This window comes from Tamandua tetradactyla, chromosome 1 (genome assembly GCF_023851605.1).
Source record: "Tamandua tetradactyla isolate mTamTet1 chromosome 1, mTamTet1.pri, whole genome shotgun sequence".
NCBI classification, from domain to species: domain Eukaryota; kingdom Metazoa; phylum Chordata; class Mammalia; order Pilosa; family Myrmecophagidae; genus Tamandua; species Tamandua tetradactyla.
The window spans coordinates 185,091,817-185,143,754 of record NC_135327.1 but is presented as its reverse complement, the minus strand read 5'-3'; the positions used below and the strand labels follow the sequence as shown (position 1 = coordinate 185,143,754).

Below are 51,938 nucleotides of genomic sequence, written 5' to 3'. Positions count from 1 at the left end.
TATTCCCAAAAAAATCTGTGAGTATTCATTCTTTCCTTTCCTCTCAAACTCTTAATCCAATCTATGAGAAATATTTTTCAGTTCTCTCATTACCTCTTGCTTGGAGACAGCAGCTTCCTCCTAACTGGTATTTCTCTATTTTCACCCTTGCCTCATTTCAGTCTACTCTATACCTAGAAGCCAAAGGAATCCTTTTAAATGTAAGGCAGATCATGGCATTTGAAACCTCCAATGCCTAAGAATGCAGAGCCAGTTCTCATACGGAGGCCTTACAAGGCCATATGATCTGCCTCAAACTTCTCCCCCTCATGCATTCTGTTCTAGTCTCCTCATTGTTCCTCCAGATGCCAAGCACTTTTCTTCCTCAGAGACTTTGCTCTCTCGGCATTCTCTATCCTCCTTGTCTACATGGCTCACTCTCCCCATCACTCCTTTCAGGTCTCTGCTCAAAGCTTACCTTATCCTGGTGGTCTTCCTTGACAGCCCAAGAGAGTACTCATTCCCATTCTCTGGACTCTACTTGGTTTCACTTTTTTCCATAGCATTTATCATTATATGCTACTGTATATTTAATGACTTTTTAAATTGTCTGCCTCCCACCCTCCTCCCCCCTGGTAGAATCTAAATTCCATGAAGGCAGAGGCTAAACTCTTATGTGTTTGCTCTATCTGGATTACCTGGAACAGGGCTTGGCACACAAGTAGTTGCTCAAAAAATATGTGTAGAATGAATCAAGGAGCAAGCTATGTATTCTTCTTTTTTTCTTTCTTTCTCTCTTTCTTCCATTTTTTTTGTTTGCATGGGCAGGCACGGGGAATCGAACCTGGGTCTCCAGCATGGCAGGCAAGAATTCTACCTGCTGAGCCACCTTCACACCACCCTTATGTAATTTTTTTTAATATATTTAATTTATGAAATTATCTAAAATTGAGAGGGTTGATGGACTGTTGACTTTGGACATTTACATGATGCCTAATGAATGGAGGTGGCTAAAGGATACACTGACTAAGAAGTAGATTAGGCGAACAACGGTATGTATATATATATATATATATATATATATATATATATGATCGAATATTGTGCTGCTACACAAAGGAATGAAGTTGTGAGGCACGCAACATTGTGAATGAAACTATGGGACATTTGGTGAGGTAAAATAAGCCAGAAACAAAAGAGCAATTATTGTCTCCTTTAGAAAATGCTTATAAGAAAACAGGGGCCTAGATTGTAAGCTCTAGCAGTCACATTTAGTCCAGAGTGGTAATTATTATTTCTGGATTTTGAAAGGCTGTTTTACATATGTATAACCTGGCATTTAGAGAAAAGAATGAAGCCAATCAGGTAGGGATTAAGGTAATTCAGAACACAGGGGTAAGGAAGACATTGTCTATATTTTAGAACTGCATCTACTCTTTGAGACTAAAGGAAGAAAGATTTATTTTGTACAGAACCTAAAGTTTCTGTAGCACATAATCTAATTTAACCTGTCTATATAGCTCATTTAAATAATCAAAACATAGAGAGCCCAGAATAAGAATGAGGACTTTTAATCCTGTGTAGTTTAGTGTAATGCCTGGATATATCCCAGAATATATTAAGCAGATAATCAAAAAGTATTGGCAAAATCCCTTGAGGGATGGGAGAAACAATATGGAACTATTACATTTTACCACAGGGGGAAGCCTCGGATACTGTGCCAAACATTAGGGACACTCAAATAATAGGCCAAGCTCTTGACCTTGAGGCTTGCTCTTGTGAAGCTTATGAATAGTGGAGAAGCTTAGCCTACCTATAGGTATGCCTAAGAGTCACCTCCAGAGGACCTCTTGTGTTGCTCAGATATGGCCACTCTCTAACCCCAACTCTGCAAATGAAACCAATGCCCTCCTCACTACATGGGACATGACATCCAGGGGTGACAGTCTGTCTCCCTGGCAGCATTGGAGATGACTGTGGGATGAGCCGGGCCCTTGCACTGTGTGATCAAAAAATGCCATCTTGACCAAAAGGGGGGAAAAGAAGTGTAACAAGGTATCAGTGGCTGAGAGAGCTCAAATAGAGTCAAGAAGCTACTCTGGAGGTACCTGTTATGCAAGCTTCAGTTAGACATTGCTACCTATCATAACTTGTCACATCCCAACCAAGATAATTCTAGCCAATCCTAAAGAACATCTAGGGTAATATATAAGATTTTGCAAAGGTTCCATGCACTAGCATAATTTTCCAGAAACCTTCAACTTCCAGATGGGTGTCTGTACCAGATAAGTCCTGTAACGGAGACACGCCAGCCTCTCCAAAACATCGCTAGTTCTATCTCTCCACCCCATATTATTGACTATTTTATTGACATAAAAAAGTTAGAATGGGCATAGCCATTCTAACACTGAAGAGTGGGAGAGGGAACAGAGCTGATGGTGGAGTTGTACAGAGAAGGTAGGGTTTAACAAATGAGTATGATTGCTGAATCATTATATTGATGTTTCTTTTGGTCTACAGTATCTTAAGTACCTAGAGGTAACAACCTAGATTGTGGAGTTGTAGCCCATACCAAGCTCTGAGATCTATTCTACAACTAATTGTTGCGCTGTGCTTTGAAATTTGTTGCTTTTCTGTATATATGTTATTTTTTCACAAAAAAGAAGAAAAAAGTCAATAATGATGATAAAAATACATATATATTCCTTCTAGCCTCCAATATTCTTGAACAACTAGAAGAAAAATCTGAGATGATGGAATGGTAGCCCATGACAAACTCTGGGATCTGTCCTGTAACTACGTATTGAAGATGCATTGAAAATTATTGTCTTTTTTCTTTCTTTCCTTTTATATATGTTATATTACACAAAAAGTTAAATATGTATGTATTTAATTTAATAGAGAAGTTGTAGATTTACAGAAAAATCATGCAGAATATAGCATGGCCATATACTCCCCCCACCTCCGCATACACACACAACTTTCACCCAGTTTTCCCTATTATTGACACTCTGCATTTGTGGTACCAATGTTAAAACTGATAGAAACATATTTTTATAATTGTACTATTAACTGTAGTTCTTAGTTTATATTAGGGTTCACTGTTTGGGTTGTATAGTCCTATGTTGTTGGTTTTTTTAAAATTTATTATAGTAATCTATACAACCTGAAATTTCCCCCTTTTAACCACATGTTGATATACAATTCAGTGGTGTTAATTACATTCACAATTTTGTGCTACCATCACTATTATCTATTACCAAAACCTGAAACAGATATTCTATACCATTAACTTCCTATTTCCTTTCCCCACCCTAGCCCCTGGCAGCCTGAATTCTAGCTTTTTACTTTATGAATTTGTTTATTCTAATTATTTCGTATCAGTGAGATGATACAATATTTGTCTTTTTGTGTCTGGCTTGTTTCACTCAACATGATGTCTTCAGGGTTCATCCACATTGTTTCACGTATCAGAACTTCATTCATTTTTATGGCTGAATAATATTCTATAGTATGCATATACCACATTTTGTTTATCCACTCCTCAGTTGAATGGACACTTGGTCTGCTTCCATCTTTTGGCAAGTGTGAGTAATGCTTCTATGAATATTAGTGTGGTAGTTTGAAAGGATGTATGAACCCTAGAAAAGCCATGTTTTAATCCTAATCCCATTTTGTAAAGGCAGCCATTTCTTTTAGTTCCTAATCAGTACTGTATGTTTGAAACTGTAATTAGATCATCTCCCTGGAGATGTGACTTAATCAAGAGACATGTCTCCACCTGTTCAAGTGGGTCTTGATTGGTTTACTGGAATCCTATAAAAGAGGAAACATTTTGGAGAAAGGGAGATTCTGAGAGAGCAGAACAACATAGCCACGAGAATCAGAGAGTCCACCAGCCAGCAACCTTTGGAGATGAAGAAGGAAAACACCTCCCAGGAAGCTTCATGAAAGGACGCCAGGAGAGAAAGCCAGCAGATGATGTCATGTTCGCCATATGCCCTTCCAGCTATGAGAGAAACCCTGAACCTGTTCTCCATGTGCCTTTCACTTGATAGAGAAACCCCTGAACTTCATCGGCCTTCTTGAACCAAGAATCTTTCCCTGTATGCCTTAGATTGGACTTTTCTATAGACTTGTTTTAATTGGGACATTTTCTCAGCCTCAGAACTGTAAACTAGCAACTTATTAAATTCTCTTTTTTAAAAGCCATTCAATTTCTGGTATATTGCAGCTAGTAAACTAGAACAATTAGTATGAAGATATCAGTTTGAGTCCCTGTTTATAATTATTTGAGTCTATACCTAGAAGTAGGATTGCCAAGTCATATGATAATTCAATACTTAACTTTCTGAAGAACTGCTAACCTGTTTTCCACAGTGGCTGCAACATTTCACATTCCTTCCAAAAATGAATGAGTGTTCCTATTTCTCTACATCCTCTCAGACACCTAATGATAAAAAGTTATTGATTCTTCTCCCATAAATATGTAATTTTCAACATATCGCATTTTTTTGAAACTGTATAAAATAATTTCAAATTTCACATGGAAAAATAATAGTCAAAGAATAGACAAAGATTATTTTTAAAAGAAAAGTAATGAAAAAAACCCTATCCCTACTAGAAATAGAGCTTTGAAAGCATATAATAATTAAATGAGTGTAGACTAATATAAAATCTATATATTAGTGATGAAGGATATATAGATTAGTGAATACCAACAATTTAATATTGTACTTTAAAAGAGAAGTACAAATCATAGGAAGGAACAGAACAGTTCAATAAGTGATATAGCAATATTGCTTAATATTCAGGAAGCATTTTTTAGATTCACACTTCATACCACATATCAATGTAAACATCAAATAGATTAAGAAATTAAGTGTGGAAAAATCAATCTATAAAAACTAGAAGAAAATAAAAGTGAGTATCAAATTCTCTGGGTGGGGACCAACTTTCTAAATGTCAAGAATGCAACGTAATGTAAGAAATCACAGAAAGAATGATAGGTTTGATTACATAAAATTTAAAACTTCTATATATCATGAAGCAAATAAATAGCATCAAAACATAGAATGAATTAGGAATGATATTAATGAAAAGTATGCCGAAAAATGAATATTCTTACTGAGTAAATAATTCATACAAATTGATAACAAGAACATTAAGACCTCAGAAGATAAGTGGATAAAACAGCATAAACAGACAACTTCTGAACATATATTTTGAAAACATGAATAGATTCAGTTAAATCAGAACAAAATGCCATTTTCATCCTACAAATTGGCAAAAGGAATTTTAAGTGACAAGATCTAATTCAGACAAGAGTGAAATGAAACTGATACCCATATACACTTGTGAATCAATGATTGACAGAACAATCAAAAACCTTAAAAATATGAATACACTTTAACCTAGTATTGTCAACTCTAGCAATTTATCATGATTCAGCAACTTGGATGGCTGATTGTACTTGCCCTTCCTGGACCCTCATTCTATAAGTTATTTCTTGCTTGATAGATACCTTCTCTGCTAGGCTGCAAGCCTGATGAGAAGAGATGACATCTGTCTTCTTCACTGCTATCCTGAGACAATGCACAAAGCACAGTATATATCATCGGTACCCAGTGTCAGTTAAGTAAGAAATTTGGTCAACCAATAAAAAAATGGAAGGGCTTGACTGCCCAACAATGAGAGAATGATTAAGTAAATTACCAAACATGTCTACAACGGAAATCATTAAAATGACACATATAAAAAGTTTCTAATAGGATGATGTGCTAGTTTCAAACTGATATGCCCTCCCAGAAAAGCCATGTTCTCTCAATGCTGATTCAATCTTGTGTGGCCAGAACTATTGCTTAGGGTGGAACCTTTGATTAGATTGTTTCTATGAAGATTGACCCATTCAATTGTGGGTGTGACCTTTTAATTAGACTACTTCCACGGAGATGCGACACACTCAATTGTAGGTGTGACCTTTTGATTAGATGGAGATGTTACTCCACCCATTTAAGTTGGATTTTTATTCATTTACTGGAGCCTTTAAAATGGGAAATATTTTGGAGAAACCTCAGATGAAGATGTTTGGAAATGCAGAAACTTCAAGAGATGCCAGGAGCTCAGAACTGACAGACACAGACATTTGGAGATGCTTGAAGTGCTAACAGAGAGAACAGACACCTAGACACATGTTTGGAGATGCAGAGTCCAGCAGATGTCACATGTGCCTTCCTATGAGATGCTAAACAAGTCAGAACCCAGAGTTTTGCCCCAGAGAAGCTAAGGGGGCGGGGGGGGGGGGCAGACACTTAAAAGAAAGCCACTGTAACCAGAAGTTAGAAGTAACAGAACCAGGAACAAGGACTAGAAGATGGCAGTCACATGCCTTCCCATTCGACAGATATTGGCCTTTCTTTGGACTTAAGGTATCTTTCTCTGGATGCCTTAGTTTGGACATTCTTAAGGCCTTAAAACTGTAAACTTGTAACTTAATAAATCCCATTTATAAAAGCCATTCCATTTTTGGTATATTGCATTCCAGCAGCATTAGCAAACTAAAACAGATGGTAAAAAGGTTAATGTTCTGATGTTAAGGGAAAAAAAAAAAGACAAAATTGATACAGAGCATGATTTCCAACTATGTAAAAATAGAAAAAGAAAACTAACTTATCCATTTTAAGATAGGCCATTGCTTTTGTGTGCCACTAAACACTAAAAATAACCAAGATGGAAAGTCTCATAAAGATACTCCCATATAAAACTATGGTAAATAAACCTCTCATACAGAAAAAGCCAGCAATGAAAATTGCTTGCCTCAACCTTGTCACAGGGTAGAGGTGGGGGAAAAAAAAATCACCCCTAAGAATTTGAACTGCAAACCAGTATGCACACAAACTTGCATTTTGGTCCAAAAACATCAAGCAGAGAATTTAACTCAAAGTAGTCCCCATTGGTGGTGCCTCAAGATGGCTGGCAAAAGCAATCACAAATCTCCGTGAGAACTCACCTTGGTGCAGGTCAGCAGTAATCATGAGATGCCATCAGTGATGTTAAGTGTAAAAAATTGCATCCTAGAATTCATGAAATACGATAACCACATCTTAACAGAGGTCAACTCAGTGGTAATATTATAGGTTAAAAATACATTAATGTATTTTATATGTGGATATATTTAAGATTGGGGAAGTAAGATATATTTTATCTAAACACTTACACATATAGAGTTGTAGGCAAATTCATTTTTGAAATATAATCAACATCATCATCATGGGGTCTCTGAATTGACTGCTCCTTCATTCCCTCTTATTATGCACATTTCTTTCCCCATCAGAGCCGTCCTAAGAGCAAAATTCAATTAGTTGCTTTCCTATAATCTTGTGAAATTCAGTAGACACAAAGAAGATAAATTTCAGACTATAAATTGTGTTAAAAGGGGCAATGTTGACATTTTTGAGTACCTACCATGTGCAAGGTACAAGGTTTAATCTGTCAAATGGGGCCAGTTGTATAGAGATATATCCCAATTTTTATTCATTCACTTCGTTCACAAATATTTATTGATCACCTATCATGTAAGGCACTAGAAATATAAAGACAGACATTGTAGCTGGTGAGGTAGTTCATAAATGAAGACTGAAAAAGGCTATATTGTTAGGGTTCAATGGCAAACTGATTGAGATGGAGACGATAAGTTTATTTTTTTCTGGTATATACACAGCTTGAGGAATTAAATTAGGGGGATGTTGGGGTAAGCAGAGATCACACAAAAGACCAGAAAAAGGAAATCCCTCCTGGGAGAAATAGGAAAGTCAGCCCTAAAGCTGATGGTTTGGAAATTAAGGATTCTCTATGAACCCTTATTTTACCTTTAAAAGTAAAAAATTAAATGCCTTAACTCTTGGTGGTAAATCTTCTGATGACTAAATCATTTCAGAAGGGGTGGGAATGAGAAACAGGAACAGCCATTTGTGGTAGTGCGGACTTGCACGTACCCCAGAAAAACTGGTACCAATCAAAGGCTGTGGGTTGTCTGTCTGATGTGCTGAAATCACTAATTCCTGAGATACTGGGTTTGTAAAAACAGAGTTTATCGCTAGGTGTAAAGCAGGAGATAGATGGCCTATCTGTCTCCCTGGGTCTAAGGAGTTCAAGGTTTTTATGAATTCAAACAATGTTAGATGGAGTTATTACCATACAAGTATAAGCAGCTACAATTTACAAATGTGATGGAGTGTAGCTCTGCTAAAACTAAGCTAACCATCACAGGAACAAGTCAACGGTTAGTTCTCAGCTGACTCAAATTCCTTCATTAATATTACAGGGTTGCCTTTGGGATAATAAGACTCTAAAGTTGAAAATTGGATAAAGGGGTACAACTGAGGGTCAGTCAGAAGTTTTCACGGTCACAAGTTAAAGGCTATATGATTATACAGTCATTGTCAGATCAAGGTAGTTAGAATAGAGTTCAGCAATTTCAGGTATTTCCCTCTGACTATTCAAATATAATAGAAAGTAAAAAGAAATATCTATATAATGATTCAGTAATCATAATCACTTCTTAAATCTTAACTTCTTGGTTACAAAACATGTTCTTAAACTTTATCCATCCTTGTGGGTGTGAACCCATTGTAAGTAATATCGTTTGATGAGTTACTTCAGCTAAGGCCCACATCATTCAGGGTGGGTCTTACTTCTATTACTGCAGTCCTTCATAAGCAGAATGAAATTCAGACAGAGAGAAAGCCATGGGAAGCAAGAGCTGGAAGCCAGCCGAATCCAGAAGAGAAGGGGGAGCCCAGGAGAGGCTACTGTAGGCATTGCCATGTGACAGAGGAGCCCAGGACCAAGGATCACCAGCAGCCAACCCCAGAACACCCGTCTTCAGGGAGAAAGGATCACCTTAAGGATGCCTTAATTTGGACTTTTTCTTAGCCTCAGAACCATGAGCCAATAAGTTCCCATTGTTTAAGTCAGTTCATTGCATGCTATTTGCTTGAACAGCCAAGGAGAATTAAAATACCATTAAAATAATAAAAAGGAATGACGTGAGAAGAGCAACATGTTCAGATACACAATTCACCCAAGATTCAGAAAGGCCCCCACAATTTATGTTACTCAGAAGGAGGGAGAGGATTTACATGCCAGGGGATGTTTATGAAGATTCATGCCCCAGTACCCGAGACACAATGATATTGTTTAATTCCTATTCTTAAAAATCAAAGAAAACTCAAGGCTATTCTGTCTAGTCCAAAATCTATGATATAGTAATAATGTAGTTATTTATGCAGCATCTTTTCCATAAAGAAAAGAAAGTTTTCATCATTTATATATTTAGTCCAACCTCCTCACCCTAACCCTCTCTCTGTGGATTAGGCAGGTGTCACTGAAATGGATGGGGAGCCCCAGGCATCACCCAGCCCGTTCAAGGACACTTATTTGAATTTGACCGCCAGGCTACTTATTCAACTCGTTCAAGGACACTCAAGAGTGGCTTACACACACAAGAACTCCAGGCCATATACCAAAATATGCAACCCCAAGACATCCGGCCACACCCAAAACCCAAACAACACCCTGCAACCAGGGCACCCCTTCTTTTGCTTCACTTTCCTGTGTAGTAGCAGCTTCTAATGCCACGCATTCAGTATTATGTAATATATGCAGGTCATAGTTCATAAGACTAGGGACGTGAAAAATAATGGTGGCATATAAAAATTCACAAGGTTTCAGTTCTACAAGAGAGTCCTGGGAGAGAAGGCATCTCAACCCATATCAGGTAGACAGATCCGGACGGACATGTGTCATGTCATCACACATTTCCTACACGTGAGCACACAAATACGTAAATTCATAAATGAAATCTCAAAACGGGCTCGGAGTTCAGCGAAGCCTTTTCCGAGGACGCCTTCTTCTCAGGCTTGATCAGAAAGTCGAATCCGGTGGGAAGGGAGCGGGAGAAGATGTTGTGGCGAGACGCGGGCAGGTGAAGGCGCCTCGGGCCATCCGAGACTGAGGGCGGGGGATTGGAGGCCCCGCCGGGCTCGGGCTCGGGCTCCGCTAGGGTAGTTCCCGCCCGGGCGGCCCCAGCAGCCCGCCCCTGCCCCCGCCCCTCGTCGCCCGCGGCTCCTCCTCGCTTCGCCATGGTGGAGCAGGGAGACGCGGCGCCGCTGCTGCGCTGGGCCGAGGGCCCCGCGGTCTCCCTGCCGCAGGCCCCGGAGCTGCAGGCTGGAGGCCGGGGCTGGGGCAGCGGCGGGGGCGCCCGGCCTGCAACCGAGCCGCTGAGGAAGCGGGAGCCGGAGGAGCTGGGTCCCTCCGAGGTGCTGCTGCAGCCGGGTCGCCTGGAGCTGGGTGACGTAGAGGAGGACCAGGTGGTGGCTGTGTTTGTGGTCACCTTCGATCCCCGCTCGGGTGAGAGTCGCTCCGGGACCGGGATGGAGGGGTCAGGCCGCCCCCTCGGGCTCTGGGGTTGGCGAGGGAGGGGCTTACTGCGCGCGCACCAGCACCCACACACCTGCACCCCACCCCCACCCCACCCGGCCCTAGTCCCCGGGAGCCGGGGGGGGGGGGGGGGGGACGCGGGTGGCATGTCTTCAGCCCCCTCCCACGGAGCAAGGCAAAGACTCCAGCACAGGGTCTGGGCGCGCGCCCCTCTCCGAATCGGACCTGTGGGCTTTGTTCCCTTCACCCGCCGACCCTTTTCTCATTTCTGTCCGGTTGCTTCTTGGTAAATTCCCCAGTTCTCACCCCGATTCTCGCAGTCGTGTTTGCATTTTTCTGATGTTAAGAGTGTCCTGTTTGTTTTTCTTCTGTTCTTACTTGGCTCAAAGATTTTTTTAAGTAAAGAGGAGTCGGGAAGCCCCCAGGTGAACTCCATTTGAAAATAAGGTCTTGAGCTTCTCTGTTCTCTATTTCCTCGCCCGCGCTCCCTGTCACTCCAGCAGGGTACTTGCCTAACAGCCAAGTTCAACTTTCTCCGAGGGCATTATTTTGAGGAGTCAGTGCCGGGAGAATTAAGGGATGGGACTGAGGAATTAAGCTGGAAGACCGATTAAATGAGAAGCCTCCTCAGGTAGATCCTTTTTCTGACATGCTCGGAGAATCAAAGGGCTGTTTTACATAATCTTTAGCCTACCCACCCTGTGAAGAATTATGCATTTTAGTGGTAAGAGATTCTATGAGGGTTATAAAGTCAGTGATTTTTTGATATGCTCTCTCAGAAAACCCCACACCTTCTGCTGAGGCATGGTAGATGGTTAGTTCCTCTGTTCTTTATGTATTGGAGGAAGGAGATGTTCATAAGCAAGGTTCTAGGGCTTAAAAAAAAAAAGTAGTGTGTTTTTCTGTCAGTATGTCCAATGAACTGGCTGGGATGTCCACTCCAGTGAAGGAAAACATTTGCTTCTTTCTGGAGTCCCCTTCCTGATCCTTCAGGGAAGACGGCTGCTTATTCTGAAGGACCTAGTCTGATGGGGATGGAGTGGAGTGGAAGAAAAAAAGAGTTAGGGTCTTTCGGATATGGCAAAGATGATGGGTTGAGGTACAGTAACTTTGGGCAAGGTTGTGAGTGAGCAGAACATAGGGAGAACTTGGGATTCACAGAGGTAACGTCAAGTCCCTTTTGTAGCAAGGAGAACTGGGACCTTTCTGACTCCTTTGCCCCATTCCAGTGGCTTTCAGACTTTTTCTACTTGACCCACCAGGTGAAATTTTTTTTTTACATTACCACCCAATACAATTGCATACATATGTAACTGAAATGAAAGTTTCACGAAATAGTGTAGACCCCTCCTGCATGTGGAGCATACTATTTTCTTTCTTTTTCTTTTTTTAAATGCTCATCACTTACGCTGGCTATGACTCACGTGTTGGTTGAGACAACCAGTTACCAGTAGTTTGAAAATACTGTTCTTTTTTTACTATAGTAATCCTTGTTGTAGACAAAAATTTTGTTTTAATAAAAAACTTACTTCGTAATTAATTATATTCCCTGTGCCCTGCTGAATCACCTACCTGTAAATAGATAGTAGTATAAGATTCATTCTTGGAAGTGTTTAACTAGAAGGAACATTTTCCAGGCTCTGATTTCATCCTGAACCTCTTGCAAAACCTTTGGTGGAAATAGTTCTAGGAAAGGAGAAAAGCAAACCCTATGCTAACCACAGAGAGACCTGATAAAATAAAAAGCACTAAAGCACTGGTACCCTCCACTGTGTCTTGTCAGTTATAGCTGGTGAGTGTGGCTTTGTGTATATGGAGTGTACATGGAGTGTTGTAGACACACATATATAGACACACACGAATGAATATGTGTGTGATGGTTTTCAGACTAGGATTGGTATGGAAAGAAGATATTGTAAGTGATACTTTAACATTTACTTTGTACAGGCATTTTTCTATAATGCCATTCCATTTAATATTCACCACCACACTGTAATTTGGTGGTCGTTTATACTCAATTTATGCACAAGAAAACAGGCCAAGGATGGTTAAGTTATTTGCAAATAGTACCTAGCCAGTAAATCCTTGACTCTAAGTTCAGTTGTCTTTCTAGTATTCTATACTGCCTGCACTTCTGTTCTCTAACTTCTCGTTATTATTCTGTCCAGGGAATGGGGAAGAGAAAAAGAGAGGAAGGAAGAGTGAGAGAAAGAGAAGGCCCCTTTTAACCTTGTTCTTTTTATTTTGGGGAAAGCAGTTGTTTCCCACCCATAAACTCGTATATCTTTAGTCATCTATCCTCATCAAAAATGGCACTTTGCATCCTGTAAAAATATTCTGACAGTCCTTATGTGAAAGAAAAACTATATAGTACAACTCTTGAAAACTTCAAAGAAGTGCAGGCCCATGGCTGTCCAGAGAACTGGACACGTCACTGGGGCAAGAATTGTCTCCCGATTTTACCTCTACTGCTAAGGCAGATCTGCTTCATGCTACAGGTTAACCTTGGGTCACTGAGACTTTTTGCCTTCCTTGCCTTATTTCCAATAATCCAAAATCGGAGATATCATAGAAGTTATTACATGGGAGTAACATGGCTAAGTTTCTCTTGTGCTTGCTGCCTGCCTGTGCAGCCCCCATGTTTCTCCTTGTGTCCTCGCCTTCCTTTCCTAGGGGCTCTGCCTTCCCCCCTCACCTATCCAACCATTACTGCCCAGGCTGTGGGTATTTCACTCCTCTTCCCATTTACTATAGGAAATTTGGCTTGTGTCTGAATCCGTGTGTGCATGCATGCGTTTGTAAGAGAGAATCCATGGTTATGTCCATGCTTAAGGATGTGTGTGGATATCTGCGGTGAAAGCGATGTAAGAGGGGACATGAGGGGGGAGTGGATCCTTATTAGAATGTGTGTGTGTATTTGAGCAGGTATGTGCTCAGTGATTTTCAAGACTGTTGTATAGGGATAGAAGAATAATTCTTTTTCACTTTTAGATACAAGTTTTGGAAAGCTGGGTGGAGCACATGTGGGAAGAATTAGAGGAGTAAGTATAGTCTTAAAGAGTGTTTTCATTGGGCTTGTGAGTTGAAAATCATGGTCACTGGATCTACAAATAACATGACGACTAGGGGCTTTAGTTTCAAGGTGAGGTAGAAGCTTTGCTGTCATAAACTCACACACTCAAAATCACACACATACATGTACACTTGATCTTCATCTGGAGCAGGGAGCCCCTGGGATGGTGGTGCTGGCTGTCTGAGCTACAAAGCAGCTATTGAAACCAGCCCCAGATGCTAACTATGTAAGTGGGGTGGGAGAGTTTGGCAGCGAGAATATTGCATTTTCATTGTGTTCAACCCCATTATTTAGAACCTTGTTTTTTTTGTTGTTGTTGTTTTTGCTTTGCTGTTTGGATTTCTAGTGAAACTTTTCTTGCCTCTACTTAATTAAGGAGAAAAGTATTGTCACGCTGGGAATCAACCTGCTACCCGCCCCCCAATGCCCCTTCCATGGCCATGGTGGTGACCGTAGCTGTTGCACTGTGTGACATAGAAATTGTGGGTGGGCCTAAAGCAGATAAAGCTTGGACGTGCAATGTCTGGACACCTGTGAATCTGCATTACCGGGCTGTTTCTTTATAAGGGAATCACTTTAAGCTACTCTGTTGTACCCAGAGTTATTTTGTGTCTGGGGGAAATTCCAATGCTGTGTGGGTTTGTATTGAGTTGGAAGGAAAGTGGGAATAGCTGGGGGAAGGAACACCTGCTGGTTTTCCTTCCAGTGGGAAGGGTTTAAGAGTGTCTTCTCCTTTTGTTCTTCCTGATTAGGGATGAATTGCTCCCCTGTTCCTTTCTCAACCCCTAGCCAGTGCCAGAATTACATCTAAACACCTATTTAATTCAGTGCATCGGAATGCACCTATATTTATGTCAAATGGATATTTAAAAATCACTTTCACACTAATTTTAATCTTCATCGATCCTCCATAAAGTCAATGAAACACAAGCATTTTCATTTAAAACGACAGTAATGATGGAGCCACAGAGAGATATAGGGCTGGGTCTGGTGTCTGAGGCTTAACTTGGATTGCTGCCTGGTCATCTGACTCGTGGCAGATAATAAATGGCCCTGACAATGGATGGGAAAGTGAGAGTGAAAAATTTGGAGCAAGATTTTGAGATGTAAGAGTAGTTGTAAGAATGGTTCCAGTGAAGCTCAGGGAGAGAGGAACAAGTGGGCCAGTTCTGAGATCCAACAAGAAAGTATCTTAGAATAATTAACACTACCACCATCCTTTCTCTGTACTTTCCATCAGATGTCAGTGAAATACAATTGTGGTTAATTTTAATAATCTCACTCTGACAGAATCTTCCCCAGGCTTTTGGTGATTCACCTGCTTGTGGTTTCCAGAGAGTAGTCAGTTTGTGGCCATCTGCTGTGATTTCTGTTTCTTCTCTTTAAAGTCTGTGAAGAGTAAAGGAGGAGTGGTAATAGATTACCTACTACTTACTGAGTGCCTAGTAGGTACCATGCACTAAGGTACTATGCTAGGTGTTTCTAGGACCTTGCCTCTAATACTCCCACTGTTGTTCACTGTCTTGATGAGAAGAACAGGTGCACAGAGCCACATGTCACAGGGAGAGAGCAGCAGGGTCCTGATACCAGCCCAGGTCTGCTGTCTCCAGTGCCTGCGCTTCTTTCCCACACCGTTCCATCTCCCAGTGTAAGATTATACTGGGTCAGCAAAATGGGAAGACTTCCCTTTGTAAAATTAATGCATTGGAATTCAGCCATGGATCGACATGCTTGACTTTAATCACCAGGATTAATTTCTTCTTGCTTCAGTTTTCTTTATCCTAACTGTTTTTTTTCCATGGCTTTGGATATAATCTCATTTTAGGTGGTTTTAAGACTACTTAATAACTTTGAGTTCTTCCATCTCTGAGATTTGGTGGCTCCCTAAGAAGGTTATTATAGAGCAGGTTTGTGTTGTTGGGATCATGAGTACTACTGGACTCTTGTTTTCATTCTCGAGACACGATTCCCTTTAACTTCCTGACTAAATTTATAGAATTATACCAAATGGGAAGAAGCTGATGGAAAGAGTAGAAATCTTGTTGGAGAAAGGGAAACTGGTGCCAAGCCACACTCCTGAGGTCAGAAGGCTCTGTAACTGGACCTCAAGTGAGACAATCACTGCTTATGAAACAAAGACCTCAAGAGGAATTTCTTGATTGGGAGTTACCCAGCAGGGAAGAAGAAAGAGGAAGAAATGTCATGTATTTCCCATTAGAAAGAGATTATGTTGGTTCAGAATCATTGCTTTCTTTATTTTGAGATGAACTTACTAATAGCGTCTTTAACAGCATCTCATGACTGTTCTCACTAGAGAAATGGTGGTTGGATGAAATCCAAATATGCTTGGGGGGTATGGTCACTTCATGTTTAAACAGAAATAGAAGACAGAGGCAGCCTTATATAGTGACAGGGCAGACTGTGTCTTTCCTTAAAGATTATGTCTTTAAGCGTATCAAACATTCACTCTGGGAGACCCAGGCACACAGAGCTGCCAGGCTAATCTTTAGAATGGTGGAATGGCAGGGTTCAGGCCATCTGCACATCCAGAGCCAGGTGCACACACTGCCCTTCTGGTTTCTCCTGAGCTACTGAGCTGCCAGCCCAATAGTTTGAATTCCTTTTAACAGGGATGTATTTGCCTTTGCATGAGCCTAGCACCTGGCATAGTGCTGCCCAGTTACATTCAGCCAATATTTATTGAGTGACTAGCTTGAATGTACACAGTACAGATCACCCCATTTGTTCCTCATGCCGTGGGGTGGACCCCTTTTCATAAGTTGTCTTTGCAATGAGAGGCCAGGCAGGACCCATAGGTACTAGTGATAGGCCCAAGGTGTGGTCCAAGAAGAGGGAGGACATGGAGATGGAAGGAGAGTTGGCGGGAGTGGGGGAGTGAGAGCACTTGTCACCGGTGACTCTTCTCTGTGCGGTTGGCTACCCTCAGAATGACCCTTTCTATTGAAACCTTCCTGGCAGAGTTCCTAAAGTGTGGCCCAGCTTTTTGGAAAATCAAAGCATATGATCAACGGGCCTGGGGTAGATAGTATTCAGTATGAAGTTTTTCTGGCATTGAGTGGCTCACCACAAGGATTGTTATCTTTGCAAAATTAGTTTCCTTTAAGCCTGTGCAAGTTCTACATATAAACTGGTTTGCAGTTCCCAAAAATAGTATGCTATTTCTTTTAAAGGATGACCATTAGTCATGATGCTTCTTCATTCCCCTATTATCAGAAGTGCCTTTCCTCAATTATTTTTTGTTTTTGCAAAAACCCTTCATGTTAACCTTGTTTTCTCTCATCTCTATTATTTCAAATATTTACCCCGTTTATTTAATGAGATATTTGGCCTCAATAGGGTTGAAAGAAGAGTACAGTGAAAACCTGCATACCTGTCACTTAGAGTCCCTATTTGTTAGCATTTTGCCACATTTGCTTTATCCTTACATGGGGGGAGGGTACTGCCACAATGTGACATGTACGTTCCTAGAATTCACTGGTCTGTGAAAAATCATGCAATGAAAACTAAAGGGAAAAATGGGGTTAGGGACACAAACTCAAAAACTGTCTGACACCTTAAAAAAATAAAAAAAGAAAGAACCTAATACAACAGTAGCACAGCCTTACACATGGTAAATGATTAAGAAATACATAAGTACTCAATAAATATGGTACTTTACCTAAAAAATACCTGAGATTTGTGTATGGAAGTTGAAATTGTGAGTGATTGTGAAATGGTGGAAAGAAAATATCTGAAATCAGACAGAAAGTGGCAGATATGGATGGACACTGCTCATAATCCACAGTGAAAGGTGTGTTTGTGTGTTTTGTGTATTCCTACATTGCTCAGTTCAGCTAGGTGCAGTTTTCTGCGTTCACTTTGTTTGTAACATTGAAATCATGCATAAGCAACATGAAATTCCCTATGCTCAAGTTGTTCCCTAATATTTCAATTGCATTGGAACAAATTCAGCAAGTATTATAGCAGAATTGATGATACTTAGGTGCAGATATACTTTCTTTGCAGAACCATTTGAAAGTAAGGTCCAGATGTCATGATACTTCACTCTTAAATACTTCAGTATAAACCTCCTAACAATAAGGACAGTTTCCTACATATCCACAATGTCATTACCACCCACAAGGTAATTAACATCTATTTATTAATTAGCTTTATAAAACAGGTCTGTCGTCATAAAGCTATTTAAAAAAATAGTAATAAAATGCTCAACCTGTCCTATGTTATATGCTGTGCTATGGTGGAGATGTGTGATGAACAGGCAGAGTTTCTGTCTTTAAGAAGTTAACGGTGTGCTGGGGAGACAGATTTCTCAATCCATGATTATAATAGGCTGGGATAAGAGCTAGAGTACCCTATCTACTTTCCTGTCATTTGAGGAGTGTGTAAGCAGAAATGTTCTACCCAAGTGGTGTGCTTGACCAGTGCACCATTCCATAATTTGCCAGCCAGATCCTGACAAAACTTTCTTCCCAACCCACAGGGGCTATAAACCATCTGGAAGTGAAGGATTATAGTTAACAGGATGTTGCCTGTTCTGTCTGATTCTTTTAGTTTCTGTAGAGCAAGGATTGACTATGTACAGAAGAACAAGGAGGAGAAATAGACATTTTAGATATGGGTTTAAACGTGTACCGGAGAACCAATTTAGATTACTCAAGATATGAGTTTATTTCTTTTTCATGTACTGGTCAGGGGATAGCTGGCCTAGGGCTGAAATGCTGGCTCAGATCCATAGGGTCATCCAGAGTTCTGTGCTCTCATTGGCTTGTTACTCCACATCCTCTCCATGATCTGTAGGCTGACAGCCTTGTCTACATGATTTAAGATGTCCTGTCACCACCTCCACATTTCAGCTAGTAAGATGGAAGAAGAGGACACCAATTTCCTGCCCTTTAAGGAACATCCTAAAAGGGTGTTCGCTTCTGCCCACATCCCGTTGGCCAGAATTTCCTCATATAGCTATATCTGTGGGCAAGGAAGGGCTGGGAAATGTAGTCTTCATTTTGGAAGTTCATGTGCCAACCTAAAAATAAAGGGTTCTTTTCCTTATAAAAAGGAAAGAATGGATATTGAGGAATAACTTGCAGCCTCTGCTAGACCAGCTTTAAAAATAAAAAAGATGTCTTCTGTAAAAGTAGTCCCTTAATAGGCTCCTTGAAAAAAAGTAGGTTCATTGGTCAAATAATTTTCAGAAACATTAAATGTTTTATTGATCTCACAGAGATTCCCAATGCAGAGTGGCATATTAAAGGCTCTGAGCAGTTCTGTAGTAAAGAAACCCAAGTATCATTGTTTAACCTAGTGTTTCCCAAGATCATTTGGCCCAAAAAACCACCCTTTTTTACAATTAAAAAAGATTTTTTTTTTCAGAAACCCTATTAACATAAGTGTTGGGAAATACCGTTTTGGAAATCATTAAAGATTTCCTGAGTTTTTAGTAATATGAAAAAATTTTAAAGCAATTCTATTGCTAGGTATGAAGTCAAGAGACATATGCATATTGTCTTAGGGTTCAATCAGAGAAACAGAACTGGGAGAAATAAATAATATGTTATACATTATATATTATGTATATAAAAGGATATATTGCAGGGATTTAATTTTACATGGGCAGGCACCGGGAATCGAACCCGGGTCCTGGGGCATGGCAGGCAAGCACTCTTACCTGCTGAGCTACTGTGGCCCAGGGATTTAATTTTATACAGTTATGAGCACTGGTTAAACAGCTTATGTAAGACTCTTACTGTCTTCACATCTGATAGTGGAGGTTGATGTCTACTGGATAGGGAGTTAAGGAGAGAAGATAGATATGAAGCTGTGGAGAAGGAGAACCAACTGGGACTGTCAGGAATGAATAGGAATCTGCCAGTCTCTCACTGCCTCCAACTTTGATGATGTGGGTGTCCTGCAGAAGACACTGGCACCCTTAGTCATGGAACTAAATGCACACTTGGCTAAGAAGTCAGAGATGCTAAAGGATGATCCAGGGGAGGTGGATCCAGCAGCGGTGGCCTGGCCGCTGTCCCAGGCCAATGAGGTGAGCCTGTAGGTAATTAACAAACACACATCAGCTGTCTGATGCTCAGCACTGACCTTTTGGGTGTAAAAATCACATAGCTCTTATTTCCCTTCCATCCTCCAAATCTGAAATGGAAATATCCAGGGAAGGGAGTTCTGAGAAACATAGTTCATGCTAGTCATGTCTGCACGCTGCAAAGCCGCTACATGGGTTGACAGGTGTAGGATTGTTTATATCAGTGCCACTTGGAGTAGCTCCATTCCGAAAATAACCTAGATGTACATCAGCAGTAAAATAGATAATGTTATGTGACTATTACTATGGAAGTAATAATTGAACAAATTATTGTTACATGCATCAACATGCATGAACCTTGCATGTTTGGCAAATATTGAGCAGTATAGAGCAAAAGAAGTTGGAGCAAAAGAAGATGCAACAGAGTATGAACGCTATTTGCATTGATATGGATTTCAAAAAGGGCAAGGCTAATTCATGGTGTTAGAGGTCAGTATAATAGTTACCTGAAAGAGGGTTAATGACTTGCTGGAGGCACAGAGGAAGCTTCTGATATGCAGTTACTATACTACTTTTTGAGCTGGGTTCTGGTTATCTAGGTGTGCTCACTTTGGGAAAATTCATCAGCAATAGGTGGGATTTATGCACTTTTATATACTCCTATTATACTTCAATACAAAATTTACTCCAAATATACTTGTTTTTAGCAAGTGATCAAGTAGTCATGGAAAGAATGGCTTGGAGGAAAGACACTAAATTAGAGTTGGATGAACCCAGTAAGGGGTGGCATGTGGCACTTAGGTAAGTGAGAGGGGGATAGAACCTGTGTAAGAGTCATGGCTGTTCTGTTCCAGGCTGGCCTTTTCCTGTGCTGGCCATCTGCTTGCCATTATGAAAGGGACGACTCTCTACACAGAGGCCCAAGCAGAACTTTCTAGGTTCTCAGGCATATCAGCGGAATCTTCTATGCGGCAGAGGAAGGGGAACTGACAAATCCTCAGGTTCCAGTCACTCTCAAGATTGTGAATCTATAGATCCGGGGTAGGCACAATTTTAAGTTTCCTAGGTATTCTGATGCACTCCACAGATTAAAAAAAAAAGCACTGGACTGTGGGGGCAATAGACATGCATATTTGGGGAAAAATACAGGAATGTGGGGGAACTTTTCCCCAAACTCATCTCTTTTAAGTATTTATCCTTTTTCTCATCATCAAGCCTGACCAAAAAATATATATATATCATTGTTGTAACCTTTCTGTTTTGTGAAATCTTCATCTCCTTTTTCCTTTTTTTTTTTTTGTTTTAACTAATTGAGTAATTGATCAGAATCATAATTCATTTTTTGCAAGGAAGATGTTTGAAAGTATTTGGATTGTTGAATGTGGGATTGGATAATCCTCTCTGATGTTTGCTGAATCCTGACACTGGATTGTGTTTAGATGGATGGGATACCAGACACTTCTGATGTCCCAAACAGTTACCTGAAGGCATTGTTGACTGAGATTATTGATGGTACTGGTAATGCCTAGGAAATTAGGGTTTGGAGTGCCAATAAGAAGTTTCTTCTAAAATGAAATCTCACAAGCAGTTTAGTATTTTTATTTTGAAAATTTTTGAATAGGTTTGAAAGCAATAGGAAATATTCCTTAGCATTCTTTCAAGCCTTTAGGATTAAATAACACTACTATTGCACAATTCTCTGGTTTCTCACTCTGATGGATACTCATTATTGTCATTATAAAATACATTGTTAACCTCTGACATAGCAATGACCACCCTGATTTTCTTGTTTATCTCCTTTCAGGATTATAATCTATTTGATTATAGATTACATAATCTCTGTCTCTCTCTCTCTCTCTCTCCCTCCCTATGTGTGTGTGTATATATATATATATACATATATATATACATATATATATATATATAAAATCTTATTTGGCTTTGTATTGCCAGTGTCTAGGTCAGTAGACGCTCGAGGAAAAGTTTTTGTAATTAATGATGAGTGAATGAGCCCCCAGATCCTGGAATCAAAGAACTGAGGGATGACCTTTGGAGAAGAACCTCACTTGGTCTCACTTGGGAAAAAGAGGAAAGAGAGTTAGGGAAGAAAGCAGACCTACATTGATCAGAGAAGTAGGGAAAAGAATCAAAGTAGGAAACTATCATGGGAATCAAGGAAAAAGAAGGTATGTTTTTGAAGAATTATCACATGCCGCAGAGTGGTCAGTGAGAATGAGGATGTTTTTAAAACAGAGGTTTTGGATTTGTCAAAGTAGTAGTGGCTGTAGAAAGGTAAGATAGAAGCTAGATCTCAAGGAGTTAAGGAAAAAATTAGAAAGGAGTTCTAGAGGGCATAGAACTTCAGAGAAGTGAGGCTGTGAAAGGCAGAAGATTTGGAAGTGGCTAGGCAGAATCAAAGACAACCTCTTCACTAAAAGGGAAAGCCACATACATTTGAATGCAGGTGGAAAGCTCAGACACTCCTTATAATGCCCATCTCCAGGCTCTCTGTGTAACTCAGGGACTCTGCCAGTGTGTGAGTGACAGATGAGATGGCCACTTGACCATCTTGGGGCTATGGATCAGATAAGTGAGCACATTTATTGAGAAACTTCATGTGCTAAGCCCTTTTCTTTGTATGATTTTGTTTTATTAACTTGTGTCCTCCCTTTTCCACAGGGAACTTGGTAGAATGGTGCTTGCCTCAAGATATTGACCTTGAAGGGGTTGAGTTCAAATCTATGGCCAGTGGGTCTCATAAAATTCAGTCTGATTTCATGTAAGTACCTCTCAACTTAAGTCTTCTCCATACCATTTGCTCTTCCCAGCAATTTTCCCTTAGCATAAGGGCTTTTATCGGTGGGATTTGTTGGGGGTATATGCAAACGCCCTAGATAAATAAATATACACCCAGAGAATTTACGTTTATATCAATTTTTCTAGCAAGAAGTTCCTTAGCTTCCATCAGGTTCTTGACAGATTTCATGACATTAAAAAGTTAAGAAGTCCTACCGTAGAGGTTCTCTCACCTTTAAGAAAGTAAAATGTACCTCATTTGATGTTTGCTTGTTTTTTTACTTTGAATTACTTAATTTTTTTAATTAAATTTTGATGTTTGTTTTTAAACATTAAAGAATGGAGCTTTAGCTCAGTTGGGTTAAAATAAGACATTTATTTGCTAAAATTTGAAATTCTAGCTTTCAAGCAAGGCCAGTTTATAGTTCTGGGTAGGAGGAACCTTGAGATTTTTGTGAGGCGTAAATGGAAAGAACCTAAAGGTAACACAGAGTAGCTCTAATCTCATTATTGGGCTGAAACCATGACTAACACAAGCATGAGAAAGGGGAAGGAAATGAAATGACAACTCCGATCATATGCTTTATTGAAATTATCAGTGACTAAGGAAGTGAGGAAAGAATCAGCATTGTTTATACTAATAAAGCGGAGAATTAGTTCTAGATGGGCCTAATGATTAATCTTTATTCTGGCTCTCCCATCCAAGTCACTAGTTAAGAGACCAAGAGGGGACAGTATGTGTCTGTGGTCCTGGACATCTGATCAAGTCCCGATGCTTGATGGATGATGGCAGCAAGGTCCCTAATCATTTTGAGCCTTGGTTGTCTTATCTATGAGGTTGCCTGGCTTGGACTAATTATTCCCCTGAAGTTCTAAAGAAGTTTGGTTAAGGCTGAGCTTTTTGTCATTTAGTGCCCTGGGAACAGATCATTTATTTTGTTTGGGACTGCATCTTGAAAAAACTAAATAAAACAAAACTTCTCCCCCTGATTTTAAGCTGTCTTGTGTATTTGGTCTATTTTAGCTATTTCCGGAAGGGGCCCTTCTTTGGCCTGGCCTGCTTCGCCAACATGCAGGTGGAAAGCGAGCTGGAGCGTGGTGCACGTATGAAGTCTGTGGGCATCCTCTCGCCTTCCTACACCCTGCTTTACCGGTACATGCACTTCTTGGAGAACCAAGTTCGGTATGTGGCCTATGCACATGTGGGGAAGGCAACAAGTGTATACCAGTTGGTGCATACTTTCCGGTCCTTAGAGATAAAAGTATTCCAAAAAGCAAATGCCTTTCCAAGAACATCGATGATGATGTTTCAGGCCTCAGGTGGTAGTCTTTTTGTTTCATCCAACATCCTGTATAATGATATTCTTTATAATGTAATGGTGGACTTTTGCTTTCAGTTTATATCAGTACCAGAGTCAATTTTAATTAAATAATCTGCTTTATATGTTATCTTTGTTTACCCTGAAGTCACAGTAATTATCTCCTTGTCCCAGATAGGCAAATAGACTAAATGTTTTTAAAACTGAGTCATTTATCATTTGGGGTAATAGAAAGGGAATTTTCAGCACAGGCAGCATATCTATTAGGTGTTATGTATATTGCTCATTATAAAAATAACTTAATTGCATTTCAGATTGTGAGAGGGAACTCTACCCCCACTAAGCACAGCTAAGATTTTGAAGAACATCATGTTATGTCTATATTTTTATATCCTATACTTTTAAAATTTGTCATCATCAGTTTTTTTCAAACCTGTAATCTTTCTTGGTCATCATCTTTGAAAAATCATAAAATGTATTGTTTCTGGAAGAAACACATGCTCATCCTCTAAAAGTGTACACAAAACTGAAAAATTCCAAAAAAAATTTTTTAATCCTCCCAGGTCTTTTTTTTAAATACAATATTATTGAGATATATTCACCCACCATACAAACCATCTGAACTATGCCATTACTGGGTCACGGTATTATCACATGGTTGTGCATACACTACCTTGATCAATTTTAGAAAATTTTCATTACTCCAGAGAACAAATAAAAATAAAGAAAACCCATATCTTCCTGTTTTAGTTTGTTAATGCTGCCTAAATGCAGTGTATCAGAAATGGAACTTTTAAAAAAGACTTTATCAAGTTACAAGTTTACCATTTGAAAGCCATAAAAATGTCCAAACTAAGGCATCCAGGGAAAGGTACTTTGACTCAAGAAAGGCCAGTGGGTCTGGAATGATTCTGTCAGCTGGGAAGGCATGTGGCTGGCATCTGCTGGTCCTTTGGTTTCTGATTTCAACCAGCTTCCCTGGGAACATTTTCTTCCTACATCTCCAAATGTCTCTGTGTTTATCCACTCTGAAACAGCTGCTCCCCAAGTGTCTGAGCTTCCTCCCAAATTTTCCTTCTTTTAAGGAACTCTAGTAACTAATCAAGACCCACCTTGAATGGGTGGAGTCACCCTCCCAGGTCTTCGCACTTAGAGATACCCATTGTCAATATTCAGTGAATGTCATTCTATAGTAGAAATACATTTACAAATATAAGGATCATATTTTGTGAAGATTTAATCTCATCAAATGGTATTTTAATGAAATACATTAAATTAAATTTTACTTGCCTGCCATGCCCGAGGACCTGGGTTCGATTTCCGGTGCCTGCCCATGTAAAAAAAAAGATTAAATTTTACTTGTATATAGAAGAAAAGAGTTCATGAAACTGAAGAAATTGTCAAATTTCAAGTAAATACTTTTTCATAGTTGTGGTATTTCCTGAAATATTCCTCCAAAGTTAAGAAGTATGTTTCATGGAGACGTCATGTCATTTTTATTTTTTGTTGAAGAATAACATCAATAGGATATGGTATATAAATCTTGTATAGTATAGATGTCATTAATTTTTTATAATTTTTTCAACCTTAGACAGTATCTTTTATCTTATCCATTTTCCCAGCTCCTCTCCCAAACTTCCCATGCTAATTTCTATGGTTTTTCATCACCTTTATATCACATTTAGTGTTCTAACCATAATTCCACTAGTTTCTAAGTCTTTAGTTATATATTTAAGTGGATTTTAGTGACTACTTTTAGGTCTTAACAGTGGCTGGCTCCATTCCTTAGTTCCTGAAGTTCCTGATGTAATTTATTTTTTTGGTTTGTTGGAGTTTGCTGTCAAGTGTTTGTTTTTTGGTTTGTTTTTCACAAAAGGATCATGTGTCCTGAGATTCCCTGAGATATTGCATATTTAATAATATTTGCCTCTTACTTTTACATTGAACTGGGTATGAATTCTTGAGTCCTGCTCTTTTTTCCCCTTGGGGCTATCAATAGTGCTCTGCTGCCTTCTGATGTTAATATTTTGGAGAAGTCTATTCTGTCTAGATGCCTATGGAGTCTTTCTTTATATATGATGTTACTGAGCTTATCAAATGTTTATTAGGACATACACCTTTTTTTTTTTTCCTGGGATAGTTTGTCCCTTTTTGATCTGTATATCTTTTATTTTGATTTTTAGGAACTGTCTCTTCTAAAATAAAATATTTAACTTTTTCCATTCTATTTTTTCTCCTTCAGGAACACATGTTGTTTCTTCATTGCTTTCCATATATATCATTTTGGTGATCATTTTAATAATTATAATGCTAGAGTTATCCTGTAAGTTTACTTAAGGATTCCCAATTGAAAATTTAGCGTATTTCTAATTTATCGTGTCGCTGCTGTTTACTGCTCCTCTACATTTTGGAGTTGTAGGGAACACCTTCATGCAGATGTCTTTTTCTGTAGTTGAAGTATGTCTTCAGCCTTGAGGCTCAGAAGTAGTATTATAGAGTCCCCCAGAAATGAACATTTTAGTTGGGATCCTGGCATTTTTTTAAACATTATTCCTTTTAATGTTTTTCCAAAATAGGTCATTCATTCTCATGATTCAAACACCAAAAATTCCAAGGGGGTATTATATTAGTTAGGGTCCACGCTAAATGGATATTAGCAGTGGCTCAAGCAGTTAGAAGATTCTTTCCCTCTCATGTAACAGGCTAGAGGCAAGACGGGGGGTCAAGGTGAGTGTGCTGCACTGCCCCATATAATCATTCAGGGACCCATGTTTCTTCTCTTTTACTATCACAACATATTCTCTGTCGGTTTTGTGTGTTGTAAGATAATTTTCTTCTGCAAGTATTCAGAGCAGCACACTACTACTGTGTCTACATGCCTATTATCTCATTTATCACTTCTTATAGTCCATTGTCAAGTTTGCAATCTCAAAGGTAGACCTAACAGAAAAGGCAACTGGGACTGGGAAATGCAGGCTCTAGGGGGGAAACCTTGTAATGTTCTGGGGCTTCTAATACAATTAAGAGGACAGGAAGAATGGATTTGGGGAAAAATTAGCAGTCTCTGTTTCAGTTTGTCCCTCTGGCCACCCAGGTCTCCATGTGTTCATCTTCCCATACGTAGAACACACTCCTCCCACCCCAAGGGAGACATCAGAGTCTCATTTGGTTAATGCGTCCAGCCTAAAATCCAGTTCTTTGTACCGGACCAGGACACGGCTCTTCTTGGTCTGAAAACCTCTAAATGAATAGGTAAGTCCTCCCATTTCCACCTTACAAATGTAGTATGGAATGTAGAGTAGGGCCTACAATTCAAACTCTTATTTGGTAAAGGAAAGAATAAGAAATACAAGCAGCTATTAATCCATAACAACAACAAAAGTCTGTTGGGCAGAATTTGCAAAGACTCCTCGTCCTGGCAGAGCAGTATGTTCCTTGTTTAAACCCCGGCTCTGCTGTCTATGATCCCCTTTTCCGTTTTCCTCTATGACCCCTGGTTCTGCTTTTGAGGAGGTTCTTTAACTACTTTTCTCCATAATGGCATCTGAAGTGGGCATCAGGGAATCTGCCCCTCTTAAGGCTGTATAGCTTAATAGTGTATTTTCTGCTGATGTGGTTTGGGGGACTGGGGATCAGGGGCAAAGAAGTCACAGGTTTGATGGGCCAGGCATATGATAATGCAGATTCCTCAGAAATTTAATAGACTTCTGTCTGTCTGTTTCTAGCCAGTTCCATGTATAAATATTCGCTGCCGAAGACCTCTTCTGGGTCATAGTTTTTAAGTTAGTGAACACTAGTCTCTGTGTTTGGCCCGTCCCATTCTCCCTCCTTTTAAGGGCAACTTCCTTGAGGCTTCACCCTGCATCTGATCTTTGCAACTAGACTGGCTCTTACATCTGACTAAGGATACCTAATTGGAGACTCTCATAGAGGCTTTAATAGATAAATCTTATCTCCTGCTTTGGGGTACAGATGCAATTGGCTTGTCTAGTCCCACAGGGTCCCAAATTATGGGAGTCTCAAATAATTTATATTGGAAAACTCACTGCCCTGAGCAGGCTGTATTTTCCTTCCACTTCTACTTGCAGACTGGCCAATTGCCCATTTTCATCTTCCTCTTTTAGTAGTGTACTGAAAGCATCAAGGAGCAATCGATACACATCATCGCTCTATTTCTAACTGCTTCCCTTAAAAGGTACAAGTTCAGATGACACAGGGTCTTTCTTCCAGGTCATCCAAGGGAGCAATTTTAGCAAATGTTTTGCTGCAGTATAACAAGAGTTTATCAGATTTCCGGTCGCATTTATCTATTTTCTCATCATCCTACCCTGCAAGCTGCTGAGCCAATGCCTCAATATAGTTTTTTTCTAATGGAGTAACTTATTTCTAGGTTATCATTTTCTGCCAATTTAGAGTACCAGCTAAATTGCTATAAGAAAGAGACCCAAAATACAATGACTCAGACAAGACAGAAGGACAGCTTTTCTAGCATGACAGTCCCAGAGGTAGAAAGTGGTCCAGAGTAGGTAGGTGACTATTCTGCTGGGTCACTATGGGACCAAGTTTTTCTGTCTTGTGTTCTACCATCTCCTCGAGTGTTATCCTAATCCACATGGTAGAAGGTGTGCTCACCATTACTATGTCATGTTCTAGCCTGCAGTAAAAAGGAAAACTGGAATCCCAGAAGTTGAACACATCACTTCTACTCGTATTTTACTGGTTGCTAGCCACGTCTAGCAGCAAGGAAGTCTGGAAAGTGTGATCTTTAGTGGGTGACCATATGACCAGCTAAAATTTGGAAGTAAATTTTATTAGTAAAGGAAGGAAAGAGTGTCATTCTCTACCACTGGTATAAAATGAAAAGTACCCAGTTCCCACATTTATCTAATAATCCTAGTTATCACCGTTAGTAATTTCTCAGGTATCTTTCTAAAGTTTGTGTGTGTGTGTGTATACATAGACAAATACAAATGTATATTCTTATTTTCCCCCTTTGCATACAAACGGTAGCATGTGATATGCACTGTGCTGCACCTTGTCTTTTTCATTTAACAATATATCTAAGAGGTCTTCTCATATTAGTATATAGAGAACACCTTCATTGCTTTTTACCGTTGTATCATATGCCCTGTATAGCAGATCTGTACTTTATTTCTTAAGTCTCTTATTGATGGACATTTGATTGTTTCTGGTCTTTTGTTATTACAAATAATGCTGCACTGAATATCCATGAGAAAATATCATTTCACACCTGTGCAGTGTATATTTGTAGGTCAGATTTCTGGAAATGGAATTGGTGGTTCAAAGCTAGTATGTATTTGTAAGTTTAATAGAAACTGTCAGATTGTTTCCATAGTGTTTGTACTATTTGCATGCCCAATATTAATGTTTGAAAATGCCTGTTTCCTTATAACATTGCCAACACAAGAATAAGACTTGGATTTTTGGAAAACTTCTGAGTAACGGACAATTTGTCAGTTTAGTTTCATTTTGCATTTTTCTCACTGTGGGTGAGGTTGAACATTTTTGTATTTGTTTGGGTCATTTATATTTCCTTTTCTGTGACCCATCTCTAGCCTTTACTCCATCTTGGGGGTTATTTAGAAGAACTCTTTGTGATACAAATTGAAAATATTTTCTGACTGTTTTTTTGTTCGTTTGTTTTCGGCATGGGCAGACTGACTCTGTTTTTTATCTTTCAACCTTATCTTTTTAATCATATAGACTTTTTTGGCTCTTTGAATTCACTGATCTCTTTTAAGTCTTCTAGATTTTGAGGCATAGGTAGAAAGGTTCCCAACTTGCTAATTAAAGAGGACAGGAGGAAACATGAGAGAGGAAGCAGCTTCCGCGATAGGTTATGTGAAGGAGAAAGGAGCATAGTTATATAAACCCAGGTTCTAGAAAGGGATAATACTTAACTGCAGCAATGCTTTTATGTAAAATAACTGGACTGGATTCCTACAAAATCTAATTTATGTTTAATATTCATTCTGACTTTTGAAGTCCTAATTAATATTTCATCTACAGCTCTTGCCTTCAATATCTCTTTAGCTTAAGCGTCCTTTCTATGGCTTTTTCCCATTAACCTGAGACACTGGAAAACTATTTTATAATTAAAAAACTAAATTAGAAATATGAGGATGGGCTGTTATAGAATGATTGGGACTTATGACACATAGCCACATCTTTGAACCTTATTTGGATCTTGTTTCAAACAAACCAAATTGTCAAAAACCATTTTGGGGATACTGGTATAATTTGGTATACAATTTAGTATACAATTTGGTGGATGTGAACTGGTTATTAATTGATATTAAGGCATTATTTTAAATTTTGTTAAATGAGATAATAGCATGGTGGTTACGCTTTTTTTTTTTTGTATGCTGCATGCATACAAAAGAATGCATTTCATTCTTTTCCCATGTGAGTATCTCATTATTGCAGCACCATTTGTTGAATTCTTGTTTGTTTGTTTGCTTGTTTGTTTTGGGAAGTGCATGAACTGGGAATTGAAGCCAGGTCTCCTGCATGGCAAGCAAGAATTCTACCACTGAACTACCCTTGCACCCCCAGTTATGCTATTTTTTTTAAAACAAATTGTATCATTTAGAGATATGTATTGATTTATTTATAGGACAATGATATGATGTTGGATTTGCTTTAAAACAAGCAAATATCAGGAAGAAAAAAGAGTGTTGAGGGATAGGCTATAGATATAATAGCCGTATTAGTAAAATACTGATCATCATTGAAACTTAAGTGATCAGCGCATGAGATTCCTTATGCTATTCTTTCTACTTCTTGTATGTGGTAAATATTTCCATAATAAAAAGTTAAAAAGAACTAAATGCGAAATTAACAATTAGTTGTTGCAGAAAACTTTAAAGGCAAAACAAAATAAAAACATGACCTCACCAGCCAGAGATATCTACTGATAGCATTTTATTATATATCTTTCTAGTCTTTTTTTCTATGTACAAATATATACATGCACATTAATTTAAAATATTAATATCGAGGTTATACAATATTTAAATTTTTTTTCTTTTTTTTTTTTTTCACACGGGTAGGCACTGAGAACTGAACCTGGGTCTCTGGGATGGCAGGAGAGGACTCTGCCACCAAGCCATCTTTGCCTCCCAATGTCTAAATTTTTCACCTTGATGTATTCACCATTCAGTAGATCATAAATAGCAACCTTCAACATCATTTTGGTTGTTTCACAGTATTTCAACATGGATGCATGATGATTTATTTCACCAGTATTGGACGTTTTTACGTTGTTTCTTATTTTTCACCACTGTCAACATGAGCATCCTTGTAGGCAGATAATCGTTCATATCCATATATAATTCTTTAGGGCACATGTAATCACTGGGTCACAGAGTATATACCATGTACAATTTGATACAAGTTGCAAATTACCCTTCAGAAAGGGGTTGCCTGTGTGTCCTCACACCACAGTAAATGGGGAGCACCTCTTTTAGTGTGCGTTCATCACTACTAGGTGTAATTTTGAAACTATTGCCTAATTGACAGCTGATTACTTTAGTCAGCTGCCATTTCTGACCATGAGCTTTTCTTCCAGTCATTTAGGTTTCTTTCTTTTTCCAGTTGGAGTCTCTGGCTCCCTCCCATTTTTCCCTTGGCATGTACCATCCAGAACATACGTTGGTTGGGAGTCCGATCACCAATGTGTAAAGTCTCCTCCCCCATAAGAGAATGTGCCCCTGACTCTTCCCTCATCTCCAGCTGGAGCTGGAAGACTTCTTAGTGATAACGTTACAATGATTCACTATACTTAAAGCCATTTCCAAATTCTTGGTCTGATTTGATCCTTCCCAGTGAGGAAGGAAGAGCGTTGTTGTCGTGCACTACAGACAAGGAATTCTAGAACCCAGTTCTTCAATTGCTAGTGCAGGCTCGGCTCATCTACACCTCACCACCTTCAGGTGTTGGCACCAAGCTCAGTTAACACACTCACCAGGCAGGGGCAGTTGATGGAGCAACAATATGGGAAAGGAGTAAGCCCAGACCCAGCAGATTGTCTTCCCTCCAACCTCCACAGCCTTGGGCTTTTACACCTCCAGTAACGGCTTGCAAAGGAAGCATGGAGAGAGTATACAGTCTGGGGCTGTGCCGCTTCAGCCAGAACAGCCCAGGCAGCGTAGAGACACTGGGGGGTAAGCCACTTATTCTTTTACCACAGCAAAGCAAGCAAGCAAGCATAATTTCTAAACAGAGCAGTTTTCAGCAAGGAATTCATAGGCTTCCAAGTTATCCCTTCTCACGGTAAATATCCATTCTCCAGGAAACACATACAATTTTAGCATACCTTGCTCAAGAACAATAGGCATTAGTCATAGTCTGTTAATTCCGTCTGTTTCCCATGAGGAAATATGTTACATGGTGCTGTCAGGGAGTTTCAGGCCCCACATAGGAGCTTTTCCTAGAGATCTTCTGTAACACCCAAGGAGGTATCCCAGGCAACCTGAAAAAAGGGATCTTTTTAGCATATTAGATCCTTGGTTCCTAAGTGGTATAACCCTCATGGTATGGGGATGGGGGTGGAGTGGGGGATGGAGAGTGAGCTGCAGAGCTATAGCCAGAGCTGTTCTCATTGTGCGTGTGTGTTGTACAGACACCAGCTGGAGATGCCAGGACATTACTCTCATCTGGCTGCTTTCTATGAAGACAAGAAAGGGGTGCTCCATGCTGGTCCGGGGAGAGGCAGCAGCTTGCCCCCTGTCTACTGGCTACCTTCCATCCACCGATACATGTACCCTGAGATGAAGGTGAGGTCAGCCATACTCTCAAACAGAACCGTATTTGTGTCTGGTACAAGAGTTATTGATTGAATTTTTATTAATAAGGAACTTATGGCTTGGACTCATGCCCAAACATCTGCTTTCAGTTGAATGGGGCTATAATGTAAGCATTTAGGTTCTTTTGCTACGTAAGGCGAGTTATCTTAAACAGTGTGCTCTCTAGACACATATATCAAAGCGCAAAGCTGTGTTTGATAGGCCAGTCGAGGTGGATTCCTAGTGGGGGAAGAGATGGATTTGATGCTCTTGATTGCTTCAGATAATATAAAGCTGGACATTTCAACTAAAGATGAGTTTAGGAACAGCTGTGAAGTTTTTTTAGTTGTAATTTTTTTTATATTACTTTATTGTGCATTCCTTCTGAAGTACTTTGGCTTTGGTTCAAGAATATGTTTGTTTACATTAAACACAGCAAACACAGCTGTAGGCCAGGTATCAGGTGTTGGAAGGGTACAAAAATGGCTAAGAAAATGCTGCTCCTCTTGCTTCTCCTTCTCTTGCCCCTGTGGCCACTCACAAGATCTTTCAGTGGAACCGTGGTGCTCCCCTGATGGAGAAATTATGCCACATGGTTAGGATTGAACTCTGTGAAACTTTCTTGGAAGAGTAGTTGGTCTCTGACATATCTAGCTGGGTGAAAAGTGAGGGATACTGATTCCAGACCAAGAGAAAGCATTAACAACATAGAGAGCCACAATCTATAACTTTGCCATCACCTTCTCTGAGTTAGGCCTTATGCTACAGTTATAGATAGCTATTTATCTATACTTGCTGAAGCATTCCTTTACTGTCATTTTTCTTTTTTTATATATCCTTGTTTTGTATAAGCAAATTAAAGGTTAATAGAGGTTCAATGATTTGCTTGAGATGATATAGCTAGTAAGAGATGGAGCCAGGATTTAAACCCAGGACTGGTGCTAAAGCCAAGATTCATCCCCTGCTGCATTCACTGTATTTGCAGAAATGTGGGCTTAAGAAAGAACACATAAATTCATGGGGGAATGAGCAAATTAGTTTGACTGGAATTGAATTTTTATTTAGGCTGACCATGAGAGAAAAGACTGGAAAAATAAGTTGGAATTATATTATAAAGAACCTTAAATTATGGACATATTATTTGAACCTTAATCAGTATCAGTTAGTGCTCATCAGGGAAAGAGAAACCATGTTAGGTATTTCAAAGTAATTCAATACAGGGAATGGGTAGGTAGGAGTTCAAGGACTCAAGGAGCAAGAAGCAAATCACGAGGTAATCCATGAATTATAGGAAGCTGCTGCTACCCTTTATTAGTCATCTATTGAGGCATGAGAAATCACTACAAAATTAATGGGTTGAACAGTACATATTTAGTATCTCACAGTTCCTGGGGTCAGGAATCAAGACATGGCTTAGCTGACCCTCTGTTTTGCAGTCTCTTAATAACTGCAGTCAAGTTGTTAACCAGGGCTGAGCTTTATCTGAAGGCTCAACTGGGAACAGGTCCATTTCCAAGTTCACTTACATGGCTGTGGACAACATTCAGTTTCTTGAGGACTGTTGGGCTGAGGGCCACTGTTCCTTCCTGGCTATTGGTTGGAGGCTACTCTCATTTCTTAGCCATATACACCTCTCCAGCACGGCACCTCATTTCATCAAAGCCAGCAAGAGAGAGTCTGCTAACAAGACAGAAGTCAGAATCCTTTGTAACCTAAGTATGAAAGCGATACCCCTCAACATTGCCATGTCATGTTGGCTAGAAGTAAGTTACTCAAGAGGATTTGGGGATTACATAAAGCTGTAAATACCAGGAAGTGGGAATCCTGGGCATTCATTTAGAGGCTGCCTGCCACATACCCCTAAGGCCAGTCCGGGTAACAAAGGAGGAGAGGTAGCATTGACAAGACCTTAGAAACTTGAAGGAGGGGCTCCTGCACGGCCAGTTCTCAGATCTCTGAGGGGAGCACTGTGCATCTGACACTGGTGCCTCTGAGGGGTGTGGCTCAGTTGGTGCTGGGAGCACTAAGGAAAACTGGAGGCAAGAGTAATAGCTGTCCTCCACTGCTGAAGGAATACATACAGGAGCTAGAAACGGAAGAGAATCCCTTCTCCCGTCCTCCCCCCACCTTCCAATCTCCAGGCATTGTCTCCCATTGGAAGAATTTAACAGGAAGCCAACTGCTAAGAGAGTCTAGGAAATGTAGTTGGCAGATTTCCCAGGCCCATGGTATGGGCTGAAAGGCAGTAATTAAGAAATGGCCAGAAGGTCCGTAAGGGGATTCTGGGTTCCTATTGATCTGAATCCCACTGTCTTCTCTCCATTTCAAACTCTGATCCATTTTTCTCTCCTTAGTCAAACTGCTGCTGAGCAATCTCCAAATCCCCAGGGAAGTCATCAATATAACCTGAATGTCCCTGGCTTCTCCTCAAGAGGCCAAGAAGGAAGGACTGAGAGAGAAAAAGTAAAGTTGTTTTCTGCTTTTGCCATATTGAGGGCAGCTCCTCTTAAACCTTAGGAGATGTAGAGCAAAGGGTGCTTTTATAGGTTGCAAATAGAAAATAGTGGGACTTATTTTTAAAAAGAAATTGACAGCACATTAAAATTTAAAATACATGTACCCTTTGATCAAGCATTCCCATTCTTGGGACTCACTCCTGGGGATCTATCAAATATATGTGTAAAATGGTGCATGTATAAGAAGTTTAATCAAAATTGTTCAGACTGATAGAAGCTTAGAATGTCCCATATATTAAACGGCCAGTATGAATAATGAATTAGAGCACAACTTGTTCTATGAAAGGCCTACCTAGAAATAATTTTGTATGAGAATAGTAAGATACAGAAAATGATGTATAATATGGTCACATTTTTGTAAAATAATTACAATCTCATATCTAGAGATTGGTAAGTAAAGACAGAAATTTGTACACACACATGCATATGTGAACATGAAAAATTTAGGTGGATGTTGTTTCAGTTTGCCAAAGCTGCCAAAATGCGTGTACCAGAAATGGGTTGGCTTTTATAAAGGGGATTTGTTAAGTTACGAGTTACAATTCTAAGGCTGTGAAGATGTCCAAATGAAGATACTTACAAGAGGATGCCTTCTTAGAGGAAAGGCATCTTCTGGGTTCCTCTGTCCCATGGGAAGGCACATGGTGACATCTGTTGTCCTTCTCTCCCAACATCTGGTTTCAAACGGCTTTCTCAGCTTCTTGTATCTGTGGAGCATTTGACTTCTGCATCTCCAGACATCCGTGTCTGAGCTTCCTCCAAAATGTTTCCCTCTTAGAGGACTCCAGTAAGCTGATTAAGACCCACATTGTATGGGCACGGTCATATCTCCATGGAAACAACCTAATCAAGAGGTCCCACCCAACAGTACCCCCACAAGATTGGTTTAAAAGAACATGGCTTTTCTGGGGTACATATCAGCTTCAAACCAAGATAAGATGCATGCTAGGTTATTAATACATTTATTACCTGGTGAATAAGGTAAGGCATTGGGGCTGGGTGGGGTGGGGTTTTTTGGTGGGGGAGGGGAGTGGGGGTGTTTATATGTGTAAAAAAGGAAAGCGACTGGAAAAAAATAACTTCTTATGCAAGCTTTTTGTTGAAATACATTTCCAGGGACAAGTGCAAAAATCATAAGTATATAGTTCAATGAATTTCCTCCAAAGTGAAAACATGTATATTGAAACTTTAAAAATAGGAATGTTTTTAAAGTAGGGATCAGACTGAAGACTTTAGCAGAGTGAGGGGAAAAAATGTTGGAAAGGGGGAAGGAAGGCCAGTTCTGAGCCTCTCTGAGAGATCAGGCAATTGTCTGGATAAAGGGTTTCCCTTAGAGAAATGGGAAAGCTGGAGAGAAAAACAAAGAGGAGGGACTGAGCCCCAGGAGTAGATTCCTTAGGGGCAGATAGAGACAAAAGCAAAGGGATAAATACTGAAGAGTTAGGGAATAAAAAGAGGGAGTAGAAATAGGGTGGAAGATCTTGGGCTTGAGAGATCTGAGGAAAAACATAAGGTGAACAACTGTGGAAGTTGAGGAAAGAGAGTTCCCTTTAAAATCTAGAGAGGGACAAAGCTGAAGAAGGGGAAATAGATTTGAATTAAAGCAGGAGAAATGTCATTTGCATATGATGTAAAAATAGTTTTTTATGAGAGAGATTAGGTGTTTGAATGAGGCTAAGTGAAGAGGGATGAGAAGTCTCTGAAGCTGTGAACTTTCAGAAGAGAAGGGACAATCTCCTGTTGTTGGTTTTCAGCATTTCTGTGGGATGGGCCTGTGGGTGTTCCCAGAAAGGGGGATGTTTCCTCTTATCTCCATGCCTTGTACGCAGATGTCCCTCTGCCAAGAATACTGTCTCTCCTATTCATCCTTTATGGTGAAGCTTCAACATCACTTCTTCCAGGAAGTCTTCTCTTTCTCTCCCAGAACTGTGCTCCTAGGCTCCCTGTACTTCTCTCACCACAGCTCTTACCAGGCTGATTTTAATTGCTTGTCTACCTGTCTGTTTCTCCCATTGGCCTATAAACTCCATGAGAGCAGGGACTGGATCTTTTTTGTTCATTGTCAGAACTAGAATACTTAGCACAGCGCCTGTCACAGGGTAAGCATGTAAGAACTATTTCTTGAATGAATGAATAAATAAAGTGAGATTTGGTGAAGGATCCATACTTTGTTCTCAGATTTTAAGGCCCAGGACAGATGGTATAAAACCTTGCCTTCATGCCATATAAGCCCACATGTTAAGCACCTGCAAACAACAAGAGGGAGGGCTGAGAAGAACCTCAACATGCTTTTGGCTCCTTGCCCTGGCTAGTTGCTGCTTGACCTTCGGGAACGATTGTGCTTGGAGGGATTTGATCACACCTGGCCACTGAGTGCTTCCCCTCCTAGTTACCTGGGACTTGGTGGCGGATGTAGGCAAGCCGGGTATGCTAAATTGAGAGCAACCCTTCTTCTGGCCTGGGGCAAGTGGTATCAGTGGAGGGCGGATTTCTTGGAAAGGGAAGTTCTCTCCGTGGCAGCTTCATAGGATGTGGGAGGACCCTGGTCTGGACTGGCAGGGCAGAGAGCCTACCTCAAGTCTCAGGTGTGGGGTACTCGGAGAGGGCTCCCAGGTGTTAAATCACAGCACACAGCCTTGGTGTCTGCAACTCTCTCGAGAAGGAATGTCCTCCTGCTTGCTGGTAGACAAGCAATTAAAATACAGCCTGATAAGACCTGTGGTGAGAGAAGTCCAGGGAGCCGAGGAGCACAGTGCTGGGAGAGACAGAGAAGACTACCTGGAGGAAGTGACTCCTAGTGGGTGGGGATGAGCGCTGTTACCTATGATTCTTTAGCATGGATATGGCCTTCCAAAGAAAGGGCGTCCGTCTGGTTTGAACCCCTTCTGTTCTGTCCGTTGGCAGCAGCACTTTCCATTGACTGGGCCATTAAGTGTTGTCTCTGTGGTCCTCCTAGCCTCATTTTAGAGGTCAGGAAACTAAATCAGAAACATAACCAACTTCCCCAAGGCCAGGCTCAGAATTGAGCTCCCCTGGAGTCTCAGCTCCTGCTCTCAACCCCTTGACTATTCCTTGCTCCTAGAGGCAGCCCTTAGGGACTTCCAGGCTGCTTGGGGTCAGCATTTGCAGGAAGAGTGGTTAAGAGTTGAAGCGCAGCATGTGGTTATGCCCATAGGCCCTAGGATTTCTTCCTGCCTGTAACCTTTGCAGACAGACATCACTTTGCACAGTATCTGGATTCCTGTGTATTTGAAAATGTATCTGGGACTCTCCATATTGTATTATTCCTTACAATGCTCAGTGGTGTTTTGGTTTGAATTTTTCTTATTGAAGTACTTCAGAGATACTTTTATTTTTTGACTTTTCGAATGTTAAATTCAGCTTTGTTTCCTCTGTACCCCTCTCCCTTTAGCAAATGATCCCTAAATCTAAACTTCACTGTTTTAGAGGAGCTTGTGTATTTATGGATACCCAATTTAAAGATAAGCCTTTTAGTGTGGGAAGTACCATTTTGTGTGGAGGTAATCATACTTTAATGTACTTTGGATTCTGGGGGGAAAGAGTTTAGCACATGCCTGTACTTAATGCTTTTCCTGGTGATCTTTCTAACAAGGTATTTCTCCCTTCTTCCGCCCCCTCCCCACTTTATATTTTTTTCAGATCACACACCCAGCTGGCTGCATGTCTCAGTTTATTAAGTTCTTTGGGGAGCAGATCCTTATCCTCTGGAAATTTGCTTTACTTCGAAAGCGCATTTTGATATTTTCACCCCCACCTGTGGGTGTTGTATGCTACAGAGGTAACTAGAAGCAAAAATAGGAGCTCATCCTAAGTTCCCCGGAATGGAAACCACCTGGGTCAGTTTTAAGTCTGGGAGTGACATGATTGAATGCATTTTTGGATGTGACTCTCGTGGCAATGTAGAAGATGGATTGGATTATAAATCGATGCTCTGGTGAGAGATAAGAGTCTGGTTTCCAGATATATTTAAGAGATAAACTTGACAAAATTTGGTGTCTGGTTGGTGTTGAGGTTCTGGTGTGTGGTGAGGTAGTATTTGAGGAGAGTGCAGGATGGCAAGGGATGGTGGAAGGAGTAGGAAGGGGGTTGGTTTGAAGGAGTTAACTCTGGACATGATGAGTATGAGCTGGGAAGGTAGAAGTATATACCATGGCATTTATATAACTGGGTTCACACCTTTGGAGAAATGTTGGGAGCTGGAGATTATGATTTGAAAATAACAGATTGATTGTGTGGATAATTGTGGAGGTGGATAACATTGCTTGGGAAGAGCATAATGAGTGAGAAGAGGCATATAGGAGTCTTTTAAGATAAAGGCAGAGAAGCTGGAGCAGTGAAAGTCAACAGCAGAGACTGAGGTAGAACAGTCAGAAAGAGGAGAAGAACCAGAAGATGCAAGGGGGACAGAAGCCAAGGGAGGCAAAAGTTTTGAAGAGGAAAATCAACAGAGTCCAGTTCAAAGCAAGACCTAGTGGGATAAGGTCTGAAAAATGTCTATTGGATTTGGTGAGTACATTGTTTGTGACCTTGGAGAAAGTAGGTTTTGCTCTGTGACCCCCAAAAGTCTTACCCCCCAGTTGCTTCAGAATGCCAGGACCGTACAAAGCAAAGCAGTCAGAGGATGACCTTCAGAAGAGCTGTGGCCAGCAGACTTTGCAGACTCCTCCTCTCCCGTCCTCTCCCCCTCTCTCCCCACAGTGTACTGCTGTTGCTGCCTGGCCAACATCTCCCTGCCTGGCATCGGGGGCACCATTCCTGAGTCCAAGCCTTTCTTCTATGTGAACGTGGCTGACATTGAGAACCTAGAGGTGGAGGTGTCCTATGTGGCCTGTGAGTACGGCGCCTTCTTCATATCTCTGCCCACATGACCCTGCCCTAATTACCTACCTTTGACAGCTCAGTTGGGAGCCATGTTCTGGCCTCCCAGCTCCCCACAAGCCTCTCTTCTCATCTCAGACATGGGGCTCCCGGACTCGGTTTCTGGTTTGCTCCTTTCAGTGACAGCCTCATAGTGCCCACCTTCTTTACCTTGGGTTTCACAGGCACCACCGAGAAGATTTTTGAGGAGAAGCATGAACTGTATGACGTCTATGTGGACAACCAGAATGTGAAGACACACCATGACCACCTGCAGCCCCTGCTGAAGATCAACAGTGCTGACAGGGAGAAGTACCGACGGCTCAATGAGCAGAGGTAGTGGGAAGCCCAGGTCACATGCACACCCCCGTGGGTGATGGGGCACAGCTAAGGCTGGTGCACCATTCTGAGAGAGAGGAGTTGGGTAACCGCTAGGCCAGCTGCAAGTCTTTCTATAAAGCCTGCCCTTTTGCTGGGGCCCCTGGGAAGTGAGAGTCTCCCTCCTTCTTGTCCTGCCCACCCCTCCCCTGTTGTTCATTTCTGCATCTGAGTGCTACCTGGGTGTTGGAAATGAAGGGAAGTCCTGCAGCTGAAAAGCCAGACTCCCTGCATATTGCCCCAGTAAGAGGGTAGCAGATGTGGATGGGGTGATTTCTTTCTGATAGATTTGGGAATGTGTGAAGCCAAAAGAAGGGACACTGGCAGGCTTCCCGAAATTCTCAAAATGACCTTGTTTAGATTTTACATTACATTGCTTAGACGTGTTTAGATTTTACATTACATTGTTTAGACGTGTGTTTAAAACAATCATTTACTGAGCACCTAAGTTGCATGGATCTCCATACTGGATACTTTTGTATGCATATGTCATGAAATTCTCAATGTGTGAAATCATGGTATTATCATCGCTCCCATTTTATGGATAATTAGGCAAGTCCAGAATGATTGTTACCGCTGAAGATTGCACAGGGGCAAAACTGACACTGAAACGTAGTGGTTTTACCCCCCAAGCCCTGTTATTCCTTCCCTGTCCCTTCTCTCCCTTCCTTTGGACAGAGGGCCTGCACTGGCTGGTGTTACTCCCTGGGAGGTGGCGCCCACTGCAGATGCCCATGCCTGGGGTCCTTGTAGCTGTGCCCGAGTTTGATGGTGCTCTCCTTTACAACAGGCAGATGCTGCTGTATTCCCAGGAAGTGGAAGAAGATTACCACCCTTGTGAAGAGGACCTCTTTGTGCTGTAAGTCCCGTGGCAGTGGCTGTGGGCCTCCCTGGTGATCAACTCAGCACTAACTGCTTTAGGTTTTAGGTTGACCAGTGACCCTGATTCCTCCCATGTCACTGCAGGCCAGGGATGCCCTTTATTGCTGCCAGGGACACCTAGAGCTGGGCATGAGTCAGCCCCAAGCCCTGAAATGTCACTGGGGAGAACAAGAGGAGTTAGGGAAGGAAGCAGGGAAAGGCCATGAAGAGGAAATGGGAGTCCTAGTGTGTGTGTGTTTTCTTGGGCATTTATTTCCAGGATATCTGCTGTATAGAAGCTCTCTATCCCTCAGATTCAGGAACTATTCTCATCTTTTACCACCTTTGAACAGGCTGATCCTTATGCTGAGTATTATGGGATAACCTGAAAAATTTGCTCAATCTAATGAACTCTCTTTCCCCTGGCTTCCTCTTTGGTCTTCCTATGCCATATTCCATGCTGTGGCTGGGCAATGGCACATGCAGTTAGGGCAGTTTCTGGCTCTGATGCTTAAAACTCAACGTTGACATTTCAGCTAAGGTGCAATGCTTTGACCTTCGTGAAGTCTTTCTAACACAAACGTACTGTTTATATGTGAACATACTTGTGAACTGAGCAAAGATCCAGGTACAGTCTCATCAAGACTTGACACACACCACTGGATCTGAAATTCCTGAGCATTCAGAGTTTTTGAGGGACTAGGCACCTTTGTAGAACCTGAGACCTCTGTGGGCACAGCTTAGAAATCTAGACAATTACTACCTTTTCTGAAGATTGCATTATTCATATAGAATACTGTAAGTCAGTGACATTTAAGTCTTATATTGTGCATAATTTTCAAAAAAAAAAAAACACAACAATTAAGGGCCGTGTTAAGGTAAGCCAGTATCAGTGTCTACAGCCTGGCTTCCCTTTCTCCTTCATAGAAAACCTTCACTTCCAGTGTTGCTGCCTCCAGAGCATCCCTGGGTCTGCCCCAGTTTGTCGGAGCTTCGCCTATTCTGCTTATGTGGACAGTCTGTCAGCCTCATGCTGTCTGCAGTGACCTGGGGGCTAGAGAGCCATTTCAGACTCTTTGTCTCTATTGTGGCGTGTCTGCCACCACTAGCTTTGATTACCCATCCAGGCCTTTATAAGGTGATTTTCAGTTTCTCACTTAAAGTCTGGACCTCAGAATTGCATTATCAGGGTTTTTGTAAATATTCGTTTCTCCTGTGACCAAGCAGAGAAGAAAACAGTATCTGGGAGTCTTTCCCTAAATCTGTGTTAAACCACTAATAACAACCCACCACCACCACCACCCCCGCCCCAACAGGAAAAAAAAAATCTGGGTAGCCAAGTAAGTCAGCACTTGCTCAGAGTTTTTTCCTAACACACCATGATTAGCACCAAATGGGTTATTTGCTAACCTTGGTGGGGCTTTGCAACCCTTTAACTTTTATACAGTTTCCTTCTTTCTTAAAAGATATTGTTGATTTATTTTTGCAACTTTTTAAGAGAACATTAAACATTAGAACAAAACCGTAGTTTTGGTAATCCATGTGTGGTTTATATGCTGAGCTTTTTTTGTTTGTTTGTTATTTGTTTTGTCTTTTCTTCCCTCCTTTCCTGTGTCTTGTTTGGAAGTGCAGGTTTTTCCTAGAGCAAAACAACCGGATATTTCAGACTTTGTTGGAAGTATCTGCCAGTCAAGACAAAACCCTGACAGCAGAACATGCCCGGGGCATGGGTCTGGACCCCCAGGGAGACCGGAGCTTCCTCATGGACCTGCTGGAGGCCTATGGCATTGATGTCATGTTGGTCATTGACAACCCCTGTTGCCCATAGAAGGTGGTGAGACACTTTCATGTGAGATGAGAGCATCCTGGAGTTCAGCCCAGGGCATTTTTTTATTAAGTCGATACAATGGAAGTTGTTTATCTTTTCCAACAAATGTAATTTTTGCAATTCCTTTCCCTTCCTTTCTTTCACCTCTGGTTTTGTGACCTGCTTTGGTAGGTTGTTAGAATCTACCACTGCCTCCCAAGAACTGCTTGTTTTTTGAGTCTGGTTTGGTCCTAGGAGCTATAAAAGTAGATGCTCTTATTTCACTCATTGTTGAGTGACTTGGGGAGATGTAGTAAAGGCCATATATTACTAAATGATCAAGCTCTGGAACCATCAGGATGGACCATTCGAAAAGTCTGTGCATTTTTGTCCCTTGTTGTATTCAAGTAAAAGACTGCCATGTAGCCAGTGTGGCCTTAGATGGTCCTCTGCCTGAAGGCAGATGCTAGAAGATAACCTTTCAAGGTATTTAGTAGTTCTAAGAGTCTGTGTAGTCTTGGGATCAAATTTCTTTTCTTGTTTTGGGGGCAAATCTCTCTTCTCTTTTCACTTGAGTAGAGACCTCAAAGAGGGACCGAGAGGGTATTTCTAATACCAATATGAGCTTCTCTGAGAACAGAATGACAAGGAGAGGTTGTTAAACAGTCATCGGAAAACTAAAATTGTAGAATGAAGACTTGAAACCTTTCTCAAAGTAAATTAATGGTGGTCAGCCAATGGAATAGTCCTTTCTCTGATCCTCTCTTCTTGGGATGGAATGGAGAATTCTCAGGATCAATGCTGGCTCTGGAGCTACAGGCAAATTCATTTCACAATTTCTTCTCCTTTAAGGGCTAAACATCCTCTGGGAGTAATTGGGGTATTTTTAAAGGGTAGAGCTCATAGCCACCAAAGGGCAGAGCAGTCAAACTTCAAGCAGGGTAGAAATGAAGAAGTAAATTTATTCATATGAATGGGAGTTCTTTGGAGGCATAACTAACAGAGCCTCTGGATCAGATTAGAGTCACTGGATTTTGAAATCTAGCAAGTATCTGAGCTGGCTAATACAAAGATTGTCGTATAATGTTAACATGACTGTTTACCAGTCTGGCATTTGGATCCCTCATAAGCAAGCTTCTCTTCAACAGAGAAGACATTCTGGAACTAAGTACGTGGGGCCAAAGAACTAACATATTTGTTAGAGAAAATTTGACAGTGCCTTCTCACAGAAGTGATCAAAGAGTCCTTGAGTGTCAGTAATGAATAACATCTGCTTTCCTATGAAATGTTTTGGTCCGGGGGCAGTCCTGTTGCTACCTGCTTGGTCTCTTCAGCAGGGTGTTTCATGAATGCAAGCTTAGATGAGGCAGTGATTGTTAAGCCTAATCAGGAAGCCACTCCTGTGAGAATAGTGTTTAGGTTTTTTTTGGCCATGCTTTAGGATCTAGACTCGAGGTACTGGGTTGTTGGGGACAAATGATTTCTTCCCCTTCAGTCTTCCTGTCTGGCTTGGTTATTGGATGAGCCATCAACATATGCATATCTGTGACTAAGATCCTGCCAGGCTAATGTACACAGCAGAGAGAAATAACTTGTAAATGGATGGATCATACTTCTTCTCTCAAGATTAGACTCTTAGGGCTTATTGCTTTATTCAGACATATTTTCACTATACCTCCTTGATAAGTTCAAGAGTTAATAAATTCAGATGTGTGGAAGTACAAAGAGACATTCATTAATCAAGGCAGGCTCTTTTATGTAAATATATAAATGCTTTTGGGCATTAAAATATAAACTCTACAACTAATACATTTTTCTCCTCTGCTGTGTGGGTTTAGTCATCATTTCAGTGACATTTATGTTTACAAAAGAAAAAATGTGTTTAGAAGTTGAAGCTTCTCTTTTATTTTTTCTTTTGAGACCAATCTTCTTCGCTTGCCTCTCAAGAGGGAGGGAACCCTTCTAACTTGAGGCACGTAATGGTTATTTTTGGTGGTATTCTAAGGTTCAAGGTTTTCTAAGTTGGGTGGGGGTGGTTAGAAATAGGGGTGTAAGTTAAAGGACAGGTCTGATTCTTTTGAGGACATAGGCAGACTCTCTTTCTCTGGAAAGGGAAATTTATTAGAAGGAAACTCTTTTTAAGCACTTCTGGTCCAGAGCCTTCCTGCACATGAACACTTTTGTTTCCTGTGATATTTTAACTGTAAGCTCAAAAGTAGTGCCATGAAGACAGTAAGGTTTGAATGAGGTTCTAGTATTTTCATTTGAACAGTAAGTGAGATATCTACATCCCTTTCCAGGTAGCTGTGTGGTATCTCCTCATGTTTTCCCTCACTCTCATGCAGAAGGTCAAAATATGAGTGGGCCTGGAGGGAAATTTACCAGTGAGGTAATGGCATGTCTTAGTTCATATGGGGCCTGGGCTAAGCTGATCCCAAAGCAGAATTTCTCCCTTCTCTAGCTGGATTCCCTTTAAGAAGGAACCCAAGGATTCAGTCCTTCACTATATTGCCAGCTTCCTTGCTGGGCTGGAAATCTAGTACAGTACCTGTGCCTGGCTGAACAGCATACTCTTTAGCTCTTTTATTATCTTTGTCACTATTTATCACCCCTAAAGTATTTCTTGCCTAGGCTGTGGTAGCGTAGAACCTCTTTTTTCTGAGGACACTTTTTGAAGGCTTGCTTTGTTCTAACCTCTCTCCATTTCCCCCTCCCCTCGTCCCCAGTATCTGAAGTTAGCAGGCGCAACTCAGCCTCATTCTGCCAGTTCCCTAAAAGGGAACTCGTTTGTGAAGCACCAGATAGGAATCCCTGCACAGTGGCAGCAGAAGCTAGGAGCCACAGGGAACACTTCTCTGTCACCCCTGAAATATTTTCTAATGAGGAGCTATCTGCTTTTGTTCAAAAGGTGTTGCAGAGATCCTTCTTCATTGCCTTTTAAGCTCTCTGAGGGTAGGGTTAATGTTACCGTCCACCTCTGGAGCAGGAAAACCTAGCGTCTGGGTGCCTTGACTGATGATGGCCTTCTGCCCCTCTCTACTGTCGCACGTCTTCTCTCATCCCCTCCCTCGCTAAGCCAGCTTAGTCCTTCTGGGGAACTGGAAGCCTGATCTGGTACCATGCTGTGAACCATGTACTAACCTGAAAGTAATGGCTGACCTGTGATGCCTGGGGCTGCCCTATCATCCCTGAATCAAGGTAGAGGAAATTCCAGGTAGCGGGATCCTTAGAGAGACTAGAATCCAGGTTTGGGGTATTGATATTTACATAAAATATGACAGAGACTGTAAAAGTGGTGATTTTTCTCATTTTAGTTTTGTAAGCTTGGTAGAGTTGATACTCAGCCTTTGGGAAAACGTTCAGTTGTCCTCTAAGAACGCTTGCTCCATAAGGAGTCAGAAATGGCAGGGCTTATCTTCTACCAGATTAAAACCTATGAGCCAAATAATTTGTCTAGAATTATGTTTGGCTTCAGTTAAGCATGAAGCATTCCTTATACCTGCTGTAGAGCCATTTCAATGTAAGTGTCCCATCTGGGGCCCTGTACAGTACTTAGTAGATTATGATTGCCAACAAATTAGAAGGTATTTGCCTTCCACATCCATTGTGGCATGCCTTCTTCCATTTATTCGGGGGGGCAGGGGGGCATAAATTCATTGATATATTGATAGAAAGAAATTAGAAGATAATTCCAAATGTCGCACCTGAATATTGGTTTATCCATGTAACTATCTTATATTTTAGCTGGGAGAAAAGAATAAATTAAATCATACCTGTGTCATTTTTAATTCTGGTGGCTATGAGGATTAACTTGCATGTCTGTCTAGATAGATAGAAAGTCCTTCTAAAAAGATGAGATTATTCACCTTTACACCTAGACCTTTAGGGAACCTTTTGTAACGGTTCGTAATGAATTAACTTTTTTTAATGGTAATTTATCAACACTTCAAGAAGAGGCAGGAACCTCAGGGATCATTTTTTTGGTTTTGTTTTTCCTTTGAAACTGCATGGTCTAAGGAAGGATTAAGATGATTTCTCCAGTCCCATTACACTTCATCCCTGGAGTGGTAGAGAAGGGAGGGGATTGTGATGCGGAATAAAATTATAAGACAGTACTCAGCTTGGTGGTAAACTTGCCTTAGTTTTTGATGACAGTTCTAAATAAGCAAGAAAATTAATATGGGGACCAGCATGTCATATGTAGGCTTTCATCTCCCTGTTAGTTCCTGGCTTGTGGTTCAGAATCTGTGAAAAGTCCAGCCCTTTTATTTTCTCCCCTGTAATTTTTAGTTACACTTAATACCCCTGATGTGAGAATTCTGCAGACTAATAGGCTTACCTCAGCAGGCCCAGTCCCATTCCTTCTCATTTCAGGAAAACCCTTTTCTGATTCAGGTGGGAAAAGAGAAGGAGTTAAGGACTCCAAGACATGGGTTTTTAATATTCCATTTTTATTACTAATATACCTCTGTTTCTAGGAGCAATTGGAACATTACTGTCGTGAGAAAAGGCTAACTGTGAATTAAGTTAAATGTTTTTCTTAAAAGAAATGGAAGTTTATTTTTATATTGGTATTATTATTATATGTGAATTGAGTATGCAGATGTTAAAATGGAAGGAGATTTCAAAACTGTAATTCTAGAAGAAATAAACAGTTTTATAATTTGGTAGTTGCTGAGACCCCCATATAAGCTTTATTATGTAAATATTTTGGAGCATTGACTTAAGGAGATTGTATTGTGAAATCTTCATGTTCTGTTTAGGAAACAAAATTAACTGTCCTGGGAGGATAACATACAAGCATCAACCTTTAAGTAAAACTCTTGTACGAAGAGGATAAATGTGATAATTCTGATTATTAGGGTCTTATTTAAATGAAGAAGGGATGGGGAAGTAGTTTTATAACTGGCACTTTAATTCATCTTTGGAGATGAATATATCTGGGATAAAATATTGGGGCAGCTGAATGAAATTCCAAGTTTAGAAAGCAAATGAGATTCTAATGCTATTAGAGAAATAATGATGGAGAAATAAAGGCCCTGCATTCATCTTTTTAGAGTTTATTCTAGAAATCAGCATAGCATGGCCTTTTAGAGCTAATATGATCTAAATTCAAAAAGTCTGTTTACCACAGGATAGGAATGAATTACTTATTTGCTTTTGAATGCCTATTTAGACTAAAAATAAATTTACTTTGCTTTTTAAGGACAGGTTGGGAATGTGGGGGTAAGGTAGGGTATTATAAATTAGCCAGAGATGACCCACAAAATGAAAAATCCACAGAGGTAATTGAGTTAGTCGGTTGCAAATATAATTTAACTTATGTTAGGATGAAAATGCCTTCCTTCAGGTAAGCAAAGATAAAGTATGCAAAAATTTTGAAGGTGGCATTAGGAGGAAAAACTCTGGATCTAGCATTCCTCCGAAGAACATAGTGAGAAATGGTATAAATTCTGTGCTTTTGAACAGACTGGGTAGTAGATTTAGGGGGAAAAGTGAGGAAGAAAACAAAATTAACTTCCTTTATCTACCCAAAGTTTGCTGGCTAAATTTTTGTAGGACCAGAAAATAAGAAACCTTTTATGAAAAATAAATAGCTATAGCCTTGGAAAACCTGTTTTCCTATTTCTTCTGAGTTATGATTGGCATAGCCTCCCTGTCACCTTTAATGTAAAGACCCCTATTTTGGGTAATACCCTAGCATAAGTTAAAGCAATAAGAGAAACTGAATCTATTTTTGTTTCAAGTCTTTCCCTCGCATTATGAAATTAATAAGATACTTCATAAATTTTATCCTGAACACTACTGTATGAGGTACATTGGTCTTTCTCTGTTTTTAATGGTGATCCTTTTTAAGATTTAAAAAAAGCTGGTGTTGATCCTGAAGCTAAGACTAAATGTTTCTTGATTTGATTTTATTCTGTTTCATCTGCGTATATCATATTTGTATATATGTGAACCAGGTTGTGTGCAGAGGTTGATATAGCTATATTTACAAAAAATAATTTTTACAATTAAAGTCACATTTTAACATGACCATGTGTGCTGCAGTCCTTCACCTAGCCTAGGAAATGTGGTAGGAATTATAGCACCATCCATGAAGTGCTGACTTCACTTACAGTAATGATGGAGGAAACCAGAAACCTGGGATCCGGAGGACATGGTCTGGATAAACGTTCCCCAGGTAATGGAACTAAATGTTGTGATGACTACTTCTCTGAGGAGCCAAGACCATGCAACCTCAATCATATCACTACTTCTAGAAGAGAACCACACAGAGACCTAAAGCCTTTTGTTTCACAAAATCTCTTTATAATGTTTAGTTTAAAACATTATATACTGGTTTGTATATTTTAAAGTTTTGATTATTTCACATTTAACCTTTATTTTAAGTCTGTATATATAGAGATGCCTCAATTTATTGTACTTTACTTTATTGCGCTTTGTAGATACTGCGTTTTTTGCAACGTGAAAGTTGTGGCAACCCTGCTAAAGTCTTTCAATGCCATTTTTCCACAGCATGTACTCACTTCATGCCTCTGTGTCAAGTTTTTGTAGTTCTTGCAACATTTCAAACTTTTTCATTGTTATTTATCTGTTATGGTAATCTATGATCAGTGATCTTTGGTGTTAATATTGTAATTGTTTTGGGGCACCATAAACCATGCCCATATAAGACAGCAAACTTAATCGACAAATGTGTGTGTTCTGTCTGCTCCACTGACCAACCGTTCCCCTGTCTCACTCCCTTTCCTCAGGCCTCCCTATTCTCTGAGATACAGTAATATTGAAATTAGGCAAATTAATAACTCTACAGTGACCTCTAAGTGTTCAAGTGAAAGGAATTGTTGCACATGTCTCACTTTAAATCAAAATCTCTAGAAATGATTAAGCTTAGTGAAGAAGGCATATTAAAAGCCAAGAAAGGCTGAAAGCTAGGCCTCTTGCACCAGTTAGCCAAGTTGTGAATGTAAAGGAAACGTTCTTCAAGGAAATCATAAACGCCACTCCAGTGATCACATGAATGACAAGAAAGCAAAACAGCCATATGGTTGATATGGAGAACTTTTAATGGTCTCAATAGAGGATGAAACCAGCCACAACATTCCCTTAAGCCAAAGCCTAATCCAGAGCAAAGCTCTAAATCTCTTTAATTCTATGAAGGCTGAGAGGTGAGGAAGCTGCAGAAGAAAAGTTTGAACCTAGCAGAGGTTGGTTCATTAAGTTTAAGGAAAGATGCTGCTTCCATAACGTGAAAGTACAAGGTGAATCAGCTAGTGCTGATGTAGAAGCTGTAGCAGGTGACCCAGAAAATCTAGCTAAGCTAACTGATGAAGATGGCTCCACTAAACAACAGATTTTCAATGTAGATAAAACAGTCTTCTATTGGAAGAAGAGGCAATTTAGGACTTTTATTACTAGAGGGGAAAAGCCAGTGCCTGGCTTCAAAGTATGGGCTGGCTCTCTTGTTAGGCACTCTCTTGTTAGGGGCTAATACAGCTAATGACTTTAAATTGAAGCCAATGCTCATTTACTATTCCAAAATTCTAGGGCCCTGAAGAATTAATCAAAATCTACTCTCCTGTGCACTATAAGTAGAAAAGCAAAGCCTGGTTGACAGCACATCTGTTTAAAACATGGTTTATTGAATATGTTAAGTCCACTGTTGAGACCTGCTCAGAAAAGATTCAAAATATGATGGCTCATTCACAATGCACTTGATCACCTAAAAGCTCTGATGGAGATGTATGAGATTAATGTTATTTTCATGCCTGCTAATACAACATCCATTCTTCAGCCCATGGATCAAGGAGTATTTCAACTCTCAACTTTTATCATTCAGTAAATACGTTTTGTAAGGCTATAGCTGCCCCAGAGAGTGATTCCTCTGATGGATCTGGGCAAAGTAAATGGAAAACCTTCTGGGAAGGATTCACTATTCCAAATGCCATTAAGAATATTTGTGATTCATGGGAAGGGGTTAAAATATCAACATTAACAGGAGCTTGGAAGAAGTTGATTTGAACCCTTAAGACTGACTCGGGGCAGCGTGGGGGGAAGTTCAAGACTTCAGTGGAGAATTAACTGCCGATGGTGGAAATAGTAAGAGAGCTAGAATTAGAAGTGGAGCCCAGAGATGTAACTAAATTGCTGCAACCTCATGATAACACTTGAATGTATAAGAAGTTGCTTCCTATGGATGAGCAAAGAAAGTGGTTTGTTGAGGTAGAATCTACTCCTACTGAAGATGCTGTGAACATTGTTTAAATGACACAAAGAAGTGAGGATATTACATAAACTCATCTGATAACACAGTGGCATGGTTTGAAAGGATTCACTCCAATTTCGAAAGATGTTCAATGGGTAAGATGCTATCAGACAGCACTGCATACTACAGAGAAAATTTTCATGAAAGGAAGAGTCAATCAGGCAAACTTCAGTGTTGTCTGATTTTCAGAAATTGACACAGCTTCTCCAACCTTCAGGAACCACCATCCTGATCAGTCATCAGCCATCAGCATCAAGCCAAGACCGTCCACTAGCAAGATATGACGCAGTGTAGATTCCGATGATGGTTAGCATTTTTCAGCAATAAAGTATTTTTAAATTAAGGTATGTACATTTTTTTTAGACAATGCTATTATACACTTAAAATATAGTGTAAACTTTTTTGTTTAGTTTTTTTAATTTTTATTCTATTAACATATATACTACCTAAAAGATACCCTTTTAACAACATACACATATATAATTCATTGCTGTTAATTTTGTACACAATTTTGTGCTACTATCACCATCATCCATTACCAAAACTTTATAATCAACCCAAATAGAAAAGTGTATAACTCAAGCATTAACTCCCATTTCCTACCCAACCCAACCCGTGGTAACTTATACTCCAGATTCTGATGCTATGAGTTTGTTTGTTCTAATTATTTCATACAACATTTCTCCCTTTGTGTCTGGCTTTATTTTATTCAACATGATGTCTTCAACATTTATCCTTATTGCATGTAGCAGAACTTCAT

At 40.3% G+C, this 51,938-nt stretch overlaps 1 protein-coding gene across 1 annotated transcript; it reads left to right on the top strand.

The window, feature by feature from the left end:
* Positions 1–10,121: 10,121 nt before the first annotated feature.
* DENND11 (DENN domain containing 11) lies at positions 10,122–48,945 on the top strand. The gene is made up of 9 exons (XM_077147925.1): positions 10,122–10,389; positions 22,227–22,326; positions 23,368–23,526; positions 32,307–32,460; positions 38,646–38,784; positions 39,705–39,836; positions 40,049–40,199; positions 41,032–41,100; positions 42,735–48,945. Exons 1-9 carry the CDS (start codon positions 10,122–10,124, stop codon positions 42,928–42,930), a joined length of 1,368 nt encoding a protein of 455 aa, XP_077004040.1. The 3' UTR covers positions 42,931–48,945.
* Positions 48,946–51,938: the final 2,993 nt, after the last annotated feature.

Coding starts and splice junctions, on each gene's coding strand:
- DENND11 (XM_077147925.1), top strand. CDS start 10,122: ATGGTGGAGCAGGGAGACGCGGCGCCGCTGCTGCGCTGGGCCGAGGGC. Junction 23,527..32,306: donor TTCTTGGAGAACCAAGTTCG/GTATGTGGCCTA, acceptor TGTGTTGTACAG/ACACCAGCTGGAGATGCCAG. Junction 40,200..41,031: donor CGACGGCTCAATGAGCAGAG/GTAGTGGGAAGC, acceptor CCTTTACAACAG/GCAGATGCTGCTGTATTCCC.